This window comes from Oncorhynchus clarkii, chromosome 10 (genome assembly GCF_045791955.1).
Source record: "Oncorhynchus clarkii lewisi isolate Uvic-CL-2024 chromosome 10, UVic_Ocla_1.0, whole genome shotgun sequence".
Taxonomy (NCBI): domain Eukaryota; kingdom Metazoa; phylum Chordata; class Actinopteri; order Salmoniformes; family Salmonidae; genus Oncorhynchus; species Oncorhynchus clarkii.
In genome coordinates, this window is record NC_092156.1 from 62,797,878 (window position 1) to 62,869,857 (window position 71,980).

At 43.7% G+C, this 71,980-nt stretch overlaps 4 protein-coding genes across 4 annotated transcripts in view; all 4 read left to right on the top strand.

Moving 5' to 3' along the window:
• The first annotated feature begins 501 nt into the window (after positions 1-501).
• Positions 502-11,543, top strand: LOC139418983 (uncharacterized). Its single transcript, XM_071168782.1, has 4 exons — positions 502-943; positions 4,101-4,225; positions 5,094-9,480; positions 9,608-11,543. Exons 1-3 carry the CDS (start codon positions 661-663, stop codon positions 6,237-6,239), a joined length of 1,554 nt encoding a protein of 517 aa, XP_071024883.1. The 5' UTR covers positions 502-660; the 3' UTR covers positions 6,240-9,480; positions 9,608-11,543.
• Positions 11,544-20,131: 8,588 nt separating this feature from the next.
• On the top strand, positions 20,132-38,343 carry LOC139418974 (uncharacterized). Its single transcript, XM_071168774.1, has 6 exons — positions 20,132-20,638; positions 22,322-22,452; positions 23,375-23,542; positions 30,415-30,576; positions 31,965-32,076; positions 36,925-38,343. Exons 1-6 carry the CDS (start codon positions 20,362-20,364, stop codon positions 37,878-37,880), a joined length of 1,806 nt encoding a protein of 601 aa, XP_071024875.1. The 5' UTR covers positions 20,132-20,361; the 3' UTR covers positions 37,881-38,343.
• A 16,224-nt stretch (positions 38,344-54,567) lies between these two features.
• LOC139418986 (uncharacterized) lies at positions 54,568-59,096 on the top strand. Its single transcript, XM_071168785.1, has 3 exons — positions 54,568-55,038; positions 55,365-55,495; positions 56,358-59,096. The coding sequence occupies exons 1-3, from the start codon at positions 54,780-54,782 to the stop codon at positions 57,510-57,512; spliced, it is 1,545 nt and encodes a 514-aa protein (XP_071024886.1). The 5' UTR covers positions 54,568-54,779; the 3' UTR covers positions 57,513-59,096.
• Positions 59,097-68,715: 9,619 nt separating this feature from the next.
• LOC139418988 (uncharacterized) overlaps positions 68,716-71,980 on the top strand; it is a 4,857-nt gene continuing 1,592 nt past the window's right edge. Inside the window, exons 1-3 of the mRNA XM_071168786.1 lie at positions 68,716-69,218; positions 69,668-69,798; positions 69,998-71,980. The exon at positions 69,998-71,980 is cut by the window's right edge and continues 1,592 nt beyond it. Coding sequence (XP_071024887.1) covers positions 68,936-69,218; positions 69,668-69,798; positions 69,998-71,071 — 1,488 coding nt within the window. The 5' untranslated portion in view covers positions 68,716-68,935 and the 3' untranslated portion in view covers positions 71,072-71,980. The remainder of the gene's footprint in view (positions 69,219-69,667; positions 69,799-69,997) is intronic.

Genomic DNA, 71,980 nt, shown 5'->3' on the forward strand with positions numbered 1-71,980 from the left:
GTAGAGGACAAACAGATGAACTCTACCACTGGGTAGGGGAGAGGCCAAATATAGGCTCAGAGCTGTTTTGATAGATGTGTGGCAGAAGAGGTGGGATTCTGAGCCCAAGGGCCAGGATTTATATGCCCTCTAAAGAAAGGTTGGCGGACCAAGATTCAAAGGTCAGATTAGGAAGTTAGATGTGGTGTTTGGTAAGCATATGAATGCTTTGCGTCTGGAGTGCATGGTTGATGTAATGGTGGAGCATGTGTTGTATTGTTGCAGGTATGTTGAAGAGAGGGAGAGATTTAAGTCTAGGGTCTTTAAGGTTGGGGGATGGGAAAGGGTCTGTTGGAAGTTAGTAGGGCTCTTTTTTATTTTCTTAGTAGTATGAGGATTTAGGTTTATGGGTTTCTTTTCATTTCTACCAAAGTAGAGCTTTGGGAATCGTGATTGACCACGCACTCCAGCACAATAGGTGGCGGCATGCACCTTTAAACGTTTGTTTAAGACCGCCAATCTACTGAAGAAGTAAACGGAATCAAGAACGACCAGCGGCCAATAACAATTTCAACGTTTTTGTTATTTATACGGTTATAGGCGTTATTAACCCTGGAACTCAAAATATGACGGGCCTTGTTTGATAGATGTTATCTAGGTAACGCTAGCTAGCTGTTAACAATGGCTAACTGTGTGGTTTTTCACACTCAAATAGCCTCCGTTATGGAGGTGCTAGCGAATGCAGCCGTGGCAGAGATCTGTAAACTCGTAGACGACGACTATGCAGTGTTACAATTGGAAATAACTCAAAGCCAGAAAGAAAACAGGGCATTGCGGAGGAAACTACAGCTAATGGAACTGAAGGTGACACGGGAGCGCGCAGAAAGGACAATCCGAGAGCGCGTCGTCGCCAATCGTCCCAGTAGTGTCAAGATCCTCTACCAATACAGAGAGATGGCAAGAGGTACATTTTGCAGAAGGACGAGGCTTCTGGGCCTATCGCCCCGTTCCCCTCTGCGCATGTGTAACTTTAGATGCGTTATTAACCACATAGTTAATTATCCAGAATTGGGTCTTTGACAGTTTTGGGATATTGTGCCATAATTCCTCTGATTACTTAGCAATCTTGCACCAAGACACTATCATATTCTAACCAGATTTGTATTTTTTACGGCATTTCTTATTATTTACTCAATCAAAATAAGATGATGCATGGAACATAACTTATTGACATACTATTTATAGATTGATTATGTTAAGTGTTTGTTACCTTAAATCCGTGCCAATTCTAGACAGCGTATGTGTCTGAATACCCATACTACATACTTAAACTGCATACTGTGTACCCATTGTCGCATACTATTTAGCAAGTATCATCAGTAAAGAAATATGCAGTATGCAACGCAGTAGCTGCTCCTGACTGGCTGAGTAGGTGGGGCAGGGCTGAGTGTGGGTGGATTTTTACAAATTCAACAGATATTACGTTAACCAACCTGATAATGGCTAATTTCCAATTTGATTAATTTCTCTAAACTCTAAATAGAATAGGAATAGAGCTTTAGGCCTACTCAGGCTGGTTATAGGAAACTTGCCACATTAGACCTACACTGTAGCCCAGAGGTCAGCCTGGTCTCATAGACTAGACGTAACATTGTAAATGTAAATCCGGGAGACCAAATTAGTATGACATGTTAGGCATGGTTACACCTTTAACTACTTTTTAGGTACTTTGCAACTACATAGCATGTTAGCTAACCCTTCTCCTAAACTTAACCCTGACCCCCTAGCCTAGCTAACTTTAGCCAGCTAACCCTCTAGCTAAAATGTGTAACATATATTTTGCAAATTTGTAACATATTGTAAGTTATGCAAATTCATAACATATCACACAAAATGGGTGATGGACATCCACAAAATAATACATACCATACAAAATGTAACATATCATACTAAATAGAGTGTACGGATTTATGTACAGAATCATACGAAATGTTCTGAGACAAGGTTGCAGGGGGTAGGCAACCCTGGAGTGCTACAGGCACTTCATGGTTTGGATTTAACTGACCTGGAAGATTTATGTACAGAATAAGTTTTGGAGAAGGGTTAGCTAACATGCTATGTAGTTGCAAAGTACATAAAAAGTAGTTAAAGGTGACAATTAGCTAAAGCTGTCCATCATGAGATTCAGACTCGCAACCTTTGGGTTGCTAGATGTTTGCACTATCCGGCTAACGTTGTTGCCTTAAGTAACCATCTGCCTTATGTAACCATGCCTAACATATCATACTAATTTGGTCTCCCGGATTTACATTTACTATGTTACTTCTAGTCTATGAGATCAGGCTGACCTGATCAGGCTGACCTGTAGGTCAAATGTGAGGTCTAATATAACCAGCCTGAGTAGGCCTAAAGTTCTATTCCTATTCTATTTAGAGTTTAGATAAATTATGTGTTGAATTTAGGAAATCGCTGAACTGATAAATTAGCTCAGTTGGTCAGGTGTGTGTGGTGCCTAGTTGGAACAAAATCCTGTGGTACCTGCAGCACTCAAAGAACAGGGTTGCTTACCATAGCCCATATATCCTATTTTTTTATACCTTTATTTTCTGAACGTGTCAGCGTTATTGATGTCATGTTAATCAGGCCTTTTGATTTTAACATATGGATTGTTTTAGTCAGTTAATAAGAACAAATTCTTATTTTCAATGACAGCCTAGGAACAGTGGGTTCCGGGGCAGAACGACAGATTTTTACCTCAGCTCGGGGATTTGATCTTGCAACCTTTCGGTTACAAGTCCAAAGCTCTAACCACTAGGCTACCTGCCGCCCATTTAAAAAGTACTGAAGACAAAAACAGAATATGGTTCCATTTCAACATATTTATTAGTGAAACCAGAATGCTGTAACATATATTTTGTGTGGAAATGTATATATAAAAAAAGGAAATATCACATTTACATAAGTATTTAGACCCTTTATTCAGTACTTTGTTGAAGCACCTTTGGTAGTTTGCCGAATTTGCCGAAATTTCAAAAAATCTGTTTTCGCTTTGTCATTATGGGGTATTGTGTGTAGAATGAGGGGAACAAAAATTATTTTGCCATTTTAGAATAAGGCTGTAACGTAACAAAATGTGGAAAAAGTTGAGGAGTCTGAATACTTTCCGAATGCACTGTATATAAATTAAATAAAAATAGCTTAGTACACACACCAAAACTTTTCAAATGTTCAAATAAAAAGGCGGACAGTCGGATGCATCGCAAATTCAGAACCCCTGGACATCAACATCAAACTAAAGCACTGATCATTGGGAACGAGATCAGAATCACTGGTAAGGCTTCATCCATACGTTAAATAATTAAATAGGTAAAGCCTAGCCTGCAAAACTAAAACAATCCATGTTAAAATCAAAAGGCCTGATTAACATGACATCAATAACGCAGCCACATCCCGAGTCCCCAGTGCCGACACGTTCAGAAATCAAAAGATGAAGTATTTAGTTTAAAAGCTCTGACGATGGCCAAGAGAACAATAAACACGTTTCAATGATGTAGTGCCTACAATTCAATACTCAATTCTTTTAAGGAGAACAAAATCTACATCTTCCCAATTAAGTAGCTTAGTTTTGTTGTTTGACTACTCAATGAGAAGTAGGGCCCATCACTCGCAGCCCACCTCTTCCAATGCATTGTGCAAAAGTGTGCATCTAATTCTACTAGATAAAGAGCTTAGATGAGTATAACATCCTGGCATTTAAACCATCAAAACTTTCAAAAATGCACATAATATAGAACATTCTATTTTATCACATACTGGGAATGTGTAATGCGCGATTGCATTGTTTCACGCTATTCGGTGATTTCAGTAGCGCATCCCCTTATCTAATTGATCGGCTGTTGTCAAAGGCGGAATTAGTATTTAAGGTACACTAGATTTTTAAAATGTCGCATACTATTACACTTTGTTTTCGCATACTCAAACAGCATACTATTTAGGACGCAAGTATGGGCATTCGGACACAGTCACAGTCAAAACTGTCAATAGTGTACTATATAGTGTTGAGCATTGACAGTAGTTAACCTAACCACCTCTTTAACCCCCAATCACTCTCTCCGGTGAAGGACATCTCACTGGAGGCCACAGGAGTTTTGTGAAGCCAGTGAGAGACAATACATGGAGACATGACCAACCAATCACTGTTGATGAGGGGAGTGGAACCTCAACCCAGCACATTATGGTGATAGAGGTTAGTGTCATAGTGTACCATAAAAAAATTACAGTACATTAAATGTGGCTAGATTATTTCGGGGCTCCCGAGTGGCGCAGTGGCCTAAGGCACTGCATCTCAGTGCTAGAGGTGTCACTACAGACCCTGGTTTGATTCCAGGCTGTATCACAACCGGCTGTGATTGGGAGTCCCATAGAGACTGGCCCAGCGGCGTTAGGGTTTGGCCGGGGTAGGCTGTCATAGTAAATAAGAATTTGATCTTAACTGACTTGCCTAGTTAAATAACAGGTCAATTAAAAATACAAATTTTAAAAATCAGAAAGGCTCCACTCAGCTATTCACTTGCTAACATGTGTAACGGATGTGAAACGGCTTTTGTGGAGCGATGGGTAACGATGCTTCGTGGGTGACTGTAGTTGATGTGTGCAGAGGGTCCCTGGTTCGCGCCCGGGTATGGGCAAGGGGACGGTATAAAGTTATACTGTTACATTGATGCTGTTGACCCGGATCACTGGTTGCTGCGAAAAAGGAGGAGGTCGAAAGGGGGGTGAGTGTAACGGATGTGAAACGGCTAGCTAGTTAGCGGTGGTGCGCGCTAAATAGCGTTTCAATCGGTGACCTCACTTGCTCTGAGACCTTGAAGTAGTGGTTCCCCTTGCTCTGCAAGGGCCGTGGCTTTTGTGGAGCGATGGGTAATAATGCTTCGTGGGTGACTGTAGTTGATGTGTGCAGAGGGTCCCTGGTTCGCGCCCGGGTATGGGCGAGGGGACGGTCTAAAGTTATACTGTTACACATGTACATCCTAATTTATAGAGAGACTTCCCTTTGACATTGTTATCCAATTCAACTCATGTACTGATAATAACCTCCGTTCTTCTTGAGTCAGTCTGCAGATACAGAGGCTGCAGGTCCTGGAGGATTGTCTCTGGTAAAGCAGGAGAGGACTGAAGGAGACCCACAACAAATCAGAAACATCCAGACTGGAGTAGCGGCTGGAGTGGCGCCCCCTGTGGCCACAAAGGACCTCACCTCCTCGCCCCAGCCCAGGGCAAAACGCAACATCACAGAGAACAGTGGAACAATGAACGAGGTCCTCAAGTCAGAGACAGACACAGAGACTTTAATTGTAACACAAAGGCTTTTACATACAGGATCTGTCCTCAGGTCAGACCCAGAGGGGCTGGGGCCACTGGGCTGTCCTCCTGCTCCCTGCTCAGAGTATTTACTTTACGGTAACCTGAGCCCGAGGACAGTTCATTCCCAACGGGACTCATGTGACGCATTAGAGACTGGCAATGATCCGTCTTGTTCCTACACTACAGAGATCGAGCCTGGCAACATATCCTTGGGTTTAGAGACACAGAATGATCTGTCTAGAGGGAACTTGAACCAGTACAGTAGTAGTGTATACACTGAAGGGTGCCTAGATAAGAAAGGGGGGGTTATAGTCGTAGATGAAGAGACTGTGAAAGTGGAGGGCGATGCTCCTCCCACATGGAATGTAGATGGTCATCTAGGAGACAGACACTCACAGGGCAGAGATTTGTTAGATTACAGGGGAAGCTTAGGGACAAATCTAAATGTCGCCATCCACTCCCCTTTACACGCGTTCAGGGATCGCGACCCAGTGTCCACGACGATGGGGCCTTCCGATTCACACAGCAGCATCCTTTTCGATCAGGTATTGAACTCAAAGGGCCAAAAGGCCAAGGCTCAGGCAGTGGGAGCAACATCAGACAATAGTAATGAGAAACAGTTGCTCTGCGTATTCTGTAACAAAGGCTTCAGCTGCCTCCAGAAGTTGGAGATCCACAAGAGGGTCCACACAGGGATTAAACCCTTCAGCTGTACCCAGTGTCACATGCGCTTTGCACACTCGTCCAGCCTTAAGAGGCACCAGAGGGTCCACACAGGGGAGAAACCCTACAGCTGTACCCAGTGTCACATGCGCTTCGCACCACTCCAAGTTCAAACTCCTTTAGCTTTAGTTAAAACAAGTCATGGCGGCTACAAAAGGCGACACTACAGGTGACATTTTTACCCGGACTCGAGCATTAGCGACGGAAAAAGCCTCCAAGAAGAAGCTAGCTTCAGAAAAAGCTAGCGCCATTAGCCAGGAGCAAGAGGACCCGCTCCCCCTGAGGCCCAACGAATGTCAACTTCGCACTCTGTCGAAGACATCCTTTCTGAGTTGAGATCCAAACGTACAGAACTCAGCACTAAATTAGATGCCATTAATTCTCAGCTCAGTGCGATAGTGACAATCCTGGAAAACGCTTTGCCTGACATCAACAACGAGATGTCCAGGCGCCCCGCGTTTATGGTTAAGGCAGAGGGGCGAATCCTATCCATGGAAAACTTATTGACAGATGCCATGGAAACAATAGCATATGCTAAAAAGAAAATAGTGCACCTGGAAAACCGGGGGCAAAGGAATAATTGTGTTCTATTAAATCTGGGCGAAAAAGAAGAGGTCAACATGCCACTGATCCGCTACCTGCAAGACAAACTTCCCGAGTGGCTCCACCTGTCCACCGACAGGCCCATAGAACTCGAGAGAGCTCACCGAGCACTGAGGCCCCCACCAGCAGCCAGACAACCACCGCGCCCAATCACCATACGTTTCCTGAGATTCACCGACGAGTAGGAACGAGTCCTACAGGCGGCGAAAAACAACACCATCACAGTGGGAAACGCCAAACTCACTTTACACCAGGACCTGTCAGCTGGAATACGCCGAAAGCGCCGAGAGTTTGACGAGGTGAAGAAACACTCCATTGACCGAGGCATCTTCAGGCGATTCAAATACCCAAACAGGATTCTTCACCAAGGAGCCTTGCGACACTTCAAAACTCCCGAAGAGGCAAAACGTTTTTGAAAGACAATCCTGGTCAATGAGAAACGGACCATTGACTAAATGCGATTAATGCTATTACTAAAGGAGGTAAGACAACATATAGCCGATAGCCAAAGACCCACCCGCCCCGCTATATGTCATCAAAGCCGTCCAATCTATATTTATTTTCCTTTAGCTGAGAGGGATAGGCTCTATAGCCTAACCTAGGCCTACTAATGTTTCAGCCTACTTTTATTTCCATGTTTTTTTGTTGCCATTATAATTTGTTCCCTATGTCCCTTGGGGAGGTATATGTAGGCTGGGCTATTGATTTTATTTTCTCCCTCTTTTAGTGTGGTCTGGACGGGGCTACGTTGTCATTTACTCAATGCGGGGCGGAGAGGATGAGGCATTTCTTTGTTGGGGAGAGGGAGACGTTGTGCGTTACTAACTGTTCCCGGTTCTTGTTTTTATTTTTTATTTTTTTTATTTTATGCACACCATTTATTTTCCTTTTATGTGAACGCAGCTGTAACTATTATCCACTTTTACCCAGAGATGACTTGCACTAATGTTCGATTACGGTTCGATGACTAGTACCTTAAATCTATTGACATGGAACTGCCATGGTCTAGGGCATGCAATACAATGGAAAAAGATACTATGTGCTCTAAAAAAGGAAAAAGCAGACATCGCGCTATTAGAAGAGACACACCTCTGTGATGCTGAACATGCCAAACTCCGCAGAGCTTGGGTGGGACAGGTGTATTTCTCATCTTTCAAATCAAACAGTAGAGGCACAGCCATACTTATCCATAAAAATATTCCATTCATAATTGACAAAACTTATATCTGATCCGGATGGGAGATTTATTTTGATAACCGGGTCACTGTATGGTCAACCAATTACTATCTTAAACATATAAGCCCCTAACACAGATACTCCTGCTTTCATGTCAAAAATGATAACCCTGTTCAATGAGCATTGTGTTTCCTTTGGCGTGGGGGCCAGAGATTTTAATTGTACCCTTAACCCAACCCTAGACAAATCATCTCAAGTCCTCACCACAAATCCTAGATCTGCAAAGATGTTGAACTCTCTTACTAAAGAGATGGGACTGATAGATATCTGGAGAGAGACTAATAGCTCATCTATGGACTATACATACTACTCTAATGTCCATAACACCTATTCCCGTATAGATGACATTTTTATCCCAAAGAGTTTCATAAATTCATCCACATGTACAATCGGACCCATAGCACTTTCAGATCACGCCTTTGTCCACCTCCGCTTTGACCTCTGCAAAAACATCCTGAGGTCAAAGAGCTGGAAATTCAACACCTCCATGCTATCAAACGAAGCGTTCCATACATTGGTAACTACATGGATAGACAACTACACACAAGACAACAAAGATTCTCCTGTTTCTCCGGCCACAATGTGGGACGCTGCTAAAGCCACACTAAGAGGTAATCTAATTGCATATGCTTCCTCTAAGAAAAAAGCAATGGAAGCACACAGGCTAGATCTTGAGAGGGAGCTGGAATGCTGTGAAAAAATACATAAACAATCCCCAGACAGCATCTCCTGGAGTCAACTTAAAGCAGCCAAAGCCAAACTGAATTTGGACTACACTTGGGAGATAAAAAAAAGTTTTCTTTACTAAACAGAAATACCATGAGTATAGCAATAGGCCCAGTAGATTGCTTGCTTACCAATTAAAAAAAGAGCAGTCAGAGCGTACAATCATGGCTATCCGAACAGCAGAGGACGAGGTCACATATGACCCAAAAAAGATCAATTGAACTTTTCATGATTTTTACTGCAAATTATATACCCCTGAGAGAAAACACACAGAGGCAGAACTCCACTCTTTCCTAGAGGGAATCTCGCTACCTAAACTATCAGAGACCGACCAAGAAGATCTCAACTCCCCCTTCACTCCTGAGGAGATCCTGGAGGCAATTACCTCCATGCCACCTAATAAGTCCCCAGGCCCAGATGGATTCCCCAGAGAAATCTACAAAGCTTTTTGGCCCCAGCTCAGCCCTATCTTCATGCCAATGCTGGAGGATTTTTGCAAAAACTGAGTTCTCCCAGACTCAATGCGCACAGCTCGCATTACAGTGTGAGCTCAAAAAGGACAAGGACCCTCTATCCTGCTCGTCCTTCCGGCCCATAAGCTTGTTGGATTTCGACTACAAAATAATTACCAAATTGCTCGCCAAAAGACTAAACACTCTTCTTCCCAAAATAATAAAAGCGGACCAAACTGGATTTATTAGAGACCGATACTCTTCTGATAACATTCGCCGTCTTTGTGATATTATTCATCAAGTAAACGCACAGAAGACCCCTGTCCTGCTGGCTTCACTAGATGATGAGAAGGTGTTCCACACCCCTGTCCTGCTGGCTTCACTGGATGCTGAGAAGGTGTTCCACACCCCTGTCCTGCTGGCTTCACTGGATGCTGAGAAGGTGTTCCACACCCCTGTCCTGCTGGCTTCACTGGATGCTGAGAAGGCGTTTGACAGGATGGAGTGGAGCTTTCTGTTCTCAGTCTTAGAAAAGCTTAGAGCCTCTGGCAGAGCTGATAAGGAGCAATCCAAGTATTATGGGTGTTTCTGCAGGCGGCCTGCAGCACAAGATTACGCTTTACGCGGATGATGTCTTGCTCTACATATCCAACCCTGAGAAATCCCTCCCATTTTAGACACAATTGCTCAGTATGGCAAGTTTTCAGGTTATAAGATCAATTTGAACAAATCCACTGTCTGCCCTCTCAATATTACACTCACCAGCTCTATGAAGACACTATGTCCTTTCCAATGGAAGACACAGGGGTTTCAATACCTCGGGATCTTCATAACACCAGATCTGAATAGCCTTTTCAAGGAAAATTATCTTCCACTCCTGGATCGAATCAAGAACGATCTCCAAACCTGGATCTCCCTCCCAATTAGCTTAGTAGGAAGAATTAATGTCATCCGTATGAACATCCTCCCTAGACTGAACTATTTATTTCAGATGCTCCCATGCTATCTTCCAGTTTCCTTTATCAAAACAACCAACCAAAGCATCACCAAATTTATATGGGGAAATAAAAAACCTAGGATCAAGTTCTCCACTATCGAAACCTGAATCTAAGGGTGGTCTTGCCCTTCGCTCCCTTCAATTGTACTACTGGTCTGCCCAAATCCGCAACATGCTAACATGGATCACAAACAGACAAGAGTCAACGTGGATTCAGATAGAAGCCCAATCATGTGGTTCATTGCCCTTAAGCTCAATCATATTCATTAATAACTTTAGTGAAGTGGGCAACATAGCCAAAACCTTTGTGATTTACAGCACCCTACTAGCGTGGAGGGACTGTAAGAAATACCTGGGCATTTCCTCCCAAATATGTTCTCACTCGTCTATAGTAGGCAACCCAGACTTGCCAAAAGCCCTGAGGGATGCCAACTTTAATCTTTGGCATACTCTTGGAATCAGGACCTTTTCAGATCTATTTCATCAGAAAACCACTACACTGAAATCCTTTCAAGAGCTCTGCAGTGAATTCAATGTGCCAAGATCCCATTTAAAAAATATATATATCTTCAAATTAGACATGTAATTTCCTCATTTACTTCCAAGAGGAGGTTTAGAACTCAGCTGAATGAAGTTGAAACCCTTCTTGTCACAGCACAATCCATTAAAGGCAAAATATCTTATATCTATAGACTCCTTTCTGAGAATGGAGGCTCCTCCTTTACTCCTTTGAAAATAATCTGGGAAAAGGACCTTGGTCTGACTATCAGTGATGAGTTATGGGCAGAGGTTTGCAACAGGGTATACTGCACCTCTACTAATGTCAAAATGAAAGAATCTAATTACACATTTTTGTACAAATTTTATTACACTCCTTTGAGACTCCATCGAATGAAAACAGATATGTCTCCTAACTGTAAACCATGTACCTCTGAAAGTGGAACCTATATGCATGTATTTTGGAGCTGTAGAGAGATTGCCAGATTCTGGCAATCTATACATACTGCTGCACAGAAAATACTAGATGTACAGTTTGATATGACCCCGTGCATCTATCTTCTTAATGCCCAGCAGGACTTTGTTCTTGACCCCGACAGAGAAAATGACTATTACATACTTTGCTAAGAAATGTATTATCCTATTGTGGGCCTCTAATACCTCTCCTACATTTAAAATGTGGATTGACCAGATTGTTGACTTTCTCCCTCTTGAAAAGCTCACTTATGACCTCCACAAGAGACAGCCCAAGTTTGATAGACTCTGGTCTCCACTACTCAACTATATTTCAAACTGGACAGAGTGAATGGGGTGATTAGGGAAATGAGCAGATACATGTTGTGTAAGGTGCTGTAAAATCTAAAAACTAATTATTGGCTCGTCGTCTCAGCGAAGGCTAGAAATAGCTAATAAGAACCTTGATAGTGCTGCTTCAAGTTTTATATACACTGCTCAAAAAAATAAAAGGGAACACTAAAATAACACATCGTAGATCTGCATGACTGAAATATTCTTATTAAATACTTTTTTCTTTACATAGTTGAATGTGCTGACAACAAAATCACACAAATTATCAATGGAAATCAAATTTATCAATCCATGAAGGTCTGGATTTGGAGTCACACTCAAAATTAAAGTGGAAAACCACACTACAGGCTGATCCAACTTTGATGTAATGTCCTTAAAACAAGTCAAAATGAGGCTCAGTAGTGTGTGTGGCCTCCACGTGCCTGTATGACCTCCCTAAAACGCCTGGGCATGCTCCTGATGAGGTGGCGGATGGTCTCCTGAGGGATTTCCTCCCAGACCTGGACTAAAGCATCCGCCAACTCCTGGACAGTCTGTGGTGCAACGTGGCGTTAGTGGATGGAGCGAGACATGATGTCCCAGATGTGCTCAATTGGATTCAGGTCTGGGGAACGGGCGGGCCAGTCCATAGCATCAATGCCTTCCTCTTGCAGGAACTGCTGACACACTCCAGCCACATGAGGTCTAGCATTGTCTTGCATTAGGAGGAACCCAGGGCCAACCGCACCAGCATATGGTCTCACAAGGGGTCTGAGGATCTCATCTCGGTACCTAATGGCAGTCAGGCTACCACTGGCAAGCACATGGAGGGCTGTGCGGCCCCCCCACACCATGACTGACCCACCGCCAAACCGGTCATGCTGGAGGATGTTGCAGGCAGCAGAACGTTCTCCGCGGCGTCTCCAGACTCTGTCACGTCTGTCACATGTGCTCAGTGTGAACCTGCTTTCATCTGTGAAGAGCACAGGGCGCCAGTGGCGAATTTGCCAATCTTGGTGTTCTCTGGCAAATGCCAAACGTCCTGCACGGTGTTGGGCTATAAGCACAACCCCCACCTGTGGACGTCGGGCACTCATACCACCCTCATGGAGTCTGTTTCTGACCATTTGAGCAGACACATGCACATTTGTGGCCTGCTGGAGGTCATTTTACAGGGCTCTGGTAGTGCTCCTCCTGCACCTCCTTGCACAAAGGCAGAGGTAGCGGTCCTGCTGCTGGGTTGTTGCCCTCCTACGGCATCCTCCACGTCTCCTGATGTACTGGCCTGTCTCCTGGTAACGCCTCCATGCTCTGGACACTACGCTGACAGACACAGCAAACCTTCTTGCCACAGCTCGCATTGATGTGCCATCCTGGATGAGCTGCACTACCTGAGCCACTTGTGTGGGTTGTAGACTCCGCCTCATGCTACCACTAGAGTGAAATCACCGCCAGCATTCAAAAGTGACCCAAACATCAGCCAGGAAGCATAGGAACTGAGAAGTGGTCTGTGGTTATCACCTGCAGAACCACTCCTTTATTGGGGGTGTCTTGCTAATTGCCTATAATTTCCACCTGTTGTCTATTCCATTTGCACAACAGCATGTGAAATTCATTGTCAATCAGTGTTGCTTCCTAAGTGGACAGTTTGATTTCACAGAAGTGTGATTGACATGGAGTTACATTGTGTTGTTTAAGTGTTCCCTTTATTTGTTATATATATATATATATATATATATATATATATATATATATATATATATATATATATATATATATATATATATATACATACCAAACAAAAACGTTTTATTTTTTATTTTATTTTAGTTATTATTATATTTTATTTTTTATTTTTTAATAAGCCTGTCACATCTGTGAATGTTGAATGTGTTTTATTGGATGATTGAAAAACAAGAATAATAATAAAACTTTAAATTGGAAAAACTAGAGTAACAGATTTCCGTGTTGAATATTCCTGGGTAGAATATTGCATCCAGACCTTGTAGATATATAAGCCTACAAAGTCTGTTTATACAGTTGAAGTCTATCCACCATTACCAAATATATTTAAACTCGGTTTTTCACAATTCCTGACATTTAATCCTAGTAAAAATTCCCTTTTTTTAGGTCAGTTAGGATCAACACTTTATTTTAAGAATGTGAAATGTCAGAATAATGGTAGAGTGATTTATTTCAGCTTTTATTGCTTTCATCACATTCTCATTGGGTCAGAAGTTTACATACACTCAATTAGTAGTTGGTAGCATTGTCTTTAAATTGTTTAACTTGGGGCAAATGTTTCGGGTAGCCTTCCACAAGCTTCCCACAATAAGTTGGGTGAATTTTGGCCCATTCCTCCTGATAGAGCTGCTGTAATTGAGTCAGGTTTGTAGGCCTCCTTGCTCACACACACTTTTTCAGTTCTGCCCACACATTTTCCATGGGATTGAGGTCAGGGCTTTATGATGGACACTCCAATACTTTGACATTTTTGTCCTGAAGCCATTTTGCCCCAACTTTGGAAGTATGCTTGGGGTCATTGTCCATTTGGAAGACCCATTTGCGACCAAGCTTAAACTTCCTGACTGATGTCTTGAGATGTTGCTTCAATATCCACATAATTGTCCTCGTGATGCCATCTATTTTGTGAAGTGCACCAGTCACTCCTGCAGCAAAGCACCCCCACAACATGATGCTGCCACCCCCGTCCTTCACGGTTGGGATGGTGTTCTTCGGCTTGCAAGCCTCCCCCTTTTTCCTCCAAACATAACGATGGTCAGTATGGCACTTGTATTTTTGTTTCCTCAGACCTGAGGACATTTCTCCAAAAAGTACGATCTTTGCAGTTGCAAACCGTTGTCTGGCTTTTTATGGTGGTTTTGGAGCAGTGGCTTCCTCCTTGCTGAGCGGCCTTTCAGGTTATGACGATATAGGACTCGACAGTCAACTGTGACTTTATGTAAACTTCTGACCAACTGGAATTGTGATACAGTGAAATAATCTGTCTGTAAACAATTGTTGGAAAAATTACTTGTGTCATGCACAAAGTAGATGTCCTAACAGACTTGCCAAAACTATAGTTTAACAAGAAATTTGTGAAGTGGTTGAAAAACAAGTATTAATGACTCCAACCTAAGTGTATGTAAACATGTGTTGGATCACCTACTCATTCAAGTTTTTGTACTATTCATTCTAAACACTGTAGTGAAGACATCAAACTTGTGAAATAACACATATGGAATTTACATTCTTCAAAGTAGCCACCCTTTGCTTTGATGACAGCTTTCTACCCGCTTGGCATTCTCTCAACCAGCTTCATGAGCAATGCTTTTCCAACAGTCTTGAAGGAGTTCCCACATATGCTGAGCATTTGTTGGCTGCTTTTCCTTCACTCATCCCAAACCATCTCAATTGAGTTAAGGTCAATTGTGGCGGCCAGGTCATCTGATGAAGCACTCCATCTCTCCTTGTTCAAATAGCCATTACACAGCCTGGAGGTGTTTTTTATTTGACCTTTATTTAACTAGGCAAGTCAGTTAAGAACAAATTCTTATTTTCAATGACGGCCTAGGAACAGTGGGATAACTACCTTGTTCAGGGGCAGAATGACAGATTTTTTTTTACCTTGTCAGCTCGGGGATTCCATCTCGCAACCTTTCGGTTACTAGTCCAACGCTGACCACTAGGCTACCTGCTGCCCCAATGTGTTGGGTTATTGTTCTGTTGAAAAACAAATGATACCCTCACTAAACTCTAATGAACTTATCCTCTGCAGCAGATGTAACTCTGGGTCTTCCTTTCCTGTGATGGTCCTCATGAGAGCCAATTTCACCTTAGCGCTTGATGTTTGTTTTTTTTTAATTTAAGAAAGTTTAAAAGTTCTTGAAATGTCCTGTATTGACTGACCTTAATGTCTTAAAGTAATGATGGACTGTCGTTTCTCTTTGCTTATTTGAGCTGTGTTTTGCCTTAATATTGACATGGTCTTTTACCAAATAGGGCTATCTTCTGTATACCACCCCTACCTTGTCGTAACACAACTGATTGGCTCAAACACATTAAGAAGGAAATCAATTCCACAAATTCACTTTTAACAAAGCACACCTGTTAATTGAAATGCATTCCAGGTAACTACCTCATGAAGCTGGTTGAGAGAATGAAGTGTGCGCAAAGATGTCGAAGGGTGGCTACTTTGAAGAATCTCAAATATAAAATATTTAGATTTTTTTAACACTTCATTTAAGATGGGATTAATTTAAGATACTCTTTAAAGAGATGGGGTTTCAGAAATTTCAGAAGATGGGCAGGGACTCTGCTGTCCTAGCTTCAGGGGGAACCTGGTTCCATCATTGGGTTGTCAGGACAGAGAAGAGCTTTGATTGGGATGAGTGGGAGCTGATTCTCCATAGGGGTGGGACAGCCAAGAGACCAGACGTGACAGAACAGAATGGTCAGGTTGGGATGTAGGATTTGAGCAGTTCCCCTTGCTGCTTTGTAGGCAAGCACCATGGTCTTGTAGTGGATGCTGGGGTGACTTGGAGAACTTGGGAAGGTTGAACACAGTCGGGCTGCAGTGTTCTGGATAAGTTGCAGGGGTTTGATGGCACAAGCGGGGAGCCCAGCCAACAGAGTTGCTGTAGTCTAGACTGGAGATGACGAGAGCCTGGATTAGGACCTGAGCCGCTTCCTGTGGGAGGAAGGGTCGTACTCTACTGTTGTAGAGCATGAACCTGCAGGAGCAAATCCCTGCTTTGAGGTTTGCAGAGAATGACAGGGTGTTTTCCATGGTCACACCAAGGTTCTTTGCACACTGAGTGGAGGACACTGTGGTGGAGAGGACTTGGAGTGAGCAGGGCTTCTCTTGGAGGAAGAGCAGCTCCTTCTTGTTGAGCTTGAGATGTTGGGCAAACATTAACCTGAGATGTCTGCCAGGCACGCAGAGGGATGTGTATTTGTAGTTTTCATATTGTGTACGTAACACTTATGATTAATAAAGAAAAAAATGGGACTTTTCATTGAAACACTCTTTAGTGTACATCACATCTTACCCTATTCTGCATACATCCAACAGCGCTTTATAACAAATATACACTTACTAAATATACCCCCACACTAACAAACACCTACTGTACACGTCAACATAGTTTAGTCAGGTTTGTCTGATTCATTTTGATTTATCATAGCTGACTCATTTACCCACAACATCATATTTATGTCCACCATGATGGGTTTAACAACAATGAAGTCATTCTGTAACTACAGTATAGGACTCAAACATAGTGGGGATGAGTAAACACTCCTTGTTGAAAGTGTGTTTATTATCTGTGTGTGTCTATGTGTATGTACCTGAAGGAGTGTATGTCTGTATCACTTGTCTCTTCCAGGTGGAGGGTCCAGAGGTGGTGCTGGTGAAGGAGGAGGGTCTGGGGAACACCATCTCTTGAACCCACAGAGGAACCAGCTGAGCAGCACTGAGGTGAGCCCACTGTCTGAATGATATTAGGTCAGGGCCCGTATCCACAAAGCCTCTCAAGAGTAGGAGTGCTGATCTAGGATCAGTTTAGCCTTTTAGCGCATAATGAATAATGGCTAGTGTCAACTCCCCCACAAGTCAGTAGTTCCACCTACATACACAAACAAAACAGCATTAGGATATCTTAATGCATCTAGGAAATATAGACCTGTAAACACAGAGATACAATAGGTTGGAAATATCAACTATGACTAGATATGAATGTAAGCTTTACTTTTTGGTAGCTGATTAATAGACAACTTTCCAAGTCATATGTGCTCTCATTCAGTGCTGTATGGTCCAGCCTAACAAAAATACATAGTTACATGTTTATTTTTTATGTTGTGGCTATTGTAATCTGCTCTAAACAAGTGGACTCGGACATCGAAATTAGATTTTTGTTGGTTCTGAGGTTGCTTGAAAGATTTTGAATCTGTTGCTCCTAGTTTTGTAATTAGTCAGGCCACCAAATATTTTCTTTAGGGCCTCCATGTATTTTGCCTCAAATCCAATGGGTACAAAATCCAATATGGCTGCCATAATACCATTTGAATATAAATTGTCCTTTTATTATTTTGTATTGTATTATTCTGTCTTTAAAATGGCTTCATAAGGCTCTTGGTATATAGATGAGTGGCACTGCCATGGCTGTTTGAAAAGTTGAAGCCAAATAGCTTTTCATTGTGTGTATGTTTAAATCTCACTCACACACGTACAGCATATCAGCAATGGGCAATTCCGCAAAATAAAGTGCATTTGGAAAGTATTGACCCCTTGACTTTATCCACATTTTGTTAAGTTACAGCCTTATTCTAAAATGGATTACATTTATTTTAAAAAAACAATCTACACCCAATACCCCATAATGTCAAAGGAAAAACAGTTTTAGAAATGTTAGCAAATGTATTTGAAATATCACATTTACTTAAGTATTCAGACCCTTTCGTCAGTACTTTGTTGAAGCACCTTTTGCCGCTTACAGCCTCGAGTCTTCTTGGGTATGACGCTACAAGCTTGGCACACCTGTATTTGGAGAGTTTGTCCCATTCTCCTCTGCATATCCTCTCAAGCGCTGTCAGGTTGGATGGGGAGCGTCGCTGCACAGCTATTTTCAGGTCTCCCCAGAGATGTTCGATCAGGTTCAAGTCCGGGCTCTGGCTGGGCCACTCAAGGACATTCAGAGACTTGTCCCGAAGCCACTCCTGCGTTGTCTTGGCTGTGTGCTTAGGGTCATTGTCCTGTTGGAAGGTGAACCTTTGTCTTCGGACAATTCCTTTGACCTCATGGCTTGTTTTTTCTCTCTGACATGCACTGCCAACTGTGGGACCTTATATAGACAAGTGTGTGCCTTTCCAAATCATGTCCAATCAATTGAATTTACCACAGGTGGACTCCAAGTTGTAGAAAAATATCAAGGATGATCAATGGAAACAGGATGCACCTGAGCTCAATTCTGAGTCTCATAGAAAAGGGTTTGAATTAGGGTTGATTTCAAGTTTTCATAACAATCGGAAATCTGTATTTTTGGGTGCCGATTTTTGTATTTTATTTTTTACACCTTTATTTAATCTTTATTTAACAAGGCAAGTCAGTTAAGAACACATTCTTATTTTCAATGACGGCCTAGGAACGGTGGGTTAACTGCCTAGTTCAGGGGAAGAAAGACCGATTTGAACCTTGTCAGCTCGGGGGATTCAATCTTGCAACCTTACAGTTAACTAGTCCAACGCAATAACGACCTGCCTCTCTCTCGTTGCACTCCACAAGGAGACTGACTGCCTGTTACGCAAATGAGGTAAGCCAAGGTAAGTTGCTAGCTAGCATTAAACTTATCTTATAAAAAACAATCAATCATAATCACTAGTTAACTACACATGGTTGATGATATTACTAGATATGATCTAGCGTGTCCTGTGTTGCATATAATCTGACTGAGCATACAAGTATCTGACTAAGCGGTGGTAGGCAGAAGCAGGCGCGTAAACATTCATTCAAACAGCACTTTCCTGCGTTTTGCCAGCAGCTCTTCGTTGTGCATCAAGCATTGCACTGTTTATGACTTCAAACCTATCAACTCCCCAGATGAGGCTGGTTGGCTAGTTAGCGCGCTAATAGCGTTTCAAACTTCACTCGCTCTGAGCCTTGGGGTGGTTGTTTCCCTTACTCTGCATGGGTAACGCTGCTTCGGTGTGGTGGCTGTTGTCGTTGTGTTGCTGGTTCGAGCCCAGGGAGGAGCGGGACGGAAGCTATACTGTTACACTGGCAATACTAAAGTGCCTATAAGAACATGCAATAGTCAAAGGTTAATGAAATACAAATGGTATAGAGGGAAATAGTCCTATAATAACTACAACCTAAAACTTCTTACCTGGGAATATTGAAGACTCATGTTAAAAGGAACCACCAGCTTTCTTTGTTCTCATGTTTTGAGCAAGGAACTGAAACGTTAGCTCTCTTACATAGCACATATTGCACTTTTACGTTCTTCTCCAACACTTTGTTTTTGCATTATTTAAACCAAATTGAACATGTTTCATTATCTACTTGAGGCTAAATTGATTTTATTGATGTATTAGATTGTCATTATTACAATTTTTTTTTTTTTTTTAATCTGCCGATTAATCGGTATCGGCTTTTTTTGGTCCTCCAATAATCGGTATCGGTGTTGAAAAATCATAAACCGGTCGACCTCTAGTTTGAATACTTATGTAAATAAGGTATTTCTGTTTTTGTCTAAAAACCTGTTTTTGCTTTGTCATTATGGGGTATTGTGTGTAGATTGATGAGGGAAAAAATAATTAAATCCATTTTAGAATAAGGGTGTAATGTAACAAAATATGGAAAAAGTCAAGTGGTCTGAATTAGAGGTCGACTGATTAATCGGAATGGCCGATTAATTAGGGCTGATTTCAAGTTTTCATAAAAGTAGTGGAATGGGGTAATGGGTTTTTAATGAGTGTAGGTGTCTACGGCTATATGTAACTTTCTTAGAGAACCAGGATTAATTAAGGTAGCCTAGTGGTTAGAGCGTTGGGCGAATCCCCGAACTGACAAGGTAAAAATCTGTTGTTCTGTCCCTGAACAAGGCAGTTAACCCACTGTTCCTAGGCCGTCATTGTAAATAAGAATTTGTTCTTAATTAACTGACTTGCCTAGTTAAATAAAGGTTCAATTAAAATATAGCATTTTATGTTGGTAGGCCTGACCTCACACTCCAGTACTGTAGGTGGCGGTGTAGGCACCTAAAATTTGGATGCGATCCGCCAACCAAATTCCAAAGGCTAAACGGAAGTAAATATGGCCAAGAACAATTTTCACTTTTGCGTTTGTCATTTAGACATTTTAATAACCATAGAATTCAAAATATGACGAATTTAACTGCACAGCACTAAATACTTACCCCAGATAATATTTAATTCGCGTTGGAGACAGGATTTGGATAGATGTTAACGTTATCTAGTAAGTAAAGCTAGCTGTTAACAATGGCAACGGGTTTTCACACTCAAATAGCCTCCATTATGGAGGTTCTAGCGAATGCAGCCGTGGCAGAGATCTGTAAACTCGTAGACGACGACTATGCAGTGTTTCGTTTGGAAATAACTCAAAGCCAGAAAGAAAACAGGGCATTGCAGAGGAAACTTCAGCTAATCGAACTGAAGGTGGCACGGGAGCGCGCAGAGAAGACAATGCGTGAGCGCGTCCTCGCCAGTCGCCCCAGTCATGTCAAGATCCTCGACCGATACAGAGGAATGACAAGAGGTACATTTTGCATGGGTGGGGGTCTTCTGTCAACCGTTTCCAATTTACTTTAGATGTGTTAACCAGAATTTGGTCTTGGTCAGTTTTGAGAAGGTATGCAATAGTTATCCTGATTACTTAGCTAGCTACAGTATCTTACACAAAGACACTCATATTTACTGCATTTCCTATTATTTGCTCATTGAAAACAATATGATGCATGGAACATAATCACTTGATCTATAAAAAGTATCTCCAGTGGTGCTTGGAGAAGTGGGTATACTTACATTTTGCTCAAACAGTTCCAAACGGTCTGCCTGGCGAAGGAAAGGCGCCCAGTGTGAAAATGTATGAGAAACCGTGACATACACTCTGAAAGACCTAAAATCATGAATCCCATATTGGTCTTTCAATATCAGGCCAACCCTAGCTCTACTGTGCAAGTAGGCTAATAGTAGGCCTACTATTGAAATAAATTAGGAAGTCAACGGGGTCAGAAATTCCCAGGTTTCAGATTCCCCCCCCATTTTCTTTTTCTTACGGTTTTTGCTCTCAAAGTCATACTTTTTTTTTTAAACAGAAAAACAACACATTTGTATGTTCTAAGTCCATAACAATGCTTGATCTACATCAGGAGACCACTTTCTAAGTATTTGTTGTTGTTTTTGTGTCGTTACCCTTTAATTTAAGTATGCAGGCACCTAGCACTGTTTGATTAGCTGTGTTTTTGTTTCACATGAGATGGAGAATAAATGGCCAGTGGATTGATTCAAATAATTATGTTCTGACAGATTTATAAAGACTTCCTTATATCCTGTTATATTGGTTTGCCTGTCTTTCATTGTCTAGCAGCCAAAGGCATTATCCTTGTCATATTAGCAATCCATGATAGTTGTTGCATCTTTAGATCTCCCCTCTTTCAACATTTCTAACAGATATTTCTACCTCTGTCCATGAAACCACTCACGTATGTGGTGCACATTTTAGAACAGTGTTTTCCTGCAATTACATTTTCGATCGTTCACGCATATGTCCTACCACCGTGTGTACATTGCTGCGTCTAAAATGTTAAGAAATAATAGTTTATCAACATCTTAAGATAAAGGTTCAATAAAACATCTGTTCCATCAGCCTTATTCATAGATACGGCGTATACCTCCACCACACTACTTTGATACGTATCAGTGTGGATTTAGAAATGAGTATATGCAATGCCCAATGTAAAAATAAGTGGGTATAAGCATATACCTGCCCCCCCCCCCCCCCCCCCCCCCCCCCCAAAGTGTTACATTACATCCTTACTAATTCTAGTGTCAAAACTGTCAATGGTGATATATGATTATTCTACAAATCTGTGAGTTGCTTAATTTAGGTTCATCCTAAATTAAGATAATTCAATATCTAATTAATAATTAAGTCTATTGACACACTGTGCAAGAATGGTCCACCACCCAAAGGACATCTAGCCAACTTGACACAATTGTGGGAAGGATTGGAGTCAACATGGACCAGCGTCCCTGTGGTACGCTTTCAACACCTTGTAGAGTCCATGCCCCGACGAATTGAGGCTGTTCTGAGGGCAAAAGGGCGTGCAACTCAGTATTAGGAAGGTGTTCCTAATGTTTTGTACATTCAGTGTATAATATAGCATTGAGCATTTACAGTAGCTAACCTAACCATCTATTTTCCACCAATCACTCTCAGGTGAAGGACATCTCACTGGAGGCCACAGGGGCTTTGTGAAGCCAGCAGGACACAATACATGGCGAGAAGACCAACCAATCACTGTTGATGGGGGGAGCGGAACCTCAACCCAGCACGTTATCGTGATAGAGGTTAGTGTAATAGTATTACATCCAGGGCCTAAAACGTTTTTAAAAAATTATACTTGGCACTGTGGCAGGTAGATACATTTCTTACATTTTTTTTTTATCTACCAGCCAAAATATTTTTTGCACCATTTTATTTAAAAAAAATACAGATGAGCATGCTTAGTAGAGGCAAAAATGTTTAGCTGCCCCTTTAAGGTTACCTTGGTAACAGAGACACTCTCACTAGTAGAGATGACCATGTCTCTTTTTGCTAGCTGGTAGCAAACTCAAACATTGAAAGCAACCTAGCTTGTGAACAAAACTATGTAAATAGACAAGAAACACAAGGACAAAGTCTCATTTTAGTAGACTTTTGAGTTAATTAGTCTTAACATTTAAGGATGAGCACATTTCTTCTAAAAATGAATCTTTCAGCACTTCGCCCACAGCCCCCCCCCCCCCCAGACAGGCAGTGTTGCTTTGCAAGGTGGGATAGCTATAACATTTGGATTCAGATTTTTGTGCATTACCAGATATGAAACAAAACTGCAGAAATATTTTCAAAACAGCTATTGCAGCATTTATTTAGCTATAAATCACAACTTGCATTTGTGCCCATACTTTACTTGACTATTTTTATGAAACGCTTGCACTGTAGAGCCCTGAGTGTGACCACCTGCCAACATGGCCGGGGAATTAGACATTCTTACCTGCCAGTGTCAAAATCTACACACAATTGGTGGGTGTTCATTTTAGACCCTGATTACATCAAAATTACAGTACGTCAAATGTGGCCAGTTTATTTCAGAAAGGCTCCCCTCAGCTATTTACTTGCTTACATGTACATCCTTATTTATCTGCCATAGGGGAGCTTGTGAGACTTCCCTACGACATTGTTATCCAATTCTACTCATGTACCGGTAATGACCTCCTTTTTCCTTGTCAGTCTGAAGATGCAAGTCCTGGGGTCAAGCTGGAGAGGTCTGATGGAGAGGAGGACCCACTGCACAGCAGAGACACCCAGACTGGAGTGGCTGGAGGAGCCCCCCCTGTAGCCACGGAGGACCCCATCACTGCCCCAGAGCTGCCCGGGCCCCGACGTAGCATCACGGAGGTCAGTGGAACGCTGAACGCCGTCCTCAAGTCAGAGACCGATACAGAGACTTTAATGGGGCGACTGGGCTGTCCACCTGCTCCCCGCTCAGAGTATTTACTTTATGGTAACCCCAGCTCGAGGATGGATCTGTCCCATCAGGACTCAGGTGACACGTTTCAGACTGGCAATGATCCGTCCTGTTCATACGCTACAGAGATGATACCTGGTGACATGCTTGTGGGCTTAGATACACAGACTAATCCAATGAGAGAAGACTGGAACCAGTACAGTAGCAGTGTATACTCTGAAGGGCGCCTAGATAAGAAAGGAGAGGGTCTGGTCGTAGATGAGATGACTGTGAAAGTGGAGGGTGACGCTCCTCTGACATGGAATGAAGACCAGACTCATTTAGGAGAAGGACAGTCGCAGGGCAACACTAGTGACTTCTTAGACTACAGGGAAAGCTTACAGACAAATCTTAATGTCGCGACCCACTCACCTTTACACCGACTCGGGGATCGCGACCCAGTGTCCACATCGATGGCACCATCTGATTCACACGGCAGCGTCCTTTTCGATCAGGTATTGAACTCAAAGGTCCAAAGGGCCAAGGCTCAGGGAGGGGGAGCAACAACAGACGGTAAAGAGAAACGGTTCCTCTGCATGTTCTGTAACAAAGGCTTTAGCTGCCCCCAGAAGGTAGAGATCCACCAGAGGGTCCACACAGGGGTGAAACCCTTCAATTGTACGCAGTGTCACATGCGCTTCGCCCAGGCCTGCAACCTGAAGAGGCACCAGAGGGTCCACACAGGGGAGAAACCCTACAGCTGCCCCCAGTGTGAGAAGAGGTTCTCCCACCAGCACCATCTGAAGATGCATCTGAATGTTCACACGGGAGAGAGGCCATTTGCCTGTACGCACTGCGGGAAGAGGTTCTCAGAGAGGAGCTACCTCAGGATACACCAGCAGAAAAACCATTCCACTCTATAACATAGAAAGTAACTATTCCACTCAATAGCTTCTGACATTTAGATCAAACCCTGCATTAAATATATATATAACAAATATTAATTTTCAGTGTTGTCAGCAGAAAAGATCCACAGATGCGTTTGGAATAACAAGAGTAACAGATTTCAGTGTTGAATATTCCTGGGTAGATATTGCATCCAGATATTGTGTGATATATAAGCCTAAAAGGTCTGTTACATATTGTGTTTGTATTGTGTAGGTTATATGATGTTCACCAATGTCTATTTCTTTGCTTCCATTCAACTACTTACACTGAACAAAAATATGAAGGCAACAATTTTAAAGACTTTACTGAGTTACAGGTCATATACCAAAATATGTTAACTTAAATAAATAAATGTGGCCCTGTGGATTTCACATGACTGGGCAGGGGTGCAGCCATGGATGGGCCTGAGAGGGCATAGGCCCACCCACTGGGGAGCCAGGCCCAGGTAATCAGAATGAGTTTTTCCCCCACAAAAGGGCTTTATTACAAACAGAAACACTCATCAGTTTCATCAGCTTTCCAGTTGGCTGTTCTCAGACTATCCTGAATGTGAAGAAGCCAGATGCGGAGGTCCTGGGCTGGCAATGTTTAAATGTGGTTTGTGGTTGTGAGGCCAGTTGGACGTACTGCTAAATTCTCTAAAACAACGTTGGAGGTGGCTTATGGTAGAGAAATGAACATTAAATTATCTGGCAACAACTCTGGTGGACATTTCTGCAGTCAGCATTCCAATCGCACTCTCCCTGAAAAATTTAGACATCTTTGGCGGTGTGACAAAACTGTACATTTTAGTGGCCTTTTATTGTACCCAGCACAAGGTGCACCTTTGTAATGAGCCTTCTGTTTAATCAGATTCTTAATATGCCACACCTGTCTGGTGGATGGATTATCTTGGCAAAGGAGAAATGCTCACTAACAGGGATGTAAACAAATTTGCACAACATTTGACAAATAAGCTTTTTGTGCGTATGGACAATTTCTGGGATCTTTTATTTCAGCTCATGAAACATGGGACCAACACATTGCAATTTTCATATGGTGTATTTAAAATGTTTTTTTAATAAACACAAAATGGGACTTGAATCAGGCTCTCTTTAGCAGTGGTGGAAAAAGTACCCAAGGTCATACTGTAGTAAAAGTAAAGATACCTTTAATTAATCAAGTGAAAGTCACCCACTAAAATACTACTTGAGTAAAATTCTAAAAGTATTTGGTTTTAAATATACCTTAAGTATCTTACAATCAAAGCATGGGTTTAGTGAGTCCACCAGGGATGTTTTCTTGTTAAGTGTGTGAATTAGGCAATTTTCTTGTCCTGCTAAGCATTCAAAATGTAACAAGTACTTTTGGGTGTCAAGAGAAAATGTATGGAGTAAAAAGTACATTTATTTTTATTAGGAATGTAGTGGAGTAAAAGTAAAAGTTGTCAAAAATATAAATATTAAAGTACAGATACCCTAAAAAAAACACTGAAGTAAAAATACTTGAAAGTACTGCTTAAGTACTTTACACCACTTCTCTTTAATATACATCACATCTGACCTCACCCTATTCTGCATACACCCAACAGCGCTTTATAACCATTACATTTAAGGCCTACTAAATATACCTACAAATCAAATGTTATTTGTCACATAAAATGTGCTTTGTAAATAACAGGTGTAGACTAACAGTGAAATGTTTACTTACGGGCCCTTCCCATGCAGAGAGAAAAATGTACAAATAAAGAGAACATAAGGAATAAAATCACAATGAGTAGCGATAACTTTGCTATATACATGGGGTGCAAGTACCGAGTCAATGTACAGGGGGACGAGGTAATATCAGTCTCATTGCTGCCAAGCAGTTGCCTAACCAAGCGGTGATGCAGCCAGTCAAGATGCGCTCAATGGTGCAGCTGTATAACTTTTTGAGGATCTGAGGGCCCATTCCAAATCTTTTCAGCCTCCTGAGGGGGAAATGGTGTTGTGCCCTCTTCATGCCTGTTTTGGTGTGTGTGGACCATGTTAATTCATTAGTGATGTGGACACTAAGGAACTTGAAGCTCTCGACCCGCTCCACTACAGCCCTGTTGATGTGGATGGGGGCGTGCTGGCCCTCATTTTCCTGTAGTCCACGATCAGCTACTTTGTCTTGCTGACGTTGAGGGAAAAGTTGTTGTCCTGGCACCACACTGCCAGGTCACTGACCTCCTGCCTATAGGCTGTCTCATCGTCGTCGGTAATCAGGCCTACCACCGTCATGTCATCAGCAAACTTAATGGTGTTGGAGTAGTTTGCGCCCACGCAGTCGTGGGTGAACAGGGAGTATAGGAGGGGACTAAGCACGCACCCCTGAGGGGCGCCCGTGTTGAGGATCAGTGTGGTGGATGTGCCTACCCTCACCACCTGGGGATTGCCCGTCAGGAAGTCCAGGAGAGGGGAGGTGTTCACAATATACAGTGCCTTGCAAAAGTATTCGGCCCCCTTGAACTTTGCGACCTTTTGCCACATTTCAGGCTTCAAACATAAAGATATAAAACTGTATTTTTTTGTGAAGAATCAACAACAAGTGGGACACAATCATGAAGTGGAACGACATTTATTGGATATTTCAAACTTTTTTAACAAATCAAAAACTGAAAAATTGGGCGTGCAAAATTATTCAGCCCCCTTAAGTTAATACTTTGTAGCGCCACCTTTTGCTGCGATTACAGCTGTAAGTCGCTTGGGGTATGTCTCTATCAGTTTTGCACATCGAGAGACTGACATTTTTTCCCATTCCTCCTTGCAAAACAGCTCGAGCTCAGTGAGGTTGGATGGAGAGCATTTGTGAACAGCAGTTTTCAGTTCTTTCCACAGATTCTCGATTGGATTCAGGTCTGGACTTTGACTTGGCCATTCTAACACCTGGATATGTTTATTTTTGAACCATTCCATTGTAGATTTTGCTTTATGTTTTGGATCATTGTCTTGTTGGAAGACAAATCTCTGTCCCAGTCTCAGGTCTTTTGCAGACATCAGGTTTTCTTCCAGAATGGTCCTGTATTTGGCTCCATCCATCTTCCCATCAATTTTAACCATCTTCCCTGTCCTTGCTGAAGAAAAGCAGGCCCAAACCATGATGCTGCCACCACCATGTTTGACAGTGGGGATGGTGTGTTCAGAGTGATGAGCTGTGTTGCTTTTACGCCAAACATAACGTTTTGCATTGTTGCCAAAAAGTTTAATTTTGGTTTCATCTGACCAGAGCACCTTCTTCCACATGTTTGGTGTGTCTCCCAGGTGGCTTGTGGCAAACTTTAAACAACACTTTTTATGGATATCTTTAAGAAATGGCTTTCTTCTTGTCACTCTTCCATAAAGGCCAGATTTGTGCAATATACGACTGATTGTTGTCCTATGGACAGAGTCTCCCACCTCAGCTGTAGATCTCTGCAGTTCATCCAGAGTGATCATGGGCCTCTTGGCTGCATCTCTGATCAGTCTTCTCCTTGTATGAGCTGAAAGTTTAGAGGGACGGCCAGGTCTTGGTATATTTGCAGTGGTCTGATACTCCTTCCATTTCAATATTATCGCTTGCACAGTGCTCCTTGGGATGTTTAAAGCTTGGGAAATATTTTTGTATCCAAATCCGGCTTTAAACTTCTTCACAACAGTATCTCGGACCTGCCTGGTGTGTTCCTTGTTCTTCATGATGCTCTCTGCGCTTTTAACAGACCTCTGAGACTATCACAGTGCAGGTGCATTTATACGGAGACTTGATTACACACAGGTGGATTGTATTTATCATCATTAGTCATTTAGGTCAACATTGGATCATTCAGAGATCCTCACTGAACTTCTGGAGAGTTTGCTGCACTGAAAGTAAAGGGGCTGAATAATTTTGCACGCCCAATTTTTCAGTTTTTGATTTGTTAAAAAAGTTTGAAATATCCAATAAATGTCGTTCCACTTCATGATTGTGTCCCACTTGTTGTTGATTCTTCACAAAAAAATACAGTTTCTGAAATGTGGCAAAAGGTCGCAAAGTTCAAGGGGGCCGAATACTTTCGCAAGGCACTGTACAGGGCATTCGGAAAGTATTCAGACCCCTTGACTTTTTTCCACATTTTGTTATTTACAGCTTTATTCTGAAATGGATTAAATCAAAATCCTCATCAATCAACACACAATAGCCCGTGATGACAAAGCGAACGCAGGTTCAGACATTTTTGCCATCGTATTAAAAATAGAAAAACATTAATGCCTTATTTCTGTAGGTATTCAGACCCTTTGCTATGAGACTCGAAATTTGAGCTCATTTGCATCCTTTTCAATGTGATCATCCTTGAGATGTTTCTACAACTTGATTGGAGTCCACCTGTCGTAAATTAAATTTATTGGGCATGATTTGGAAAGACACTCCGCTGTCTATATAAGGTCCCACAGTTGACAGTGCATGTCAGAGCAAAAATCAAGCCATGAGGTCAAAGGAATTGTCCTTAGAGCTCCGAGACAGGACTGTGGCGAGGCAAAAAATGTCTGCAGCATTGAAGGTCCCCAAGAACACAGTGGCCTCCATAATTCTTAAATGGAAGAAGTTGGGAACTACCAAGACTCTTCCTAGAGCTGGCCGCCCGACCAAACTGAGCAATAAGGGGAGAAGGGTCTTGGTCAGGGAGGTGAACAAGAACCCGATGGTCACTCTGACTGAGTTCTAGAGTTCCTCTGTGGAGATGGAGAACCTTCCAGAAGGACAACCATCTCTGCAGCCCTCCACCATTCAGGCCTTTAAGGTAGTGGTCAGATGGAAGCCACTCCTCAGTAAAAGGCACATGACAGCCCGCTTGGAGTTTGCCAAAAGGCACCTAAAGGACTCTCAGACCATGAGAAACCAGATTCTCTGGTCAGATTAAACCAATATTTAATATCCTTGGCTTGAATGCCAAGCGTCACGTCTGAAGGAAACCTGTCACCATCCCTACGGTGAAGCATGGTAGTGGCAGCATCATGCTGTGGGGATGTTTTTTCAGCGGCAGGGACTGAGAGACTGTACAGAAAAGTACAGAAAGCTTCTTGATGAAAACCTGCTCCAGAGTGCTCAGGACCTCAGACTGGGGCGAAGGTTCACCTTCCAACAGGACAACGACCCTATGCACACAGCCAAGACAACGCAGGATGCACTTCAGCACAAGTCTCTGAATGTCCTTGATTGGCCCAGCCAGGGCCCTGACTTGAACCTGATCAAACATCTCTGGAGAGACCTGAAAATAGCTGTGCAGCGACGCTCTCCAGCCAACCTGACAGAGCTTGAGAGGATCTGCTGAAAAGAATGGAAGAAACTCCCCAAATACAGGCGTGCCAAGTTTGTAGCGTCATACCCAAGAACACTTGAGGCTGTAATCGCTGCCAAAGGGGCTTCAACAAAGTACTGAGTAAAGGGTCTGAATACTTATGTAAATGTGATTTGTTAAAAAAAATTTAAAAAAATGACATTTGCAAGGGGTCTGAAACACCTACTGTACACTTCAAAATGTTTAGTCAGGTTTGTCTGATGAATTTTGACTTATTATAGCTGACTTATTTTTACCCACAACATCATATTTATATCCACCATGATGGGTTTAACAACAGTGAAGTCATTCTGTAACTACAGTATAGGACTCAAACATAGTGGGGATGGGTAAACACTCCATGTTGAATGTGTTTATTATCTGTGTGTGCGTTCTATCACGTGCAAGTAAATTGACGATTTTAATTGGCTGATGCACATTTTGTGACGGAGCAACTGTTTTGAATTTAAACTCTTTCTAATGTTCACAAGTATGGCCCATCCATCATTAAAGTGTGTTATCTGTGTATACGTACCTGAGGGAGTTTATGTCTGTGTGATCTGTATCACCTGTCTCTTCCAGGAGGAGGAGGGTCCAGAGGTGCTGCTGGTGAAGGAGGAGGGGTGTGAGGAGGGTCTGGCGAACCCTGAGGGGACCATGGTCATGGAGGAAAACCAGACTACACCTCCTGAACCCACAGAGGAACCAACTAAGCAGCACAGGACCACACACAGTCTCACTGAGGTGAGCCCAATGTAAACTACTGTCTGAATGGTATTAGATCAAATTGTATTTGTCACATGCGCCAAATACAACACCTTACAGTGAAATTTTTACTTACAAGCCCTTAACCAACAATGCAGTTTTAATAAAAAGTAAGTATTTACTAAATAAACTGAAGTAAACAAGAAATAAATATGAAAAAAACAAGAAAATTGAAAAATATCAAATAATTAAAGAGCAACAATAACAAGGCTATATACAGGGGGTAACGGTACAGAGTCGATGCACAGGGCCACAGGTTAGTCAAGGTAATTGAGGTAATATGTACATGTAGGTAGAGGTAAAGTGACTGCATAGATAATTAACAGAGAGTAGCAGCAGTGTAAAAGTGGGGGGGTTCAATGCAAATAGTCCGGGTAGCCATTTGATTAGATGGCTTAGGTTAGGGCTGGGCGATATGGCCAAAATCTCATATCCTGATATACGTAATTTCATATCCCGATAACGATACATATCACGATATACTAATTTTCTGTCAATTCAATGAATAAATAGTTTATATAAAATTACCACATTTAAAGGCATATTTCTTATTACATTTTGAATTATACTCAACAAATAAAATGTATTTACAGTTGGTACCTTGGGTCGAGTGTTAGCACCAACTCACAAAACCCCCGTTTCTCACCATGTAAATTGGGGCTCTTTGCAGATGTAAGTTGTATCGGCAGCTGCTTTCTCCTTCCATCTTCGTGGTTCTTTGCCACATGGTGTGCGGTGGGCAAAAGCCTCTTGCAACGTCTGAGTCGGGGGTTTGTTTTGAGCACTCAACAATTTTTTGGGGTCTCATCCGTAGACTCTCTCCGTACTGTTTCACAGGATTCTTGCGTAGGTGGTAAAAGAGGTTAATGGTGTTTGAGCATGTTTTCGGGACCGGCCTGCAGCATATTTTGCGGAGGACGGTTTTCTGGTCCGTGTCAGATTTTTCATACCCAAACCACGTCCCATGCGACCGAAGCTGCCCCTCATTTAGGTACGAGCTCCGTGTTTTGGGTCGCGTTCACTCTCTTCCATGTTTGTTTGTGTTGCAAATTTCCTTCCGCACGGCAAAGCGACGTCCAATTGCCGTAAAGAGTGTGATTTGCGCCACAACGAAATAAACGATAGAGCATAATATGAATTGATAGACGCCCCAGGTCTTGATTACATTTTGTCTTAAGTGTGGGACTTTGCCTTTGAATTTTCAATCCATTTTAATGAGTGTCATGTAATTAAATCAACTAATACATTTGCATCGTGTCAAATCAACAATTTTGCACAGTACTCATAGCAATCCTTCATTGCCCAATCAGAAGATGCTCATAGCAGATTTATTGATCCAACATCCTCTCACTCTGTATCTCTTACAGTCAGTAGACATGGAGGATGGGAAGCCTGATCTGCTGCTGGTCAAAGAGGAGACAATAGAAGACGGACCAGAGAGCATTGATCTGCTGAGTGGACTAAAGATGGGGGAGCAAGGTAAGGGAGACATACATATAGCCTACATACTGTAATAGAATAGTGATGCACCTGGTTATTATTATTTCTTCATTTATACAATGAAATCAATACAACTTATGTTTATATACAAAAACACACATTATAATGTACGAACTTGACCAGGTAATTGACTCAGAACATTTAAATAAGTCCCCTTTAGTCAGTCAACTTCGGTACAACATACTATGGGGAGTCGCACTCTCGCGACTTCGGTTGAAAGATCTACAATCACGCCTGACAAGGCCAATGAAATACGTGCCTCGCTGGAAGCCCCGCCTTCCACAGGTGATAAGCATGAGGCACAGATTCCTTCCTTCAAGTATTCTGCTCTTCACCTCGGTGTAAACATGAAGGATTCACACTACTACAACAAACAATTGGAAAACGAGACTTACGTTGCGCCAACGAAACTGTCCCACAGTGGTAGAGCAAGCTCATCCTCTGGACGTTGTGTGCTTTAGTTTGTATTTGTTATCATACGTTTCCTAATCACAAACAATTAGTTATGCTTCAATTTGCTAGAAGAAAATGAGTAAAACGGTTAAGAAAGAGACCGAGACGACGATGTGTACATTTCCCCCAGTCATGCGGTTATACCATTTCTCTGAAAGATACTCACGATTTATGTGTATTTTGTCTCGGCTTGGAGCATGCTCAGGTGTTCCTCGCTCGAACCAGTCCGTGTGCGCATTGCCACATACTGCGTGCATACTCCCTGGAAAGACATGTCGAATTCTTGAAAAAGCTTGGAGTTACCGATGGCGACTTTCCTTTCCCGGATGCTGGTACCTCGCCTGGGACTAAGGTGCAGGAAGCAGAGAGAGACTTGGGGCTTTGGTGGAACTAGCCTCCCAGCTAGGAGGTAGTGAGCTGGCTGGTTTGTCTCCCATGATGACATACAGGGCACAGGTTCGGATGACAATTTGGTGTTCTGGATGCTCCAGGAGTTTCTCGGAAGAGGACTTAGTTCCGGGACAGCAACCCCCTAACGCTACGTAAGGTAGTGTGGGAAACCCTGGTATCCAACACATTGTTCATAGAATTGTGCTGCAGGGTGGCTATACATTTGGAGTTGAAGTGGCCATGTTCACACCAGCGGCAGAAGTTATCAAGGTTCTGTGGGAAGTACCTGCCCCCTGTGGTTGCCACAGTCAAGCACCACCTACCCCTGTTTCTGTATTTCAAAGAATTTACGACAACCTGGTCCAACCCGCATTCAGCTAAGCTGATGCTGCATGGTATGCCCCCTTCATGGATCTTGAGGGGATGGATTGGGTGGGGCTGGGCTGGTGCACACGCCTCTAGTTTATAGCAAGCTACCTGGCTACCTAGCCTGTTGGATAACAAGGGTGTGGCTAATGCAGATCCTACACTTCCTAACAAGCACTGTCGTTTTTCAGCTGGATAAGATGTATCGTGCAGAGGGGGTGGCGGATTTCTGTCGTCTGTAGCTGTACTGCAGATCTACCAGACAGAGTTGCTCCCGGAGTTGGGCACTTATTTGGCTGCAGGAAAGCCCCATGCAGAGCTCCTGGATGAGATTTGTGTTACGGCTGACTTCATTCTGTGCACGTCCCGGTGCACCGTTCTGGCACTCGGGAAGAGCAGGGTGGTGGAACACTATCGTCTTTGACGTTTTCAGATAGAGAGGGACCGACAAATGTCCTCCGGGGATGTCCGGTTCTGCCCTGGAGGCCATGTACGCCTAGTTCAAGCAGTGTACTTTTCTCCCTTTGAAGTCCTTTGGGGATGCTGGGCCTGCTAAGTGGGCTGTCCCGGGGGCCCGGCCCAGCACAAGGTCGGACCGGCTTGATTGCCAGACGCAACGTCAGTTTTCCTGGCCAGGGGTGACATGGTCCTGCCACGGCGCGGGGAAGGATACTTCAGGCAAACGTTTCCACCTAAACACATTGCTTCAATCCCATTGTTTGTGAGTTTCAAGAGTGTTGTGAATTCCACATGCGAGTTCAATAAAATATATCCCTCCACAATCAGACAAGTTTGTTGAGAGTGGTGGAAACTTATTTTTCCCATGCCACTACTGGGGGCATCATGCCCCCTCAGATGGCACTTTACAGGAGACTCGCTGCCTGCTCTGACCAATGGCGCAGTGTCGCCCTGGGTCATGCAAACAGTGACTACAGACTACAATTCTTTGTACAAATCCTCCCCCCCACGTTTTGCGCCGTCATCACGTCAACTGTTCTCCTGGCCTCAGTGCCAGTATTAAGGGAGGAAATATCCTTCCTGCTCCAGAATAGGCAGAACGAGTGGTTTATCTGTTGGAAGCTCAGGACAGCTGGTACAATCTATTTCCTGGTTACGAAAATGGATGGCAGTTTAAGCCCTGTTCTAGACATGTGTGCCCTGAACAAGCATTTCAGAGTTCACAAGTTCAAAATACTCACAGACTAGTGGCTGTTACGGTCCGTACACCATCGGCCTAAAGGATGCGTACTTTCATGTGCCCATGTACTCCAGTCACAGAGGTCAGGAGGTTCCATTTCGAGGCTATATTCTACAAGTTTTTGGTACTCCCGTTCGGCTCGTCCCTCTCGCCTCGTCTTTTCACAGGTGGTGGAGGCAGCTCTGGTACCCATCAGAGGCTGAGTGTGTTGGCCTATCTGGACGATTGGCTGATAGCAGTCAAAGGAACAAGCAGGCTAGTTAGACTCATCCTTAAATTGTGCTTTTTCTATCCCCAGAGAGGGTGTTTGGGTTCCAGCTCTGCCTGGCCCAATTTTGGTTTGGATGCACAGTACATTTTCGCAAGTTTCATCTGCCTACTGGGGATGATGGCTTCTATGATGGTCATTCCCTCAGGGTTATTATTGATGCAGCTGGTCCAGTGCTGATTCCCGAGTAACTTTAATACATCTCGCCGGTCAATTCCGGTGTTCCCGACATGCTTTCGGGCACTGGCCCAGTGGAGGGATCCCCAGCTACTGTCGCAAGGGGTTCTCATGGGCCAGGTGTTGTCCCACAAGGTGTTCACAAAAGACTCACCCCCCCCCCAGGGGTGGAGGCGTGCTGTGCGAAGGGTTATTCAATTCGTAAAGTATGGACGGTGTCATAGAGCCCGGCATATCTATTACCTGTAACTTCTGACATTGTACTTGGCACTCAGGAGTGGAGACTAGGGGCATCGTAGATTTTTATGCATCGCCAGAAAACGCACCATGTCGTCTAGTTCTCATTGAGGGACCAGTGCCCAGTTGGAAACGATCGCTCTGGTGCACCAGTGGCTTCACCCTCCTTTACGCGTTTCCGCCAGTGGTTCTGATTCAGCACACGTTGGAGAGGGTGTGCCGGGAGGGCTTACCATTGATTATTGTGGCTCCCCGTTGGCCCAGGCAGCCTTGGTTTTGCGGACATCATTTGCCTTTTAGGTGGGGACCTGTGGCAATTCCCGTTGCGCAGGGAATTGTTGTCCCAGGCGCACAGGCAGGTTTGGCACGGGAGGCCGCATATTCGGTTCCAATGGGCCTGGACCAATCTGATGGCTAGAGGTTTACGGCCAAATGTTATTGCTACCATTCAGTTTGCAAGGGCGCCCTCCACGACAGGGCTGTATGCGTATAAGTGGTAAGCGTTTGAGCTATGGGGCCAAGATAAAGGACTTGTTCCTTATAAGTGCTCTTGGAGGGACATCCTTATGTTTTTGAGCAGGGGCGGGCATTCTCAATATTTAAAAGTGTACATGACCGCTATCTCGGCGTGTCATTTGGGAATTGACGGAGCCTCACCAGGGCCCCACCCCCTGATTGTGCGGTTCCTGAAAGGTGTACATCGTCTCAGACTGGTCTCTAAACCTATTGCGCCCACATGGGACTTGGCTCTGGTTTTAGAGGCACTATGTGCTGCCCTCTTTGAGCCTCTGGAGTCAGTGGATCTGAAGATCCTCTCCTAGAAAAGGTCTCTGCTCATGGCTTTGGCCTCAGTAAAACTTGCTGGACTTTCACGCGTTATCCATACACTCTTCCTGGACTCCGTTCGCCCTGGGCGACTAAGGTGACAATGTGGCCTCCCTGAAAGTCATGTTCTTTAGCTTTAGAGCTATTTCCCTTTTCACCTCCTCGTTTTGCTTCTGAAGAGCAAAAGAGGTAACATGTCCGGTGTGCACTTTACGCACCTACTTTGAACTGACCTGGGATATCCGGTTACGTGACCAGCTTTTTGTATGTGTTGCTAATCCAGCTCGTGGCAAGGAGCTCTCTAAGCAGAGTCTATCCCACTGGGTTGTGGAGGCTATCGCCCTGGCATATAGCGGCAAGGGTTACCTAGCTGTGGCAGCTCCCACTTCACAAGAGGTCTGGCAGCGTCTTGGGCATTGTTTAAAAGGCTGACTAGAGGAGATATTTGTGCTGAGGCGAGTTGGGCATCACCACAGACGTGATATTTTATTGCGTGGATATCACAGCTCCCAGTGTAGCCCACAGTGTGCTTACGGCTGTGACGGGAAGTAACCAGGCAGCGCGCTGTGTGCACAATACCCAGGTCTGGGTGGTCTGCCATGAGCTGTTTCATTTAGTATCCGTTGGGTTCTGCATGGGGCGTAATTCTATTTCCCCATAGTATGTTATACTGAAGTGGACTGACTGAAAGGGAACGTAATGTTATCGCTATAATACAGTTCTCCCCGATGGGGAGAAATTAGGTACAACACTTGTTTGGCCCCGCGCCACCCGTTCCTGGGCTCGATGAAAAGCAGTATTAAATGGAAGGAATCAATCCAGTTTCACTCCTACAGGGAACAGTAGTTATAGTCACAACATTATGTTTTCTCTGCCATGTTTGTAAAATCTGTTTTGTTACCTCTTCCTTCAGGTGGTTGGCTGGAGGCTAACAGAGGAGACTGGACGGCCATTTTGGATTCCCAGACCGATGCAGTTAAGGGACCAGGGGAGAACGTCACTGAGCAGGCCAGGACCAGAGGCGACATAGTAGAGGTCTGTGGGTGGGACAGCGTCCTCAACTCTGGGCCTGGGATCAATAATGTTAACCACAACCAGAAACAGACAGACAAACACAAAACAACAACTGAACTTAGTCTCTATGACAACAGACTGGCTGAGACCACAGCGAGGCGTAGATTTGGTCTGCGGGTACGAGGAGGTGTCCGTATGCGGCTGGAGAGGACAGACACAGACTCTGCTAGCGATGCTCCGTCCTGCTCCTATAGCTGTGATTCAGAGAGACTGATGGCGCCTCAGGTTAACCCTCCAACAGGTGCTTCCTTCAGCCTGCCTTCTATAGGATCTATCAACTGGAACATGGACGCTGTGACAACACAGACACTCCCTGTCCTTCATCCTCCTCACACTCTCCTAATGTTAAACCAGACCTCAGACAATGCTTCAACACTAAATGGCTACACAAGCCCACTGACAAATGACAGTAGTAGAGACGGAGTCAGTAAAGAGAAGCGCTTCCCGTGTTCATTCTGTGGGAAAGCTTTCAGTTTCCCCAAACAGGTGGAGATCCACCAGAGGATACACACGGGGGAGAAACCATTCGGCTGCCACCTGTGCCGGGCTCGTTTCTCCCGATCGACCCACCTGAAGAGGCACCAGAGGGTCCACACAGGGGAGAAACCCTACAGCTGTCCACAGTGTGAGAAGAGGTTCTCCCACCAGCACAATATGAAAGTGCACCTGAAGGTCCACACGGGAGAGGCCGTTCGCCTGTACGCACATCGGGAAGAGGTTCTCAGAGAGGAGATATGTCAGGATACACCAGCAGAAAATGCACACGACCCATGTATAGAGTATAGTGACATGTAATGTATAGTACAAGCATTTTGCTACACCCGCAATAACATCTGCTAAACGTGTGTGTGGCCAATATAATTTGATTTGATGATTTAGTACTAGATAGTTTGTAGTTCATTCTGTTAGTTTGGGATGTAGCAGGGAACTGGATGAGGTGAACTGGGGAAAGAAAGAGAATGATGAGACAGAGTAGATGATATGGTGATGGTTGGTGAGATGGTGTCTGTAAAAATGCTTCACTGATGTAAAGTGACAACCTTGTCCTGTTTGTGTGCTGTGTAAAGTTTGATCCTTTTCGAAAGTATTCTAAATGTAATTTGATCAAAGTGAGGGTACCAGATTTACAGAAAAGGTCAAGTGTTACCATAATGAGAAGTTATTCTACTTGTCACGTATCATTTTATGCAATAAAAGTACTGTAATTCACGTTATGAGTGTAGGACTATTTGATTGAAATTAAATAACACAAAATTGACTCTGTGCTGACTGACTTGGTTATTTTTGTATCATTGCAGGGACTGAGTTTCCCTTATCTCAGTCAAAACAAACATTATACTTAATTCTCATATGGACATTTTTTATAATAAACTACATTGGCTCCATAGTGTTAGGTACTTGAATCACAGTGTTAGAGATGGGCTTGACTGTGGTTAACATTTTATAATATTATGTTTGTGTTACGGTAAAGTTTCTTATATACATCTTCTGTTCAATTTGTGTTTACTGTCTGCAGTCCATGGGGGACCTGCTGATATCCAGTGTTGCTGGTGGGAGAGATTTGACCTCGGAAGCGGCTGGTCATAAACCATTGCCAAAGATCAGGAGCCGTCGCTGTTCCTTCTGAGTAGAAACCGGTACCGAACCACAAGGGCCAGAGACTCCACCACTACACAGAACACAAGCTGCGGACAGGTGGATTCAATAACTTCAGTCCTGGTGGTCATCAGAGAGATGACCAGATCCATGACAGATCCAGTCTGCAGCCCAGACCCTTCTCTTCACAGTCTCAGTGCAGGGATGGAGCAGGACCTGGGGCTGATAGAGATAGACCCTCCTGTTCCTATGATACAAACACCACAGTATCCATGATGAACAGAGCAGGTCACCCTGGGCTTCAGCCTTCACAGAGAGTGGTGGGAGACCCCTGGTGGTAGTCTATCAGCAAGTCTGTCTTCTCCTTCAGGGTCTTGTCTAATGCCTGGTGACTGGGTTCATAGAAAGCCTGGGTCTAGCCTTCCTCAGCTACCTCAGTGTTACCTCACCAATACAGACAGGGTCAGGTTGAGCGTTCAACATGAAAGTTACCTAGCCTACATCACAGCACACAATCCCAACAACACCCAAAACAATGTCTAGAGGGAGCTCAAAGACTAAGCTACCTGAGGGTGGTGGCTCCTGCTTCTCCCTCCTCTAGTGTCATTGGGTCACAACGTGGGAGGTTGAGCATTAGGATGGACGCCGACAAGTCGTACCCCTCCTCCACGTTTGGGAATCACTTTACTGAGGCGAACTGTGAATAAGCACCAGACCGTTCACATCAAGGAGATGTCCTTCAAGTGCAAATTATGTTACAAGAGCTTCTCCTTCCTGACTAACCTTACCAGACATAGGAGTGTCCACAACCGGGAGAAATCTTAGTGTGGCTTGAGATGTACACAGGGGAGATCTGGGAACCATTCTTTGGTGACATATTATAGTTATCATGTGAAGTGTCTTAGGGTAAAAAGGGTAATTAACCACATACCCCTTATTAACCCTTCGTTAACTTGTCATTTGAAACAGGTATAAACAAATGCCTGTTTTTAGAGAGAAAGTCAACATGGGCTAGAACAGGACAGTTCAATATTTACCTTACTGAGGTGATGTAGATGGAATGAAGTAATTCTATTATTTTCTACTCTATTCTTGCTAACACACTGTTCTTTATTAACAAGTATGCTCTTAGCTTGAAAGATACTGATCATAGGAGATTTAGGGCTCAATTTTAACAAACCTAATGGTAAATCTTAGCGAGGCCGTGGTGGTAGCGTGTGTAAAATATTTTTGTTATTTTCACAATTGGAGTTATGGGCACAGTAGCTGCCGTGAAAGTGCTGGGTTTTGATGAATAAACAAGATGTAGGTGTTGAGGCTTGACCCCAGATGTCACTAGTTACATAAGCCACAACCACAACAAAATTGGCTATATTGTGGTCTAAATTTAAAGGTGCAATATGCAAAAATCGCTCCACCATTTCCTGGTGGCAAAAATTATAATAGTTTGCCTAATTTCAGTTAATGTGCCACAACAAGCAGTGTAGAGAATCACTGTACCAGCAAAACCGCTGTGAAATATATTTTCAATAACCCAGAATATTGTATTTTCAGCTATTGGGAGCTGGTGTATGAAACCAAAAGCAAAACTGAAGAATGGGAGGCATAGAGCAGAGCACATATAACAGATCTATAGCTTTTTAGACTTGCTTTCAATGTGAATTTGGTGAGGTAGCACAAAAAAATACATATTGCAGCTTTAAGGTTAGGCAAAAGCTTAGCAGTGTGGTTAAGGTTAGAGTTAGGTTTAAAATCAGATTTTAAGAAGACAAATTGTAGAAATAGGAAGGGTTTATGACTTTGGGTCTGTGGTAAGTAGTGATGACCCTTGACCCCTCACTGGCCAATCAGAATGTGCTCCATGGCTAAATACAGTGCCTTGCGAAAGTATTCGGCCCCCTTGAACGTTGCGACCTTTTGCCACATTTCAGGCTTCAAACATAAAGATATAAAACTGTATTTTTTTGTGAAGAATCAACAACAAGTGGGACACAATCATGAAGTGGAACGACATTTATTGGATATTTCAAACTTTTTTAACAAATCAAAAACTGAAAAATTGGGCGTGCAAAATTATTCAGCCCCTTTACTTTCAGTGCAGCAAACTCTCTCCAGAAGTTCAGTGAGGATCTCCGAATGATCCAATGTTGACCTAAATGACTAATGATGATAAATACAATCCACCTGTGTGTAATCAAGTCTCCGTATAAATGCACCTGCACTGTGATAGTCTCAGAGGTCCGTTAAAAGCGCAGAGAGCATCATGAATAACAAGGAACACACCAGGCAGGTCCGAGATACTGTTGTAAAGAAGTTTAAAGCCGGATTTGGATACAAAAAGATTTCCCAAGCTTTAAACATCCCAAGGAGCACTGTGCAAGCGATAATATTGAAATGGAAGGAGTATCAGACCACTGCAAATATACCAAGACCTGGCCGTCCCTCTAAACTTTCAGCTCATACAAGGAAAAGACTGATCAGAGATGCAGCCAAGAGGCCCATGATCACTCTGGATGAACTGCAGAGATCTACAGCTGAGGTGGGAGACTCTGTCCATAGGACAACAATCAGTCGTATATTGCACAAATCTGGCCTTTATGGAAGAGTGGCAAGAAGAAAGCCATTTCTTAAAGATATCCATAAAAAGTGTTGGTTAAAGTTTGCCACAAGCCACCTGGGAGACACACCAAACATGTGGAAGAAGGTGCTCTGGTCAGATGAAACCAACATTGAACTTTTTGGCAACAATGCAAAACGTTATGTTTGGCGTAAAAGCAACACAGCTCATCACCCTGAACACACCATCCCCACTGTCAAACATGGTGGTGGCAGCATCATAGTTTGGGCCTGCTTTTCTTCAGCAGGGACAGGGAAGATGGTTAAAATTGATGGGAAGATGGATGGAGCCAAATACAGGACCATTCTGGAAGAAAACCTGATGGAGTCTGCAAAAGACCTGAGACTGGGACGGAGATTTGTCTTCCAACAAGACAATGATCCAAAACATAAAGCAAAATCTACAATGGAATGGTTCAAAAATAAACATATCCAGGTGTTAGAATGGCCAAGTCAAAGTCCAGACCTGAATCCAATCGAGAATCTGTGGAAAGAACTGAAAACTGCTGTTCACAAATGCTCTCCATCCAACCTCACTGAGCTCGAGCTGTTTTGCAAGGAGGAATGTGAAAACATTTCAGTCTCTCGATGTGCAAAACTGATAGAGACATACCCCAAGCGACTTACAGCTGTAATTGCAGCAAAAGGTGGCGCTACAAAGTATTAACTTAAGGGGGCTGAATAATTTTGCACGCCCAATTTTTCAGTTTTTGATTTGTTAAAAAAGGTTTGAAATATCCAATAAATGTCGTTCCACTTCATGATTGTGTCCCACTTGTTGTTGATTCTTCACAAAAAAATACAGTTTTATATCTTTATGTTTGAAGCCTGAAATGTGGCAAAGGGTCGCAAAGTTCAAGGGGGCCGAATACTTTCGCAAGGCACTGTATCATACGAAATGGGTGATGGAAATCCACACATGAATACATACCATAAGAAACGTAACATAAATGGAGTGTCTCAGATTTACGTACAGTGCGGGTAGGCTAGTGAGTTTACATGATGAGATTATTATGGATAAGATCCATAAAAAATGTATTTGTCAAACCGCAGTCAAGCCTCGATCAACATGTCACCAGAATAATACCCTTAATATTTATTGGAAAGGAGCATCAAACTTACTGTATCACCGTGCACTTCGACCACCCTGTGAAATTCACTATCATTTATTTCATTTGTAGCTTAATTAACGGCATGGTTTCCCATGTCGTAATTGGAGGACCACACACCATATCATCACGTGACTCCAAGTTTACTTGGATGTGATAGTTTTTATATTAATATTTGTGCATAAAGTTGTTTCCACCGCATTTACTCACATAATTAAGTTTAACGAGACAAAAGATCCCACCATGTCAAACAAACAAATGATCTGTCTGCATTTAGAAAATTGTACAGAAACTCCCTGTTTTCGTCACAGCTGTTGCGATTTTTTTTTAATATCGTATGATTTTACTCGCATAAAAACTGTGGATGGAAATGTGGTTAGAGTAAGAAAAAAGTTTGGTTCAAATCGGATGTTAGGTACTATGTTTATTTAATATTATATGAGTCCTATAAATTAAAATGGCCAATTTGGGTGCAATCAATTACCTTAATTTCAAAATATATTTCATCTAAATAATATTGCAGGAATGGTAATCCTATGTTTCTACACACAGAAACAATTTCAGGATAGCCTAAAATGGCTTGCTGAAATGACATAGAAGATAATATTAGTCAGTTAATATGACCTTTATGAATTATGAAGCCTTTATGTGCATGCATTGATTACATAAATGTTTCAAGTCTTAAACGCTTCAAAATTCACAAAGTTACGTTAGCTGATTTAAGAATCTCACAAATCAAATCAAATGTATTTATATAGCCCTTCCTACATCAGCTGATATCTCAAAGTGCTGTACAGAAACCCAGCCTAAAACCCCAAACAGCAAGCAATGCAGGTGTAGAAGCACGGTGGCTAGGAAAAACTCCATAGAAAGGCCAAAACCTAGGAAGAAACCTAAAGAGGAACCAGGCTATGAGGGGTGGCCAGTCCTGTTCTGGCTGTTAGCCCAAATCCATATTTTATCAGTAAGATGTCCCTAGTGTTGGTGAGTGCATCTGTCATTTCAACTGAATATTGTGATTACATTCATGAAGAATGAAATAAAATCGTAAATGCAACATGTAAAGGGTTGGTCCCAGGTTTCATGAGCTGAAATAAAAGATCCCAGAAATGTTCCATAAGCACAAAAAGCTTATTTCTCTCATTCTGCGCACAAATTTGTTTACATCCCTGTTAGTGAGCTTTTATCCTTTGCGAAGATAATCCATCCACCTGACAGGTGTGGCATATCAAGAAGCTGATTAAACAGCATGATCATTACAAATCAAATCAAGTTTATTTATATAGCACCTCCGTCATCAGCTGATATCTCAAAGTGCTGTACAGAAACCCAGCCTAAAACCCCAAACAGCAAGCAATGCAGGTGTAGAAGCACGGTGGCTAGGAAAAACTCCCTAGAAAGGCCAAAACCTAGGAAGAAACCTAGAGAGGAACCAGGCTATGTGGGGTGGCCAGTCATCTTCTGGCTGTGCCGGGTGGAGATTATAACAGAACATGGCCAAGATGTTCAAATGTTCATAAATGACCACCATGGTCAACTAATAACAATCACAGTAGTTGTCGAAGGTGCAACAAGTTAGGAACTGTCAGTAAATGTCAGTTGGCTTTTCATAGCCGATCATTAAGAGTATCTCTCTACCGTTCCTGCTGTCTCTAGAGAGTTGAAAACAGCAGGTCTGGGACAGGTACCACGTCCGGTGAACAGCTCAGGGTTCAAAAGCCGCAGGCAGAACAGTTGAAACTGGAGCAGCAGCACGGCCAGGTGGACTGGGGACAGCAAGGAGTCATCATCCCAGGTAGTCCTGAGGCATGGTCCTAGGGCTCAGGTCCTCCGAGAGAGAGAAAGAGAGAATTAGAGAGAGCATACTTAAATTCACACAGGACACCCGATAAGACAGGAGAAGTACTCCAGATATAACAGACTGACCCTAGCCCCCCGACACAAACTACTGCAGCATAAATGCTGAGACAGGACGGGTCAGGAGACACTGTGGCCTCATCCGATCATACCCCCGGACAGGGCCAAACAGGCAGGATATAACCCCACCCACTTTGCCAAAGCACAGCCTCCACACAACTAGAGGGATATCTTCAACCACCAACTTACCATCCTGAGACAAAGCCGAGTGTAGCCCACAAAGATCTTCGCCACAGCACAACCCAAGGAGGGGCGCCAACCCAGACAGGAAGATCACGTCAGTGACTCAACCCACTCAAGTGACGCACCCCTCCTAGAGACGGCATGGAAGAGCACCAGTAAGTCAGTGACTCAGCCCCTGTAATAGGGTTAGAGGCAGAGAATCCCAGTGGAGAGAGGGGAACCGGCCAGGCAGAGACAGCAAGGGCGGTGCGTTGCACCAGAGCCTTTCCGTTCACCTTCACACTCCTGGGCCAGACTACACTCAATCATATGACCCACTGAAGAGATGAGTCTTCAGTAAAGACTTAAAGGTTGAGACCGAGTCTGCGTCTCTCACATTGGTAGGCAGACCATTCCATAAAAATTGAGCTCTATAGGAGATAGCCCTGCCTCCAGCTGTTTGCTTAGAAATTCTAGGGACAATTAGGAGGCCTGCGTCTTGTGACCGTAGCGTACGTGTAGGTATGTACGGCAGGACCAAATCAGAGAGATAGGTAGGAGCAAGCCCATGTAATGCTTTGTAGGTTAGCAGAAAAACCTTGAAATCAGCCCTTGCCTTAACAGGAAGCCAGTGTAGGGAGGCTAGCACTGGAGGAATATGATCAAATTGTTTGGTTCAAGTCAGGATTCTAGCAGACGTATTTAGCACTAACTAAAGTTTATTTAGTGCTTTATCCAGGTAGCTGGAAAGTAGAGCATTTCAGTAGTCTAACCTAGAAGTAACAAAAGCATGGAGTAAGTAACAAAAGCATGGATTAATTTTTCTGCATCATTTTTGGCCAGAAAGTTTCTGATTTTTGCAATGTTACGTAGATGGAAAAAAGCTGTCCTTGAAACAGTATTGATATGTTCGTCAAAAGAGAGATCAGGGTCCAGAGCAACGCCGAATTCCTTCACAGTTTCTGTCCAAAAATGATGCAGAAAAATTAATCCATGCTTTTGTCACTTCTAGGTTAGACTACTGCAATGCTCTACTTTCCGGCTACCCGGATAAAGCACTAAATAAACTTCAGTTAGTGCTAAATACGGCTGCTAGAATCCTGACTAGAACCAAAAAAATTGATCATATTACTCCAGTGCTAGCCTCTCTACACTGGCTTCCTGTCAAGGCAAGGGTTGATTTCAAGGTTTTACTGCTAACCTACAAAGCATTACATGGGCTTGCTCCTACCTATCTCTCTGATTTGGTCCTGCCGTACATACCTACATGTACGCTACGGTCACAAGACGCAGGCCTCCTAATTGTCCCTAGAATTTCTAAGCAAACAGCTGGAGGCAGGGCTTTCTCCTATAGAGCTCCATTTTTATGGAACGGTCTGCCTACCCATGTCAGAGACGCAAACTCGGTCTCAACCTTTAAGTCTTTACTGAAGACTCATCTCTTCAGTGGGTCATATGATTGAGTGTAGTCTGGCCCAGGAGTGTGAACGGAAAGGCTCTGGTGCATCGCACCGCCCTTGCTGTCTCTGCCTGGCCGATTCCCCTCTCTCCACTGGGATTCTCTGCCTCTAACCCTATTACAGGGGCTGAGTCACTGGCTTACTGGGGCTCTCTCATGCCGTCCCTGGAGGGGGTGCGTCACCTGAGTGGGTTGATTCACTGATGTGGTCATCCTGTCTGGGTTGGCGCGCCGCATCCCCCCCCTTGGGTTGTGCCGTGGCGGAGGTCTTTGTGGGCTATACTCAGCCTTGTCTCAGGATGGTAAGTTGGTGGTTGAAGATATCCCTCTAGTGGTGTGGGGGCTGTGCTTTGGCAAAGTGGGTGGGGTTATATACTTCCTGTTTGGCCCTGTCCGGGGGTGTCCTCGGATGGGGCCACAGTGTCTCCTGACCCCTCCTGTCTCAGCCTCCAGTATTTATGCTGCAGTAGTTTATGTGTTGGGGGGCTAGGGTCAGTTTGTTATATCTGGAGTACTTCTCCTGTCCTATTCGGTGTCCTGTGTGAATCTAAGTGTGCGTTCTCTAATTCTCTCCTTCTCTCTTTCTTTCTCTCTCTCGGAGGACCTGAGCCCTAGGACCATGCCCCAGGACTACCTGACATGATGACTCCTTGCTGTCCCCAGTCCACCTGGCCGTGCTGCTGCTCCAGTTTCAACTGTTCTGCCTTATTATTATTCGACCATGCTGGTCATTTATGAACATTTGAACATCTTGGCCATGTTCTGTTATAATCTCCACCCGGCACAGCCAGAAGAGGACTGGCCACCCCACATAGCCTGGTTCCTCTCTAGGTTTCTTCCTAGGTTTTGGCCTTTCTAGGGAGTTTTTCCTAGCCACCGTGCTTCTACACCTGCATTGCTTGCTGTTTGGGGTTTTAGGCTGGGTTTCTGTACAGCACTTTGAGATATCAGCTGATGTAGGAAGGGATATATAAATACATTTGATTTGATTTGATTTGAGACGACTGGACAACCATCAAGATTAATTGTCAGATTCAACAGAAGATCTCTTTGTTTCTTGGGACCTAGAACAAGCATCTCTGTTTTGTCCGAGTTTAAAAGTATAAAGTTTGTAGCCATCCACTTCCTTATGTCTGAAACACAGGCTTCTAGCGAGGGCAATTTTGTAGCTTCACCATGTTTCATTGAAATGTACAGCTGTGTGTCATCCGCATAGCAGTGAAAGTTAACATTATGTTTTGAATGACATCCCCAAGAGGTAAAATATGTAGTGAAAACAATAGTGGTCCTAAAACAGAACCTTAAGGAACACTGAAATGTACAGTTGATTTGTCTGAGGACAAACCATTCAATTTTTTTTTTTTTTTTTTTTCAAATCAAATCAAATTTTATTTGTCACATACACATGGTTAGCAGATGTTAATGCGAGTGTAGCGAAATGCTTGTGCTTCTAGTTCCGACAATGCAGTAATAACAAGTAATCTAACTAACAATTCCAAAACTACTGTCTTGTACACAGTGTAAGGGGATAAAGAATATGTACATAAGGATATATGAATGAGTGATGGTACAGAGCAGCATAGGCAAGATACAGTAGATGGTATCGGGTACAGTATGTACAAATGAGATGAGTATGTAAACAAAGTGGCATAGTATAGTATAAAGTGGCTAGTGATACATGTATTACATAAGGATACCGTCGATGATATAGAGTACAGTATATACGTATGCGTATGAGATGAATAATGTAGGGTAAGTAACATTTATATAAGGTAGCATTGTTTAAAGTGGCTAGTGATATATTTACATCATTTCCCATCAATTCCCATTATTAAAGTGGCTGGAGTTGAGTCAGTGTCAGTGTGTTGGCAGCAGCCACTCAGTGTTAGTGGTGGCTGTTTAACAGTCTGATGGCCTTGAGATAGAAGCTGTTTTTCAGTCTCTCGGTCCCAGCTTTGATGCACCTGTACTGACCTCGCCTTCTGGATGATAGCGGGGTGAACAGGCAGTGGCTCGGGTGGTTGATGTCCTTGATGATCTTTATGGCCTTCCTGTGACATCGGGTGGTGTAGGTGTCCTGGAGGGCAGGTAGTTTGCCCCCGGTGATGCGTTGTGCAGACCTCACTACCCTCTGGAGAGCCTTACGGTTGAGGGCGGTGCAGTTGCCATACCAGGCGGTGATACAGCCCGCCAGGATGCTCTCGATTGTGCATCTGTAGAAGTTTGTGAGTGCTTTTGGTGACAAGCCGAATTTCTTCAGCCTCCTGAGGTTGAAGAGGCGCTGCTGCGCCTTCTTCACGATGCTGTCTGTGTGAGTGGACCAATTCAGTTTGTCTGTGATGTGTATGCCGAGGAACTTAAAACTTGCTACCCTCTCCACTACTGTTCCATCGATGTGGATAGGGGGGTGTTCCCTCTGCTGTTTCCTGAAGTCCACAATCATCTCCTTAGTTTTGTTGACGTTGAGTGTGAGGTTGTTTTCCTGACACCACACTCCGAGGGCCCTCACCTCCTCCCTGTAGGCCGTCTCATCGTTGTTGGTAATCAAGCCTACCACTGTTGTGTCGTCCGCAAACTTGATGATTGAGTTGGAGGCGTGCGTGGCCACGCAGTCGTGGGTGAACAGGGAGTACAGGAGAGGGCTCAGAACGCAACCTTGTGGGGCCCCAGTGTTGAGGATCAGCGGGGAGGAGATGTTGTTGCCTACCCTCACCACCTGGGGGCGGCCCGTCAGGAAGTCCAGTACCCAGTTGCACAGGGCGGGGTCGAGACCCAGGGTCTCGAGCTTGATGACGAGCTTGGAGGGTACTATGGTGTTGAATGCCGAGCTGTAGTCGATGAACAGCATTCTCACATAGGTATTCCTCTTGTCCAGATGGGTTAGGGCAGTGTGCAGTGTGGTTGAGATTGCATCGTCTGTGGACCTATTTGGGCGGTAAGCAAATTGGAGTGGGTCTAGGGTGTCAGGTAGGGTGGAGGTGATATGGTCCTTGACTAGTCTCTCAAAGCACTTCATGATGACGGATGTGAGTGCTACGGGGCGGTAGTCATTTAGCTCAGTTACCTTAGCTTTCTTGGGAACAGGAACAATGGTGGCCCTCTTGAAGCATGTGGGAACAGCAGACTGGTATAGGGATTGATTGAATATGTCCGTAAACACACCGGCCAGCTGGTCTGCGCATGCTCTGAGGGCGCGGCTGGGGATGCCATCTGGGCCTGCAGCCTTGCGAGGGTTAACACGTTTAAATGTCTTACTCACCTCGGCTGCAGTGAAGGAGAGACCGCATGTTTTCGTTGCAGGCCGTGTCAGTGGCACTGTATTGTCCTCAAAGCGGGCAAAAAAGTTATTTAGTCTGCCTGGGAGCAAGACATCCTGGTCCGTGACTGGGCTGGGTTTCTTCCTGTAGTCCGTGATTGACTGTAGACCCTGCCACATGCCTCTTGTGTCTGAGCAGTTGAATTGAGATTCTACTTTGTCTCTGTACTGGCGCTTAGCTTGTTTGATAGCCTTGCGGAGGGAATAGCTGCACTGTTTGTATTCGGTCATGTTACCAGACACCTTGCCCTGATTAAAAGCAGTGGTTCGCGCTTTCAGTTTCACACGAATGCTGCCATCAATCCACGGTTTCTGGTTAGGGAATGTTTTAATCGTTGCTATGGGAACGACATCTTCAACGCACGTTCTAATGAACTCGCACACCGAATCAGCGTATTCGTCAATGTTGTTATCTGACGCAATACGAAACATCTCCCAGTCCACGTGATGGAAGCAGTCTTGGAGTGTGGAGTCAGCTTGGTCGGACCAGCGTTGGACAGACCTCAGCGTGGGAGCCTCTTGTTTTAGTTTCTGTCTGTAGGCAGGGATCAACAAAATGGAGTCGTGGTCAGCTTTTCCGAAAGGGGGGCGGGGCAGGGCCTTATATGCGTCGCGGAAGTTAGAGTAACAATGGTCCAAGGTCTTTCCTCCCCTGGTTGCGCAATCGATATGCTGATAAAATTTGGGGAGTCTTGTTTTCAGATTAGCCTTGTTAAAATCCCCAGCTACAATGAATGCAGCCTCCGGATAAATTGTTTCCAGTTTGCAGAGAGTTAAATAAAGTTCGTTCAGAGCCATCGATGTGTCTGCTTGGGGGGGGATATATACGGCTGTGATTATAATCGAAGAGAATTCTCTTGGTAGATAATGCGGTCTACATTTGATTGTGAGGAATTCTAAATCAGGTGAACAGAAGGATTTGAGTTCCTGTATGTTTCTTTCATCGCACCATGTCACGTTAGTCATAAGGCATACGCCCCCGCCCCTCTTTTTACCAGAAAGATGTTTTTTCCTGTCTGCGCGATGCGTGGAGAAACCTGTTGGCTGCACCGCTTCGGATTGCGTCTCTCCAGTAAGCCACGTTTCCGTGAAGCAAAGAACGTTACAGTCTCTGATGTCCCTCTGGAATGCTACCCTTGCTCGGATTTCATCAACCTTGTTGTCAAGAGACTGGACATTGGCAAGAAGAATGCTAGGGAGTGGTGCGCGCTGTGCCCGTCTCCGGAGTCTGACCAGAAGACCGCCTCGTTTCCCTCTCTTTCGGAGTCGTTTTTTTGGGTCGCTGCATAGGATCCACTCCGTTGTCCTGTTTGTAAGGCAGAACACAGGATCCGCGTCGCGAAAAACATATTCTTGGTCGTACTGATGGTGAGTTGATGCTGATCTTATATTCAGTAGTTCTTCTCGACTGTATGTAATGAAACCTAAGATGACCTGGGGTACTAATGTAAGAAATAACACGTAAAAAAACAAAAAACTGCATAGTTTCCTAGGAACGCGAAGCGAGGCGGCCATCTCTGTCGGCGCCGGAAGTCATTCACAGAGACAAACTGATATCTTTCCGACAGATAAGATCTAAACCAGGCCAGAACTTGTCCGTGTAGACCAATTTGGTTTTCCAATCTCTCCAAAAGAATGTGGTGATCGATGGCATCAAAAGCAGCACTAAGGTCTAGGAGCACGAGGACAGATGGAGAGCCTCAATCTGACGCCATTAAAAGGTAATTTACCACCTTCACAAGTGCAGTCTCAGTGCTATGATGGGGTCTAAAACCAGACTGAAGCATTTCGTATACATTGTTTGTCTTCAGGAAGGCAGTGAGTTGCTGCGCAACAGCTTTTTCTAAAATGTTTGAGAGGAATGGAAGGCAGATTCGTTTTTTTATATTTTCTGGGCCAAGGTTTGGCTTTTTCAAGAGAGGCTTTATTACTGCCACTTTTAGTGAGTTTGGTACACATCCGGTGGATAGAGAGCCGTTTACTATGTTCAACATAGGAGGGCAAAGCACAGGAAGCAGCTCTTTCAGTAGTTTAGTTGGAATAGGGTCCAGTATGCAGCTTGAAGGTTTAGATGCCATGATTATTTTCAGCACTGTGTCAAGAGATATAGTACTAAAACACTTGAGTGTCTCTCTTGATCCTAGGACCTGGCTGAGTTGTGCAGACTCAGGACAACTGAGCTTTGGAGGAATAGGCAGATTTAAAGAGTAGTCCGTAATTTGCTTTCTAATGATCATGATCTTTTCCTCAAAGAAGTTCATTCATTTATTACTGCTGAAGTGAAAGCCATCCTCTCTTGGGGAATGCTGCTTCTTAGTTAGCTTTGTGACAGTAGAAAAATAAATGTTGGATTGTTCTTATTTTCCTCAATTAAGTTGGAAAAATAGGATGATCGAGCAGCAGTGAGGGCTCTTCGATAGGGGTGCAACTGCATCTAGGGTATTGCGCAAGGTTAAATTGAGTTCCTCGGTTAGGTGGTTAACTGATTTTTGTCCTCTGACGTCCTTGGGTAGGCAGAGGGAGTCTGGAAGGGCATGAAGGAATCTTTGGGTTGTCTGAGAATTTATAGCACGACTTTTGATGCTCCTTGGTTGGGGTCTGAGCAGATTATTTGTTGCGATTGCAAACGTTAAAAAAATGGTGGTGTTGGGCAATTAGGCCTGGCTCGCAGTCTGTGTTCCAATTCATCCCATAGGTGTTCGATGGGGTTGAGTTCAGGGCTCTGTGCTGGCAGGTCAAGTTCTTCCACACCGATCTTGACAAACCATTTCTGTATGGATCTCGCTTTGTGCACGGGGGCATTGTCATGCCTAAATAGGAAAGGGCCTTCCCCAAACTGTTGTCAGAAATTTGGAAGCACAGAATAATCTAGAATGTCATTGTGCTGTAGCGTTAAGATTTACCTTCACCGGAACTAAAGGGCCTAGACTGAAGCATGAAAAACAGCCCCAGACCATTATTCCTTATCCACCAAACTTTACAGTTGGCACTATGTAATGGGGCAGGTAGTGTTCTCCTGGCATCTGCCAAATACAGGTTCGTTCCGTTCGATTGCCAGATGGTGAAGCATGATTCATCACTCCAGAGAACCCGTTTCCACTGCTCCAGAGTCCAATGGCAGCGAGCTTTACACCACTCCACTCCAGCCAATGCTTGGCATAGTGCATGGTGATCTTAGGCTTGTGTGTGGCTGCTCGGCCATGGAAACCCATTTCATGAAGCTCCCGACGAACAGTTCTTGTGTTGATGTTGCTTCCAGAGGCAATTTGGAACTCGTTAGTGAGTGTTGCAACCGAGTACAGACAATTTTTAAGCGCTTCAGCACTCAGCGGTCCCGTTCTGTGAGCTTGTGTTGCCTACCACTTCGCAGCTGAGCCGTTATTGCTCCTAGACGTTTCCACTTCACAATAACAGTACTTACTGTTGACCGGGGCAGCTTGAGCAGGGCAGAAATTTGACAAACTGATTTGTTGGAAAGGTGGCATCCTATGACGGTGCCACAATGAAAGTCACTGAGCTCTTCAGTAAGTCCATTCTACTGCCAATGTTTGTTGATGGAGATTGCATGGCTGCGTGCTCAATTTTATACACCTGTCAGCAACGGGTGTGGCTGAAATAACCAAATCCACTCATTTTGAAGGGGTGTCCACATACACTATATATACAAAAGTATGTTCAATTCACGTCATTGCTCTCTCTCTTGCTCTGCTGTGTGTTGTGTGTGATTCTTGCTAGCTATCACTCAAACGGAAAATGGTGCAGCACAGCTTCCAGAAAACTGTTTGTTGCTTTCAAACTAGGGATTTTGTAGCTAATTGAGGTATGACAGTAACTGATCTCACCCTATTCTGCACCCTGACAATGCTTTATAACCAATATACATTAAATATACCTACCTGCACACACACACACACACTAACAAACACCTACTGTACATGTAAAAATGGTTTAGTCAGGTCTGTCTGACTTTTGACTTATCATAGCTGACTTATTTTTACCCACAACATCATATTTATGTCCACCATGATGGGTTTAACAACAATGAAGTCATTCTGTAACTGCAGTATAGGACTCAAACGTAGTGGGGATGGGTAAACACTCCACGTTGAAGGTGTGTTGATTATCTGTGTGTACGTACCTGAGGGAGTGTATGTCTGTATCACCTGTCTCTTCCAGGAGGAGGAGGAGGGTCCAGAGGTGCTGCTGGTGAAGGAGGAGGGCTGTGAGGAGGGTCTGGGGAACCCTGAGGGGACCATGGTCATGGAGGACAACCAGACTATACCCCCTCCTAAACCCACAGAGGAACCAGCTGAGCATCACAGGACCACATACAGTCTCACTGAGGTGAGTCCACTGTGAACTCAAAATCAAATCAAATGTAATTTGTCACATGCTTCATAAATAAGAGGTGTTAGAGAAACAACTCTGAGCAGGAGTGCCTATTAGATAATAATAATAAATAAGACTATGCAGACAGATGGAAACCTGATCATCGATCAGCACTTCTACTCTGAGATTCTTTGTGGATAAACCCAGGTCTTGATTAAATGTGTCTTAAGTCTGTGCATGCCCTGGAATTATCAAACTATTGGTGTCAAGTAATCAAATCAACTAACATGTTTGCATAGTAATCATAGCAATCCCTCATTGCCCAATCAGAAGATGCTCCATAGCAGGGGGTTCATATCAGATTTCTTGATCCATGATGGTTTGAATTATCAAACCATTTCAAAGAGTGTCAAGTAATCAAATCAACTAACATGTTTGCATAGTACTCTTCGCAATCCTTCATTGCCCATTCAGAAAATGCTCATATGAGATTTCTTGATCCAACATCCTCTCACTCTGTATCTCTTACAGTCAGTAGACATGGAGGATGGGAAGCCTGATCTGCTGCTGGTCAAAGAAGAGACAGTAGAAGATGGACCAGAGGGCATTGATCTGCTGAGTGGACTAAAGATGGGGGAGCAAGGTAAGGTAGAAATAGCCTACATACAGTAATAGATCTTCAATGGGAGTAGTGATGCACCTGCCTATATTTCTTTCTTACTTTTCTTCATTCATAAAATGAAATCAATACAACTTTAGTACTATCGGGTGAGGGCATTCATAGCCGACCGCTCAGACGAGTTCCAAGCTAGCCATTTTTTCAAGTCTGTTCTGAGCTTGAAATATACTGATCACGAATAGGATATTTGAAGTGTAATGTAAAAAAAAGTACAGTAATTCAAAGAACAGCACGCATACATTTTTCATTCAACCACACCCTTTGAGCTATGACGCCAACCAATAACGTCCTTTCTCTTCAGTGTAAACGGAAGTAAACCATGACCAATAACTATTTCCAAATTAGCGTTTTTCTTGTTGTTATTTAGACGTTTATTAACACCATGGAATTTAAAATATGATACATTTAACTGCTCAGCATCACATACTTACCCCGTGTAGTCTTTAATTTGCGTTGGAAACAGGACTTGGTTGATAGATAGTATATAGGTGACGCTAGCTAGCTGCTAACAATGGCTAACTGTATGGTTTTTCACACTCAAATAGCCTCCGTTATGGAGATGCTAGCGAATGCAGCCGTGGCAGAAATCTGTAAACTCGTAGACGACGACTATGCAGTGTTTCGTTTGGAAATAACTCAAAGTCAGAAAGAAAACAGGGCATTGCGGAGGAAATTACAGCTACAAGAACTGAAGGTGGCACGGGAGCGCGTCCTCGCCAGTCGTCCCAGTAGTGTCAAGCTTGTCAACCGATACAGAGGAATGGCAAGAGGTACATTTTGCAACAGGCGATGCTGAGGGGCACCACATTCCCTTATGCACATGTGTTCAGACGTGTTACCCAAAACTGGTTTTAGGAAAGTATGCAATAATTCCCCCAGTCCCCTGATTACTTATCTAACCAGGTTCTTGATTGACTCTTTTTCCTGTTATTTACTCAATGAAAATAATATGATGCATGGAACACAATACTTTTATCAATAAATAGTGGGCCTATATCAATATCTTATGAGAAGTGTTACATTACATCCACTATATAGTGTTGAGCATTGAAAGTAGCTAACCGAACCACCTCTTTTTCCCCAATCACTCTCTCAGGTGAAGGAAATCTCTCTGGAGGCCACAGGAGCTTTGTGAAGCCAGCGGGACACAATACATGGAGAGATGACCATCCAATCACTGTTGATGAGGGGAATGGAACCTCAACCCAGCACGTTATTGTGATAGAGGTTAGTGTCATAGTGTTGAATTGAAAGTGTAAATCAAATGTGGCTGTTTATTTCAGAAAGGCTCCCCTCAGCCATTCACTTGCTTACATGTACATCCTCATATATCTGCCATAAGCAGGCACGTGCACAGATAGGGCTCCACTTGTGCAGAGCACATGCCCCTTTGCCCTTCCAGTATCCAAAGTGTCCTTTTGGGTGGTGGTATAATTTCCTCCCTATTTTTTTTTTTGTCATTGTTGTTCAGCAAGCATTGATCGCAAGTTGTTGTCAAGCTTGCCACCCCCCATCCTGTTGGTTGCGCCTGTTGGTTGCTCCTGTTGATCTGCCCTGTACGGAGCTTGCGCACGCCCGGTTGTGCCTATTTCCCAGTCTGCACTGTACGGAGATTGCTACTAAATAGCAACAGTGCTGCCACAGCAGCATAACATTTTATTAACACATAATAACACATGATTTAGCCTACATCATCGTCAATATTTGGTCTGGTTGGCTGATACAAGCAGCAGAAAGAGGCAGAAATACAGAGGTAAATCACAACCAGTAAAAGAAATCGAGCTAGCTAACTAGCAGATTTACATCAATCATCAACACCAATGATCAGCCAAAAGCCCAACCTCTTTTCCCAATGCTAATCATGTCTTCAGGAGTCAGGAGTAACTAGCTTGCTTACATTTTGTGATGATGAGTGAGTGAGTTGTTGCAGAAATAAATAGGCCCATGCTCGTTATTTATTTTCGCTACTGAGGCATTTTGGGGGGTCTCTGCATGGCCCCACCCATAGGAGAGCTTGTGAGACTTACCTATGACACTTTTATCTAATTCAGCTCATGTACCGATAATAACCTCTTTCCTCTTGTGTCAGTCTGCAGATACAGAGGCTGCAGGTCCTGGAGTCAAGCAGGAGATGTCTGAAGGAGAGGAGGATCCACGACACAGCACCAACATCCAGACTGGAGCGCCCCATATAGTCACGAAGGACCCCAACACCACCCCAGTGCAGCCCAGGGACATCAGTAGAACGCCGAACGCCATCCTCAAGTCTGAGACAGAGACTTTAACGAGGCTGAGGAGACTGGGCTGTCCTACTCCCCGCTCAGAGTTTTTACTTTACGGTAACCCGAGCCAGAGGACAGTTCTGTCCCATCGGGACTCAGGTGATGCGTTACAGACTGGCAATGATCCGACCTGTTCATACGCTACAGAGATGATACCTGGTGACGTGCCTGTGGGCTTAGATACACCTACTAATCCAATAAGAGGGGACTGGAACCAGTACAGTAGTAGCGTATACTCTGAAGGGTTCCTAGATAAGAAAGGGGAGGGTCTGGTCGTAGATGAGGTGACTGTGAAAGAGGAGGGAGACACTCCTCTGACATGGAATGAAGACGAGACTCACTTAGGAGGACAGTCTCAGGGCAACACTAGTGACTTCTTAGACTACAGGGAAAGCTTAGAGCCAAATCCAAATATCGCAGCCCACTCCCCTTTACACGCGCTCAGGGATCGCGACCCAGTGTCCACGTCGATGGCACCTTCCAATTCACACGGCCGCGTCCTTTTCGATCAGGTATTGAGCTCAAACGACAAGACTAGAGTCCAGGCTCGGGAAGTGGGAGCAACATCCGGCGGTAGTAAAGAGAAACGGTTCTTCTGCATGTTCTGTAACAAAGGTTTCAACTGCCCCCAGAAGGTGGAGATCCACCAGAGGGTCCACATAGGAGTGAAACCTTTCAGCTGTAGCCAGTGTCAAATGCGCTTCTCCCAGGCTTGGAACCTGAAGATCCACCAGAGGGTCCACACAGGGGAGAAACCTTACAGCTGTAGCCAGTGTCACATGCGCTTTGCCCAGACTTGCAACCTGAAGAGGCACCAGAGGGTCCACACAGGGGAGAAACCCTACAGCTGCCCCCAGTGTGAGAAGAGGTTCTCCCATCAGCACCAGCTGAAGATGCACCTGAAGGTCCACACGGGAGAGAGGGCCCAGTATTACCCCCAGACTAGTAGTAACGAGTCCTGACCTCAATTTATTTCCACGTGACTAACGGTAACTAGGCTACTCCAAAACTGCACTCTGTAAATGAATGGCGCTGATGGGCGTTAGAAGCCTGCAAACTTGCTAACAGCATCAATTCGCTAATAGCCTGATACTCAGCGCTCTAGTTAACATGATAAAGTGTTGCATTCTGAAAATGCAGGTGTATTGACCATGGCATTCAATTTCAAGTTCCACATTTTTGTTATTTAAATAGACTCACTGCTAAACTCAGCAAAAAAGGGTATAAACACTGTTTCCCATGCTTGTTCAATGAACCATAAACAATTAATGAACATGCACCTATGGAACGGTCGTTAAGACACTAACAGCTTGCAGACAGTAGGCAATTAAGGTCACTTCTGAAAACTTAGGACACTAAAGAGGCCTTTCTACAGACTTTGAAAAACACCAAAAGAAATATGCCCAGGGTCCCTGCTCATCTGCGTGAACGTGCCTTAGGCATGCTGCAAGGAGGCATGATGACTGCAGATGTGGCCAGGGCAATAAATTGCAATGTCCGTACTGTGAGATACCTAAGACAGCGCGACAGGGATCATCCTCGCAATGGCAGACCACATGTAACAACACATGCACAGGATCCGTACATCCCAACATCACACCTGCAGGACAGGTACAGGATGGCAAAAACAAGTGCCCGAGTTACACCAGGAAAGCAAAATCCCTCCATCAGGGCTCAGACTGTCCACAATAGGCTGAGAGAGGCTGGACTGAGGGCTTGTAGGCCTGTTGTAAGGCAGGTCCTCACCAGAAACAACTTCGCCTATGGGCACAAACCCACCGTCGTTGGACCAGACATGACTGGCAAAAAGGACTCTTCACTGACGAGTCATGCTTTTGTCTCACCAGGGGTGATGGTCAGATTTGCGTTTATCGTCGAAGGAATGAGCGTTACACTGAGGCCTGTACTCTGGAGCGGGATCGATTTGGGGGGGAGGGTCCGTCATGGTTTGGGGCGGTGCGTCACAGCATTATCGGACTGAGCTTGTTGTCATTGCAGGCAATCTCAATGCTGTGCGTTACAGGGAAGACATCCTCCTCCCTCATGTGGTACCCTTCCTGCAGGCTCATCCTGACATGACCCTCCAGCATGACAATGCCACCAGCCATACTGCTTGTTCTGTGCGTGATTTCCTGCAAGTCAGTCTTCTGCCATGGCCAGCGAAGAGCCCGGATCTCAATCCCATTGAGCACGTCTGGGACTTGTTGGATCGGAGGGTGAGGGCTAGGGCCATTCCCCCAAGAAATGTCTGGGAACTTGCAGGTGCCTTGGTGGAAGAGTGGGGTAACATCTCACAGCAAGAACTGGCAAATCTGGTGCAGTCCATGAGGAGGAGATGCAGTACTTAATGCAGCTGGTGGCCACACCAGATACTGACTGTTACTTTTAATTTTGACCCTCCCTTTGTTAAGAGACACATTATTCCATTTATTTTAGTCACATGTCTGTGGAACTTGTTCAGTTTATGTCTCAGTTGTTGAATCTTGTAATGTTCATACAAATATTTACATATGTTAAGTTTCCTGAAAATAAATGCAGTTGACAGTGAGAGAATGTTTTTTTTTTTGCTGAGTTTATTATCCGAAACGTCTCATCCATCCTCCAAACCACACTCTCTCTCTCTCTGGGCTCAGGGTGAGTGGGAGAGGAGAGTAAAATGCATTGTGATTGCAACATTTCAAATTGCAATTGCAGGAAAATGACAGTTTTGAAAGCAAATAGGTTCTACTGTCATAGTTGAAGTGTACCTATGATGAAAATTACAGTCCTCTCTCATATTTTTAAGTGGGAGAACTTGCACAATTGGTGGCTGACTAAATACTTTTTTGCCCCACTGTAACTGTCACTTTAGTCTTAGTTTCTTTCAATTTGTAGCCTACATTTCATATTGTGCCATTCTATTTACCTTCCAGAGAGTCGCTAGCATTAGTGGATCATATTAGTCTAACGTTGTGCAAAATTTGGGACATGTAGCCTATTTGAATCATTATGGAACTCAGACCACACGTAGCAGTTTAAACCTGGTGCACGGTTCATGATTACTGGACCAGTCATTAGGCTACAATTCCATGATTAGTGAGGGATAACGTATTTATAGGAATATTGCTGAACCCCTATTGTACAATTTTCTCACCTTCCAATATCTCATCGATTTAACTTGAATATGGCAACTTTCAGGATGAATCCAACCACTATTTTTGATTCATTAACATTTTGTGTGTAAAGGCTCTCCAAACAGTTTTTTGTGATTCAAAAATACTTTCCTTACCCTAAATAATCTACAAGATCAGAGTATTTTTTTAATCTACCAATTGGTGCTGAAATGTTCTGAATATTCTGAACCCGTTCTCTCGATATATTCTAATGAGTCTGTTAAATAAAAAAATATATAAACATGTTGGATAACATATTGAAAATGGTTACGCAGCATTGATGTACTGAGCTGTCGGTCTGATTGAGGCTTCAGAAGTGCATAGGAAAGGCGTACATTTCCTGAGTCTAAATCAGCCCTCATTGAGTTTCTACGTCATCAGATGGGGAATTAGCCCAAATCCATATTTTATCAGTAAGATGTCCCTAGTGTTGGTGAGTGCATCTGTCATTTCAACTGAATATTGTGATTACATTCATGAAGAATGAAATCAAATCGTAAATGCAACATGTAAAGGGTTGGTCCCAGGTTTCATGAGCTGAAATAAAAGATCCCAGAAATGTTCCATAAGCACAAAAAGCTTATTTCTCTCATTCTGCGTACAAATTTGTTTACATCCCTGTTAGTGAGCTTTTATCCTTTGCGAAGATAATCCATCCACCTGACAGGTGTGGCATATCAAGAAGCTGATTAAACAGCATGATTATTACAAATCAAATCAAATGTATTTATATAGCCCTTCGTCATCAGCTGATATCTCAAAGTGCTGTACAGAAACCCAGCCTAAAACCCCAAACAGCAAGCAATGCAGGTGTAGAAGCACGGTGGCTAGGAAAAACTCCCTAGAAAGGCCAAAACCTAGGAAGAAACCTAGAGAGGAACCAGGCTATGTGGGGTGGCCAGTCCTCTTCTGGCTGTGCCCGGTGGAGATTATAACAGAACATGGCCAAGATGTTCAAATGTTCATAAATGACCAGCATGGTCAAATAATAATAATCACAGGCAGAACAGTTGAAACTGGAGCAGCAGCACGGCCAGGTGGACTAGGGACAGCAAGGAGTCTTCATGTCAGGTAGTCCTGAGGCATGGTCCTAGGGCTCAGGTCCTCTGAGAGAGAGAGAGAAAGAAAGAGAGAAAGAGAGAATTAGAGAGAGCATACTTAAATTCACACAGGACACCGGATAGGACAGGAGAAGTACTCCAGATATAACAAACTGACCCTAGCCCCCCGACACATAAACTACTGCAGCATAAATACTGGAGGCTGAGACAGGAGGGGTCAGGAGACACTGTGGCCCCATCCGAGGACACCCCCGGACAGGGCCAAACAGGAAGGATATAACCCCACCCACTTTGCCAAAGCCCAGCCCCCACACTACTAGAGGGATATCTTCAACCACCAACTTACCATCCTGAGACAAGGCCGAGTATAGCCCACAAAGATCTCCGCCACGGCACAACCCAAGGGGGGGCGCCAACCCAGACAGGAAGATCACATCAGTGACTCAACCCACTCAAGTGACGCACCCCTCCTAGGGACGGTATGAAAGAGCCCTAGTAAGCCAGTGACTCAGCCCCTGTAATAGGGTTAGAGGCAGAGAATCCCAGTGGAAAGAGGGAAACCGGCCAGGCAGAGACAGCAAGGGCGGTTCGTTGCTCCAGAGCCTTTCCGTTCACCTTCACACTCCTGGGCCAGACTACACTCAATCATAGGACCCACTGAAGAGATGAGTCTTCAGTAAAGACTTAAAGGTTGAGACCGAGTTTGCGTCTCTCACATGGGTAGGCAGACCATTCCATTCTGTCCCTGTAAAAAAATACACAGGTGCACCTTGTGCTGGGGACAATAAAATGGCACTCTAAAATGTGCAGTTTTGTCACACACAATGCCACAGATGTCTCAAGTTTTGAGGGAGTGTGCAATTGGCATACTGACTGCAGGAATGTTGAGTTTATTTGATTTTTACAGGGACAGTGCACATTAATCAACGTTTCAGTAAAAGTGCCGGTTTTAACTAGCCGGCTAATTTTCAACCGCAGTCCCTGGGCGGGTTATTAAAAACAATTACAATATAGACAATAGCAACATAGGACAAGCAAGACATAGCATACAGACAGAGCAACATAGGACAAGCAAGACGTAGCAACATAGAACAAAAAGCAGCAAGACACAATTCATAAAAGCAACAAAGTGTTTCCACACCTCACAAGCTACAGACAACAGACAACATGGAAAGCGGCAACACACAGCTAGGGACCATGTTCACAAATCTGATTGATCTTTAGCCATGTCTTCAAGCATTTTGTGAAACTGTGATATGTGGTGCAGTTATGTGTGTCTGATGGCAGTGTATTCCAGACATGGGAAGCTCTCACAGAGAAAACGGATTTACTAAAGGTGCTTTTCCTTAAGGGAACTATACAGTCACCTCTCATGGCAGACCTTGTGGATCTGTTGCCATATGTTTGGGTTTTCTGTTTAACAAAAATACTGAGTGGAGGGGGAGCCAGGCCATTTAGGATCTTGAATACAAGACATGTGCCGGTGTATTGCACAAGATTTTCCCAACTCAGGAGCTCATGCTTTCTGAGGATGTAACAGTGATGATGGCTATTGGGCTTCCTATCAAACACTTTGAGAGCCTGTTTGTAGACAGACTGAATAGGTCTTAATGTTGTACAGCAAGCTTGGGCCCAACTAGTCAAGCAGTTGCATGTCCACCAGAGCTGTTGCAAGAGAAATTAATGTTTGTTTCTCTACCATGGGCTCCTGAGTGACGCAGCGGTCTAAGGCACTGCATCTCAGTGCGTATTTCACTACAGATGCCCTGGTTCGAATCCAGGCTGTATCTCAATTGGCAGTGATTGGGAGTCCCATAGGGCAGCCACAATTATTCCAGGTTTGGCGGTTTAGGCTGTCATTGTAAATAATAATTTGTTCTTAACTGACTTGCCTAGGTAAATAAATAAATTTAAAATATAAAACCTCTAAACTTGTTTTAAATAATTTGGCAGTACATTCAACTGGCCTCACAAGCGCAGACCACGTGTAACCACGCCAGCCCAGGACCTCCACATCCGGCTTCTTCACCTGCGGGATCGTCTAAGACCAGACAGCTGATGAAACTGGGTTTGCACAACCAAAGAACTTCTGAACAAACTGACAGAAACCGTCTCAGGGAAACTCATGTGTGTTCGTCGTCTTCACCAGGGTCGTAACCGACTTCAGTGGGCAAATGCTCACCTTAGATGGCCACTGGCAGGCATGCTGGAGAAGTGTGCTCTTCACAGATGAATCCCAGTTTCAACTGTACTGGGCAGATGGTAGACAGTGTGTATGTCGTCGCCTCATGGTGGTGGTGTAGTTGTGGTATGGGCAGGCATAAACTACGAACACAATTGCATTTTATCGATGGCAATTTGAATGCACAGAATAAGAGGCTAATGAACAGTGTACACAGTCTAGACAAGAAACAAAGCCCATCCCTGGCCTACTAAATATACTTACACATACCCACACAAATGGTAAACACTCCATGTTTAAAATGGGTTTGTTATCTGTGTTATGCATGTGTACAGTCGTGGCCAAAAGTTGAGAATGACACAAATATTAATTTCCACAAAGTTTGCTGCTTCAGTGTCTTTAGATATTTTTGTCAGATGTTACTATGGAATATTGAAGTATAATTACAAGCATTTTATAAGTGTCAAAGGCTTTTATTGACAATTACATGAAGTTGATGCAAAGAGTCAATATTTGCAGTGTTGACCCTTCTTTTTCAAGACCTTTGCAATCCGCCCTGGCATGCTGTCAATTAACTTCTGGGCCACATCTTGACTGATGGCAGCCCATTTTTGCATGATCAATGCCTGGAGTTTGTCAGAATGTGTGTTTTTGTTTGTCCACCCGCCTCTTGAGGATTGACCATAAATTCTCAATGGGATTAAGGTCTGGGGAGTTTCCTGGCCATGGACCCAAAATATTTACGTTTTGTTCCCCGAGCCACGTAGTTATCACTTTGGCAAGGTGTTCCATCATGCTGGAAAAGGCATTGTTCGTCACTGTTCCTGGATGTTTGGGAGAAGTTGCTCTAGGAGGATGTGTTGGTACCATTCTTTATTCATGGCTGTGTTCTTAGGCCAAATTGTGAGTGAGCCCAGTCTCTTGGCTGAGAAGCAACCCCACACATGAATGGTCTCAGGATGCTTTACTGTTGGCATGACACAGGACTGATTGTAGCGCTCACCTTGTCTTCTCTGGACAAGCTTTTTTCCAGATGCCCCAAACAATCAGAAAGGGGATTCATCAGAGAAAATTACTTTACCCCAGTCCTCAGCAGTCCAATCCCTGTACCTTTTGCAGAATATCAGTATGTTCCGGATGTCTTTCCTGGAGAGAAGTGGCTTCTTTACTGCCCTTTTCGACACCAGACCATCCTCCAAAAGTCTTCGCCTCACTGTGCGTGCAGATGCACTCACACCTGCCTGCTGCCATTCCTGAGCCAGCTCTGTACTGGTGGTACACCGATCCCGCAGCTGAATCAACTTTATGAGACGGTCCTGGCGCTTGCTGGACTTTCTTGGGTGCCCTGAAACCTTCTTCACAACAATTGAACCGCTCTCCTTGAAGTTCTTGATGATCCGATAAATGGTTGATTTAGGTGCAATCTTACTGGCAGCAATATCCTTGCCTGTGAAGCCCTTTTTGTGCAAAGCAATTATGATAGCATGTGTTTCCTTGCAGGTAACCATGGTTGACAGAGGAAGAACAATGATTCCAAGCACCACCCTCCTTTTGAAGCTTCCAGTCTGTTATTCAAACTCAATCAGCATGACAGAGTGATCTCCAGCCTTGTCCTCGTCAACACTCACACCTGTGTTAACGAGAGAATCACTGACATGATGTCAGCTGGTCCTTTTGTGGCAGGGCTGAAATGCAGTGGAAATGTTTTTGGGGGGATTCAGTTCCTTTGCATGGCAGAGGGACTTTGCAGTTAATCTGACCACTCTTCATAACATTCTGGAGTATATGCAAGTTGTCATCATATAAACTGAGGCAGCAGACTTTGGGAAAATGTATATTTGTGTCATTCTCAAAACTTTTGGCCATGACTGTACATGCCTGGGGGAGTGTATGTCTGTGCAATCTATATCACTCTTCCAGGAGGAAGAGGAGGTGCTGCTGGTGAAGGAGGAGGGGTGAAATGCTTACTTGTTCAACAATGTAGAGTTAAAGATTTAATGAAACATTGAAATAGTGGCACGAGGTATATTACACAGTGAATAACAATAACGATTAAAAAAAACATAAGCATATACAGGGAGTACCTAGTCGATGTGCCTATGTACAAATAGGTAGGGTTAAATTGACTAGGCAACAGCCTAAAATAATAAACAGTAGCAGCAGCGGGTAACGTTAGCCATTCGATTCGCTATTTAACAGTCTTGTTTAGCAGTCTTATGGTTTGCGGGTAGAAGCTGTTCAGGCTACTATTTAGAGCTGAGCGATATATCAACTTAATTCTACGTTTTTTATGTACGCTTGTTCTCATGTTGTATGTTTGGTCTCGTCGCCTTCGCTCCTCTGTGCTGTGTGCACCTTCCCATTTAGCCTACACCAGAGATTTGTATATAATGACGAGATGCACGTCTCCGTCCTAATAACGGGAGTCGTTGTCCCAAAGGCCACAAGGCAGTCGACAAACCCCAAAATAAGCCCATAGAAACACATTGGCCTTATTTTGGACAGGTTTTTAGCAAGAGTGAAATCTCTCGCCTGTTCCTCTTTGGTTTACACGCACACCAAACCTCTTCCCTGCCTTTCACGTTAACAAAGTTGAGAGATCACATCTTTCTCTCTGGCAAGCGTGTTCAACTCTCCAATTGCCTAAATACACTGGAGTTGCTTACCAAGACGACATGAAATGTTCCTGAGTGGCCAAGTTACAGTTTTGACTTAAATCAGCTTGAAAATACTTGAAAATGGCTATATAGCAATGATCACCAACCAACTTGACAGAGCTTGAAGAATTTAAAAAACAATAACGAGCAAATATTGTACAATCCAGGTGTGCAAAGTTCTTAGACTTACCCAGAAAGACTCACAGCTGTAAACGCTGCCAAAGGTGATTCTACAATGTATTGACTCAGGGGGTTGAATACTTATTTAATCAAGATATATTAATGTTTATCTTCTATTTATTAAAAAAGTTAGCATTTTTATTCCACTTTGACCGAGTATTTTGTGAGATCGTTGACAAATAATGATAATTATTCATTTGAATCCCACTTTGTAACACATACAGTGCCTTGCGAAAGTATTCGGCCCCCTTGAACTTTGCGACCTTTTGACACATTTCAGGCTTCAAACATAAAGATATAAAACTGTATTTTTTTGTGAAGAATCAACAACAAGTGGGACACAATCATGAAGTGGAACGACATTTATTGGATATTTCAAACTTTTTTAACAATCAAAAACTGAAAAATTGGGCGGGCAAAATTATTCAGCCCCTTCACTTTCAGTGCAGCAAACTCTCTCCAGAAGTTCAGTGAGGATCTCTGAATGATCCAATGTTGACCTAAATGACTAATGATGATAAATACAATCCACCTGTGTGTAATCAAGTCTCCGTATAAATGCGCCTGCACTGTGATAGTCTCAGAGGTCCGTTAAAAGCGCAGAGAGCATCATGAAGAACAAGGAACACACCAGGCAGGTCCGAGATACTGTTGTGAAGAAGTTTAAAGCCGGATTTGGATACAAAAATATTTCCCAAGCTTTAAACATCCCAAGGAGCACTGTGCAAACGATAATATTGAAATGGAAGGAGTATCAGACCACTGCAAATCTACCAAGACCTGGCCGTCCCTCTAAACTTTCAGCTCATACAAGGAGAAGACTGATCAGAGATGCAGCCAAGAGGCCCATGATCACTCTGGATGAACTGCAGAGATCTACAGCTGAGGTGGGAGACTCTGTCCATAGGACAACAATCAGTCGTATATTGCACAAATCTGGCCTTTATGGAAGAGTGGCAAGAAGAAAGCCATTTCTTAAAGATATCCATAAAAAGTGTCGTTTAAAGTTTGCCACAAGCCACCTGGGAGACACACCAAACATGTGGAAGAAGGTGCTCTGGTCAGATGAAACCAAAATTGAACTTTTTGGCAACAATGCAAAACGTTATGTTTGGCGTAAAAGCAACACCCTGAACACACCATCCCCACTGTCAAACATGGTGGTGGCAGCATCATGGTTTGGGCCTGCTTTTCTTCAGCAGGGACAGGGAAGATGGTTAAAATTGATGGGAAGATGGATGGAGCCAAATACAGGACCATTCTGGAAGAAAACCTGATGGAGTCTGCAAAAGACCTGAGACTGGGACGGAGATTTGTCTTCCAACAAGACAATGATCCAAAACATAAAGCAAAATCTACAATGGAATGGTTCAAAAATAAACATATCCAGGTGTTAGAATGGCCAAGTCAAAGTCCAGACCTGAATCCAATCGAGAATCTGTGGAAAGAACTGAAAACTGCTGTTCACAAATGCTCTCCATCCAACCTCACTGAGCTCGAGCTGTTTTGCAAGGAGGAATGGGAAAACATTTCAGTCTCTCGATGTGCAAAACTGATAGAGACATACCCCAAGCGACTTACAGCTGTAACCGCAGCAAAAGGTGGCGCTACAAAGTATTAACTTAAGGGGGCTGAATAATTTTGCACGCCCAATTTTTCAGTTTTTGATTTGTTAAAAAAGTTTGAAATATCCAATAAATGTCGTTCCACTTCATGATTGTGTCCCACTTGTTGTTGATTCTTCACAAAAAAACAGTTTTATATCTTTATGTTTGAAGCCTGAAATGTGGCAAAAGGTCGCAAAGTTCAAGGGGGCCGAATACTTTCGCAAGGCACTGTAATGTGTAAAAAGTCAAGGAGTGTGAATACTTTCTGAAGGCTCTGTAGCTCAATATTTGAATGATTAATGAATGATTTTGTTCATCTTCATCAAGGGTGATAATAATTGTGGAGGTGACTGTACATATACAGAACATAATATAGGGCCTTCAAACTCAAGTCTGTACCTCGAAGCCAGTTCCAATGTACTTTGTCATTGTTACCCTCTAAATCAGGGGCAAATTTAGACCTGGGACACCAAGTGTGTGCAATTAATTATCAGGTAGAACAGAAAACCAGCAGGCTCTGGGTCCTCATAGGGTAAAAGTTAAAGAGCGACAGCCTTTAAAAAGCAACGAATCCCTTTGAAAACCAGTCAGAAACTACAAAGTGTAAATAGGATGATTTTGGTCATAAAATCAGTCTCTTCTAAAACGGAGTTTGGAACATCCGTGCATCACAACGGGTAAATGAAGGTTGGGTTTTGATTTGACAATGTCCATTTGCTCACTAACATGGGGTGAACATCTGCAGTGGCTGTGCTCTATCCAATAGCATAGACAGTGAGACAGACCTGCCCATCAGCTCCTTAGATGTAAAATTGTGCAACTAAAACCCCCAACGGCAAAAACATCAAAATGAATTAAAGATTTGAGTTATCTTAGTTAAATTCATTATGGGGATTTTGAGGAAGTGAAATAGGATCCTGCGTCTACAGTGTTTCATGGGGGTTAATCATTAACCAAATGCGGAATCGGTGAGGAAACACACCTCTAAGACTGGAATCTCGTTTTTTTAATGAACAACAGATAAACACACGTGTCAATCAGCTTGTTCAGTGGCTCTATAAATACCGCTGATGGTGGGTGTTAATATTAATATTTACCTTACTTAGATGATGTAGATGGAATAAAGTAATTATATTATTTTCTACTCTATTCCTGTTAACACACTGTTCTTTCTAAACAAGTCTGCTCTCAGCTTGAAAGATACTGACCATGAATATGAGATTTGATGTGTCATGTAATAAGCAGTAACGTAATTCAAAGAACAGCGCGCATACGTTTTTCATTTAAAGACGCCATTTTGAGCCATGACGCCGACCAATTAGATCCGTTCTCTTCAGCGTAAACGGAAGTGAACATTGACCAACAACAATTTCGTACCTTAGTGTTTTTATTGTTGTTATTTAGACGTTTATTAACACCCTGGAACTCAGAATATGACTAATTTAACTGCATAGCCTCACATACGTACACCCAGGTAGTATATAATTCGCGTTGGAGACAGAACTTGGTTGGTAGATAGTAATGCTAGGTAACTGAGCTGCTAACAATGGCTAAATGTATGGTTTTTCACACTCAAATAGCCTCCATTATGGAGGTGCTAGCGAATGCAGCCGTGGCAGAGATTTGTAAACTCGTCGACGACGACTATGCAGTGTTTCGTTTGGAAATAACTCAAAGCCAGAAAGAAAACAGGACATTGCAGAGGAAACTACAGCTACTTGAACTGAAGGTGGCACGGGAGCGCGCAGAGAGGACAACTCGAGAGCGCGCCCTAGCTAGTCGTCCCAGTAGTGTCAAAATCCTCGACCGATACAGAGGAATGGCAAGAGGTACATTTTGATTTTGCAGAAGGCCGAGGCTGTGGGGCCTGTCGCCCCGTTCCCCTCTGTGCTTGTGTTCAGATGTGTTACCCAGAATTGGTTCTTGGTCAGTTTTTGGATAGTATGCAATACTTCCCCATCTTGCATAATTATTTTCTTTGACCTTTATTTTACCGAGCAGGTCAATTAAGAACAAATTCTTCTTGCACAAAGACACAATACTATATTCTAATCAGATTCTTGATTTACTGAATTTCCTATTGTCATAATAAATTAAAATAATCTGATGCATGGAACATAATCAATCCATCAATAAATAGTATATCTAGTATATCTAGATGTTATGTTACCTTCGATCCTCCTTGCCAATTGTAGATATTGTCAATAGTGTACAATATAGCATTAAGCATGGACAGTACCTAATTTAACTACCTCTTTTCCCCCAATCACTGTCTTAGGTGAAGGACATCTCACTGGAGGCCACAGGAGCTTTGTGAAGCCAGTAGGACACAACGTGTGGAGAGATGACCAACCAATAGCTATAGATGAGGGCAGTGGAACCTCCACCCAGCATGTTATCGTGAAAGCGGTTAGTGTAATAGTGTAACATAAAAAATGACAATAAATCAAATGTGGCCCGTTTGTTTCAAAGGCTCCCCTCAGCTATTCACTTGCTTACATGTACATCCTGATTTATCTGCCATAAGGGAGCTTGTGAGACTTCCCTATGACATTGTTATCTAATTCAACTCATGTACCGGTAATAACCTCCTCTCTTCATGTGTCAGTCTGCAGATGCAGAGGCTGCAGGTCCTGGGTTCAAGCTGGAAATGTATGAAGGAAAGGAGGACCCACTGCACAGCAGAGACATTCAGACTGGAGTGCTTGCTGTAGCCACGGAGGACCCCACCCTCGCCCCAGCACTGCCCAGGGCCCAATGCAGCATCACGGAGGTCAGTGGAACGCTGAACACCGTCCTCAAGTCAGAGACAGACACTGAGACTTTAACGGTGCTGGAGCGACTGGGCTGTCCTCCTGCTCCCCGCACAGAGCATTTAGTTTACGGGAGCCCGAGGACGGCTCTGTTCCATCAGGACTCAGGTGATGCGTTACAGACTGGCAATGATCCGTCCTGTTCATACGCTACAGAGATGATACCTGGTGACATGCCTGTGGGCTTAGATACACAGACTAATTCAATGAGAGGGGACTGGAACCGGTACAGTAGTAGTGTCTACTCTGAAATGTGTCTAGATAAGAAAGGGGAGGGTCTGGTCATAGATGAGGTGACTGTGAAAGTGGAGGGTGATGCTCTTCTGACATGGAATGCAGACGAGACTCACTTAGGAGAAGGGCACTCTCAGGAAAACAAGAGTGACTTCTTAGACTACAGGGAAAGCTTAGAGCCAAATCCAAATATTGCAACCCACTCCCCTTTACACACGCTCAAGGAACGCGACCCAGTGTCCACGTCTATGGCACCTTCCGATTCACACAACCATGCCCTTATCGATCAGGTATTGAACTCAAACGACAAGACTAGAGCCCAGTCCCAGGGAGGGGGAGCAACATCAGGCGTTAATAAGGAGAAACGGTTCTTCTGCATGTTCTGTAACAAAGGCTTCAACTGCCCTCAGAAAGTGGAGATCCACCAGAGGGTCCACATAGGGGTGAAACCCTTCAGCTGTACCCAGTGTCACATGCGCTTCTCCCTGGCTTGGAACCTGAAGATCCACCAGAGGGTCCACACAGGGGAGAAACCTTACAGCTGTACCCAGTGTCACATGCTCTTCTCCCACTCGTCCAGCCTGAAGAGGCACCAGAGGATCCACACAGGGAAGAAACAATTCAGCTGCCCCTAGTGTGGGAAGACGTTCTCCCACCAGAATCAGCTGATGATGCACTTGAAGTTTTACACTGGAGAAAGGTCGTTTGCCTGTGCGCACTGCGGGAAGAGGTTCTCAGAGAGGAGCTACCTCAGGATACATAAGCAGAAAAAACATTTGACTGTATAATATAGAAAGTAACCATTCTACTCGATAGCTTCTGACATTTAGATTTAAACCCTGCATTAAAGACAGATACATTTTCATTTAGAATAACAAGAGTAACAGATTTCAGTGTTGAATATTCCTGTGTAGAATATTGCATTGAGACAGTGGCCGTGTCCAAATACCCATACTAGCGTACAACATACTTAAACTGCATACTAATTTCTGCATTGGATCTAGTAGAATTCACTCACCTTTTCCCACTCACGTGTTTGACAACAGCTGATCATCAGATAAATGAATGCTCTGTACCAAAATGAACAAATGGCGGGAGTCTACGTAATCACACAATAGATGATGCATTCAGTGTACTATTTTCAACATTTCATATACTATAGAATTGTATTTTTCAGCATACTATTTAGTAGGCTACTATGGGTATTTGGACACAGGCATTGTGTGATTTAAGGCATATATAAGCCTAAAAAGTCTGTTACATATCGTGTTTGTACTGTGTAGGCTATATGATGTTCACAAATGCCTATTTCATTACTTCCATTCAACTACTTGATTTTTTTCCCCAAGACACTTTTCAATGAGAAAAATAATGCAGTTTGTCAAGTTCATGCAGATTTTTTGTTGAGACTTTTTGGGGTCATTTTAGCAGATGCGCTTATCCAGAACGACTTACAATTTTTGCATTCATCTTAAGAAAGCTGGGTGAGACAACCACAACACAGTCGTAGCAAGTACATTTTTCCTCACTAAAGTACTTATCAG

Excerpts from the sequence above, each read along its gene's own strand:
- LOC139418983 (XM_071168782.1), top strand. The coding sequence starts at position 661 with ATGGCTAACTGTGTGGTTTTTCACACTCAAATAGCCTCCGTTATGGAG. Across the intron at positions 944-4,100 it reads ATACAGAGAGATGGCAAGAG|GACATCTCACTGGAGGCCAC; the intron begins GTACATTTTGCA and ends TCTCCGGTGAAG. Across the intron at positions 4,226-5,093 it reads AGCACATTATGGTGATAGAG|TCTGCAGATACAGAGGCTGC; the intron begins GTTAGTGTCATA and ends TTCTTGAGTCAG.
- LOC139418986 (XM_071168785.1), top strand. The coding sequence starts at position 54,780 with ATGGCTAACTGTATGGTTTTTCACACTCAAATAGCCTCCGTTATGGAG. Across the intron at positions 55,039-55,364 it reads ATACAGAGGAATGGCAAGAG|GTGAAGGAAATCTCTCTGGA; the intron begins GTACATTTTGCA and ends TCACTCTCTCAG. Across the intron at positions 55,496-56,357 it reads AGCACGTTATTGTGATAGAG|TCTGCAGATACAGAGGCTGC; the intron begins GTTAGTGTCATA and ends CTCTTGTGTCAG.
- LOC139418974 (XM_071168774.1), top strand. The coding sequence starts at position 20,362 with ATGGCAACGGGTTTTCACACTCAAATAGCCTCCATTATGGAGGTTCTA. Across the intron at positions 20,639-22,321 it reads ATACAGAGGAATGACAAGAG|GTGAAGGACATCTCACTGGA; the intron begins GTACATTTTGCA and ends AATCACTCTCAG. Across the intron at positions 30,577-31,964 it reads CCACACACAGTCTCACTGAG|TCAGTAGACATGGAGGATGG; the intron begins GTGAGCCCAATG and ends TATCTCTTACAG.